The sequence below is a fragment of the Gossypium raimondii genome, chromosome 4 (assembly GCF_025698545.1).
Source record: "Gossypium raimondii isolate GPD5lz chromosome 4, ASM2569854v1, whole genome shotgun sequence".
Taxonomy (NCBI): domain Eukaryota; kingdom Viridiplantae; phylum Streptophyta; class Magnoliopsida; order Malvales; family Malvaceae; genus Gossypium; species Gossypium raimondii.
The window spans coordinates 28,061,145-28,133,233 of record NC_068568.1 but is presented as its reverse complement, the minus strand read 5'-3'; the positions used below and the strand labels follow the sequence as shown (position 1 = coordinate 28,133,233).

The 72,089-nt window shown below is 30.3% G+C and overlaps 1 non-coding gene across 1 annotated transcript; it reads right to left on the bottom strand.

Annotated features, from left to right (window-relative positions):
* Positions 1–50,314: 50,314 nt before the first annotated feature.
* LOC128040780 (small nucleolar RNA R71) lies at positions 50,315–50,421 on the bottom strand. Its single transcript, XR_008195586.1, has one exon. It is a non-coding gene; the product is annotated as a small nucleolar RNA R71 (small nucleolar RNA).
* Between the last annotated feature and the right edge of the window lie 21,668 nt (positions 50,422–72,089).

Below are 72,089 nucleotides of genomic sequence, written 5' to 3'. Positions count from 1 at the left end.
AAAATCCATTAACTTCCATATGAACTTACCTAGAATATGGCAACTAGAAAGTTTAGGGACTAATCATCACAATTGCTATATAATGATCCGTCTTTGCTCGATTCGGGTATTGGGAATCCACAATTTATCTTTGGATCTCAACCATCGAATAAATCTCTAATCACAATTCCCATTTTTCTATTTTATAACCATAATCATTTTCCATTCTTATCTAAACCATTTGTTAAATTCATACAGGTTCGTTTACCAATTTCTTATCATTCGAAACTCTTTAATTGTATACACACATTAGTTATTTTGAATAACAATTCTCTATACATTTTAATTTTGCAACATCATCAAATACATGCTATCCCAACATACCATTCTCACATCCATTCAATGTCATGAATCTCTTCATATTTATCAAGTATTTCTTATTTTTGATTTGATCCATTTTATATAAAAAGCCATTAAATTTCCAATTATATATATTTAAATATATACAAAACACAAATTAAAATATAATCTGAAAATCATTAATTCCATATGAACTTAATAGAAAATAACAGCTTTGGGGACTAATCATCACAGTTGCTATATAATGATCCGTCGGCTCGTCAGTATCGGGAATCCACAATTTATCTTTGGATCTCAAAGAATAAATCTCTAATCACGATTCCCATTTTCCTTTTTATAACCATAATCACTTTCCATTTTTATCTTAAGATTTGTTAAATTCATAAGGTCCTTTTCCAATTTGTATCATTTCAAAAACTTTAATTGTATAACACATTAGTTATTTTGAATAACAATTCTCTATACATTTTAAATTTGCAACATCATCATATAATGTTATCCAACAACATACCATTCCACATCCATTCAATGTCATGAATCTCTTTATATTTATCAAGTATTTCTTATTTTATGATTTGATCCATTTTATATGAAAAGCCATTAAGTTTACAATTATATATATTTAATATATATACAAAACACAATTTAAATAAAATCGAAAATCGTCTTCCATATGAACTTACCTAGAATATGGCAACTAGAAAGTTTAGGGACTAATCATCCATTGCTATATAATGATCCTCTTTGCTCGATGGTTTCGAGAATCCACAATTTGTGCTGGATCCCAACCATCGAATATATCTCTAATCACAATTCCCATTTTTCCTTTTTATAACCATAATCACTTTCTATTCTTAGCTAAACCATTCGTTAAATTCATACAGGTTCTTTTACCAATTTCGTATCATTTCAAACTCTTTAATTGTATACACACATTAGTTATTTTGAATAACAATTCTCTATACATTTTAAATTTGCAACATCATCATATACTTATCCAACAACATACCATTCTCATCCATTCAATGTCATGAATCTCTTTATATTTATCAAGTATTTCTTATTTTATGATTTGATCCATTTTATTAAAAAGCCATTAAGTTTACAATTATATATATTTTATATATATACAAAAACACAATTAAAATAAAATACAATCATTTTCCATATGAACTTTCCTAGAATATGGCAACTAGAAAGTTTAGGGACTAATCATCCATTGCTTTAATATAAATCTTTGCTTTCGGTCGGTTAAGAATCCACAATTTGTCTTTGGATCCCAACCATCGAATATATCTCTAATCCATTTCCCATTTTCCTTTTTATAACCATAATCACCTTTCTTACTAAACCATTCATTAAATTCATACGGGTTCTTTTACCAATTTATTATCATTTCAAACTCTTTAATTGTATAACACATTAGTTATTTTGAATAACAATTCTCTATACATTTTAAATTTGCAACATCATCAATATATGCTATCCCAACATACCATTCTCACATCCATTCAATGTCATAAATCTCTTTATATTTATCAAGTATTTCTTATTTTATGATTTGATCCATTTTATATAAAAAGCCATTAAGTTTACAATTATATATATTTAATATATATACAAAAACACAATTAAAATAAAATAAAATCCATTAACTTCCATATGAACTTACCTAGAATATGGCAACTAGAAAGTTTAGGGGACTAATCATCACAGTTATATAATTGATCCGTCTTTTTCGGTATCGAGAATCCACAATTTATCTTTGGATCTCAACCATCGAATAAATCTCTAATCACAATTCCCATTTTTCTATTTTATAACCATAATCATTTTCCATTCTTATCTAAACCATTTGTTAAATTCATACGGGGTTAGTTTAAATTTCTTATCATTGAAACTCTTTAATTGTATACACACATTAGTTATTTTGAATAACAATTCTCTATACATTTTAATTTTGCAAACATCAAATACATGCTATCCAACAACATACCATTCTCCATCCATTCAATGTCATGAATCTCTTCATATTTATCAAGTATTTCTTATTTTGATTTGATCCATTTTATATAAAAAGCCATTAAATCCAATTATATATATTTAATATATATACAAAAACACAAATAAAATATAATCAAATCCGTAATTCCATATGAACTTACATAGAAAATCAACTAGAGCGTTTGAGGACTAATCATCACAGTTGCTATATAATGATCCGTCTGGCTCGATCGGATCCGAGAATCCACATTTATCTTTGGATCTCAACCAGAATAAATCTCTAATCACGATTCCCATTTTCCTTTTTATAACCATAATCACTTTCCATTTTTATCTATAATTTTTAAATTCATACGGTCCTTTTTCCAATTTAGTATCATTTCAAAAACTTTAATTGTATACACACATTAGTTATTTTGAATAACAATTCTCTATAATTTTAAATTTGCAACATCATCATATACATGCTATCCAACAACATACCATTCCCACATCCATTCAATGTCATGAATCTCTTTATATTTATCAAGTATTTCTTATTTTATGATTTGATCCATTTTATATGAAAAATTAAAAAAAAAATTTTTTTTAAAAAAAAAAAATTTTAAAAAAAAATTTTTAAAATTAAACCCAAAATAAGGCCAAATTTTTTTAATCCCAAAACCCAATTTTTTAAAAAATTTTTCGAAAATTTTAAACCAAATTTTTTTTTTAACCCAAAAATTTTTTTTTCCCTTTTTTTTAACCATTTCCTTTTCCAATTTTTAAAACCAAACCTTTTAAATTTTAAAACCTTTTTTTTTTAAAATTTTAATTTTAAAAAAATTTTTAATAAAATTTCAAAAATTTAAATTTAAAATTTCAAAAACCCCAAAAAATTTTTTTAATTTTTTTTTTTTTAAAAAATTTTTTTTTTTTTTTTTTTAAAAAAAAAAAATTTAAAAAAAAATTTTTTAATTTAAAAACCAAAAAAAAAAAAAATTAAACCCATAAAATTAAAAAATTTTTGGGTTTCCCCACAATTTTTTTTTCCCCTTTGGGGTTTTTAAAACCCATTTTTTTTTAAAAAAATTTCCTTTTTCCAAACCCTTTTTTTTTATAAATTTTTTTTCTTATCAAAAATTCTTTAAATTTATACCTTTTTTTTTTAAAATTTTAAACCTTTTAAATTTTAACAAAATTTTTTTTAAAAAATTTTTTTTAAATTTTTTTTTTTTTAAAAATTTCCTTTTTAAAAATTTTTTTTTAAAAAATTTTTAAAAAATATTTTTTTTTTAAAATTTTAAAAAAAAAAAAATTTAAAATTTTTTTTTTAAAATTTTAAAAAAAAAATTAAAATTTAAAAAAATCATAATTCCAAAAACCCTTTTGGGGGTTAGGGTTTAAATAAATTTTTTTAAAAATAAACCCTTTTTTTCCCTTTTTTTAAAATTTTTTTTTTAAAAATTTTTTTTAAAATTTTTTTCCTTTTTAAAATTTAATTCCTTTTAAATTTTTTTTTAAAAAAAAATTATTTGGAAAAATTTTTCATTTTTTCCCCTTTAATTTATAAACCTTTTTTAAAAAAAACCCCCCTTTTTTTTTTTTAATTTATTTATTTTAAAAATTTTCCCCTTTTAAAAAGTTTTTAAATTTTAAAATTTTTTTTTTATTTTAAAAACCAATTTTAAAAAAAAAAAAATTTTTAAAATTAATTTTTAAAAAAAAAAAAAAAATAAAAAAAAAAAATTTTTTTTTGGGGCCGGGAAAAAAAATCCCAAACCCAAAATTTTTTTCCCCCCTTTTTTTAAAAAAATTTTTTTATCCCAAAAAAAATTTTTTTACCAATTTAATTTTTTTAAACCTTTAATTTTTTTTATTAAAATTTTTAAAAAATTTTTTCTTTAAATTTTTAAATCATTTAAACCTTTTAAAAACAAATTTTTTAATTAAAATTTTTAAATTTTTAAATTTTCAAAATTTTCTTATTTTTTTAAAATTTTTTAAAACCATTAATTTTTTTTTTAATTATTAAAAAAAATTTTTTTAAAATTTAAATCCAAATTTTTAAAACCCCCTTTTTAAATTTTAAATTTAAAATTTAAAAAAATTAAAAAATTTTAAAAAAATTTTTGGAACTTTTAAGAATTAAAAAAGGTTTAACCAAATTTTTTAATTAAACCCTTTTTTTTTTTAAATTCCAAATTTTTTTTTTTAAAAAATAAATTTTTTTTTTTTTTTTTAAAAAACCCTTTTTTTTAAAATTTTTTTATACTTTTTTTAAAAAAATTTAAATTTTAAAAAACCCAATTTTTTTTAAAAAAAATTTTTTTTTTAAATTTTAAATTTCTTTTTAAATTTATCCAAAAAAACCCAAAAAATTTTTAAATTTTTATATTTAAAAAAATTTTAAATTTTTTTCCTTTTTTAAAAAGTTAATTAAAAATTTAAATTAAAAAACAAAAAAATTTTAAAAAAAAAATTTTTTCCCTTTTTAAAAAAAAAATTTTTTTCCCCAAAAAATTTTTTTTTTCCCCCCTTTTTTAAAAAAATTTTTTTTTTAAAAAAATTTTTTTTAAAAATTTCCCTTTTTTTTAAAAAAATTTTTTTTTAAAATTTTTTAAATTTTAAATTTTTAAACCAATTTAAATTTTTAAAAAAAATTTTCCCCCTTTTTTTAAAAATTTTTTTTAAATTTAAATTTTTTTTTTTAATCCTTTTAAAAAAAAATTTTTAAAAAATTTTTTTTTTTAAAAAAATTTTAAATTTAAAATTTAAATCAATTTTTAAAAACCCAAAAAAAAAAAATTTTTTAAAAAAAAAAAAAAAAAATTTTCCTTTCCGGAATTTTAAAAAATAAAATTTGGGGAAAATAAAAAAATTAAATTTTAATTTACAAAAAATTTTTTTTTTTAAATTCCCTTTTTAAAACTTTCCCTTTTTTTTTTTTTCCAAATTTATTTCCATTTTAAACTTTAAAATTTTTAAACCATTGGTTTTTTAAAAATTTTTTTTTTTTTTTTTTTAATTTTTAAAAAACCCTTTTTTTTGCATAATTTTAAATTTTTCCAAAAATTTCCTTTTTAAAAATTTTTTTTTAAAAAATTTTTAATTTTTTTTTTTTTAATCCAAAAATTAAAAAAAATTAAATCTTTAAAATTTTAATATTAATTTAAAAAAAACCAATTAAAAAAAAAAATTAACCCTTTAAATTAAGGAAAATTTCCTTTAAATTTTTTTTTTTTTTTTTTTCAAAAACCCCCTTTTTTTTAAACCCAAAACCCCAAAATTCTTTTAAAATTTTTTTTTTTCCTTTAACCAATTTCCTTTTTTAAACCTTTTTTTTTTGGGTTTTTTTAAAAAATTTCTTTCAAAATTTTTTTTCCCAAATTTAATTTTTAAAACAACCTTTTTTAAATTTTCCCATTAAAATTTTTTTAAAAACAAATTTTCCCAATTTTTTTTCCTTTTTTAAAATTTAAAAATTTTTTTTTTAATTTTTTTAAAAAAAAAAAAAAAAATTAAAAAATTTTTTTTATAAAAAACCCAAATTAAAAAAAGAAATTTTTTTAAATAATTCCTAAAAAGGCCAAATTTTTCCGGGAAAAATAAATTTTTAAATTAAAAAAAATCCTTTCCCAAATTTTTTTTTATTCCAAATCCTTTTTTCTTAACCAAACCCTTTTTTTTTTTTTCCTTTTATTTTATTTAAACCTTTTTTTTAAACTTTTTTTTAAAAAATTTTTCCTTTAAATTTTAAATTTGAAACCAATTAATTTTTTAAAAAATTCCTTTCCAATTTAAATTTTCCATAATTTTCATTTTTCAAAAATTTTAATTTTTAATTTTCCAATTTTATTAAAAATTTTTAATTTTAAATTTTTTATTTTAATTTTAAAAAAAATTAAAAAAATTAAAATTTAAATTAATTTTTTAAAATTTTAAAAAAAAATTTAAAAAATTTAAAAATTAACCCTTGTTTTGAAACCCCTTTTTTAAATTTAAAAAATTTTTTTTTCCCCCCTTTTTTTCCCAAATTTTTTTTTTAAACCATTTTTCTTTTTAATTTCCCATTTTTTTTATTTTTTTTTTTTATCCCAAATTTTAAATTTTAAAATTTTTTAAAAAAATTTTTTTTTCAAATTTTTAAATTTTAAAACATTAAATTTTTTTAAAAAACCCCAAATACCTTTAAATTTCCAAAAAAAACCTTTTAAAAAAATTTTCCAATTTTTAATTTTAAATTTTTTAAAAAAAATTTTCTTTTTTTAAATTTTTTTTAAAAAAAAAAAAATTTACAATTATTAAATTTTTAAAATTTCCAAAAAAAAATAAAAAAAACCTTTTTTCCCTTTAAAAATTGGCCCGGGTTTTTTCCCCACTTTTTTTTTCCCTTTGGAAAATTTAATCCAAACCCAAATTTTTTTAAAATCCCCCATTTTTTCCCCAATTTTAAACCCATTTTTTTTAACCAAATTTCTTTTTTTTTTAAAATTTTTAAATTTTAATTTTTTTAAAATTTTTTTTTTTTTTTAAAAAATTTTTTTAAAAATAACCAATTTTAATCCATTTAAATTTAAAATTTTATATTTAATTTTTCCCTTTTTTTTCCCCCCTTTTAAAAAAATTTTTTTTAAAAATTAATTATTTTTATTTTAAAAAAAAAATTTATAAAAAAAAAAAAAATTTTAAAAAAAAAAAAAAAAATTTAAAACAAAAAAATTCCAATAAATTTTTTTCCCAAAAAATTTAAATTTAATCTTTTTTTAAATAAAAAAACCCCGGTTTTTTTTTTAAAATTTTTTTTCCCCATTTAATTAAATTTTTTAAATTCCCCTTTTTTTTAAATTTTAAAACTTTTTTAAAATTTTAAATTTTTAAACTTTTAAATTTTAAATTTTCAAATCTTTAATTTAATCCCCAAAAATTTAATTCCCAACCCCTTTTTTTTTTTTTAATTTAAAAACCCCTTTTTTTTCCCCCCTTTTTTAAAAAAACCTTTAATTTTAAAAATTTTTTTTTTAAATTTTAAAAAATTTTAAAAAAAAAAAAAATTTTTTAAAATTAATTAAAAAACCAATTAAAAAAAAAAAAATTTTTTTAAAAGGAAAATTTTTTTGGGGAATTCCCAAAATTTTTGGAAAAACCCGTTTTTTAAAAAAAAATTTTTTTTTTAAATTAACCTTTTTTTTAAAAAAATTTTTTTTTTTTCCCCCTTTTCCAATTTAAATTTTTTAAAATTTTAATTTTTAAAACCTTTTTTTTAAAATTTAAAATTTTTTTTTTTTTAAAAAATTTCCTTTTTAAATTTCCCAACATAAATTTACCCATTCCAATTCCCAAACCTTTAATTTTAATCCTTTATTTTTTTTTTTTTATTTTTTTTAAAAAATTTTAAAAACCTTTAATTTAAAAATATATTTAAAAAAAAAAAAAAAATTAAAATAAATTAAAAAATTTAAAACCTTAAAAAAAAAAATTTAAACCCCATTCCTTTTTAAAAATTTTCCGGTTTTTGGGGGGAAAAATTTTTTTAAAAAAAAAATTTTTAAAAAATTTTTTTTTTTAAAATAAACCCCTTTTTTTAAAACCTTTTTAAATTTGAGGTTTTTTTTTTTTTTAAACCTTTTTTTTTTTTTTTTATTTTTAAAAAATTTCTTAAAATTTTTAAAAACCCTTACATCCTTCCCAATTTCTTTAATTTATTAATTTTTAAATTTTTTTTTTTTATTTTAAAAATTAATTTTCCAATTTTATATTAAAAAAAAAAAAAAAATAAAAAAAATTTTCCAAAAAATTAAAAAAAATAAAAAATTTTTTAACTTTAGAATTGGAAAATTTAAAATTTGGGCCCGGGGGAAAAAATTTTCCTTCTTTCCCATCGAATAAAAAACCCAAATTTTTTCCCCCAAACCAAATTTTCCCCTTTTATTTTTTTTTTTTTTTTTTTTTTTAAAAATTTTAAATTTTAAACAATTTTTTTTTAACAATTTCCTTTTTTTTTCAAATTTTATTTTAAAAAAAAAATTTTTTTTTTTTCAATTAATTAATTTTTTTAAAAAAATTTTTTTTTTGGTTTTTTAAAAAATTAAGTTTTTTATTTTTTTTAATTAATTTAAAAAAAAAATTAAAATTTAAAAATTTTTTTAAATTAAATTAAAAAAAAAAAAAAATTTCCAAAATTTTTTAAAGAAGGTTTTAAATTTTAAAACCAAATTTCTTTTAAAAACCCTTTTTTTTTTTTTTTTTTTCCCCCTTTAATTTTTCCCAAAATTTTTTTTTTTTTTAACCAATTTTTTTTTTTTAAAAAATTTTTTAAATTTTTTTCCTTTTAAATTTTTAAATTTTAAAATTTTAATTTTAAAAAACCCAAAAATTTTTAAAACCCAATTTTTAAAAATTTTTTTTTAAATCAAATTTTTTTTTTAAAAAATTTTTAAAAACCTTAAAAATTTTTAAAAACAATTAAAAAATTTTTTTAAATTTAAAAATTTGAATAACAACTCTATACATTTAAATTTGTAACATCATCATATAAATGCTATCCAACAACATACCATTCCCACATCCATTCAATGTCATGAATCTCTTTATATTTATCAAGTATTTCTTATTTCCTGATTTGATCCATTTTATATAAAAAGCCATTAAGTCTACAATTATATATATTAAATACATATACAAAAACACAATTAAAATAAAATACGAAAATGCAGTAACTTCCATATGAACTTACGTAGAAAATGGCAAGTAGAAAGTTTCAGGGACTAATCATCACAGATTGCTATATAATGATCCGATACTGCTCAGTCGAGATGTCGGGAATCCACAATTTGTGCTAGATCTCAACCATCGAATAAAATCTCTAATCACAATTCCCATTTTTCCCTTTTATAACCATAATCACTTTCCATTTTCATCTATAGGATTTGTTAAATTCATACAGGTCCTTTTACCAATTTCGTATCATTTCAAAAACTTTAATTGTATACACACATTAGTTATTTTGAATAACAATTCTCTATACATTTTAAATTTGCAACATCATCATATACATGCTATCCAACAACATACCATTCTACATCCATTCAATGTCATGAATCTCTTTATATTTATCAAGTATTTCTTATTTTATGATTTGATCAATTTTATAGAAAAAGCCATTAAGTCTAAAATTAGATATATTTAATATATATACAAAAACACAATTAGAATAAAATACGAAAATGCAGTAACTTCCATATGAACTTACCTAGAATATGGCAACTAGAAAGTTTCAGGGACTAATAATCACAGATTGCTATATAATGATCCGATCATCGCGATTACGAGTCATTTGAATCCACAATTTGTGCTGGATCTCAACCATCGAATAAATCTCTAATCACAATTCCCATTTTTCCTTTTTATAACCATAATCACTTTCCATTCTTATCTAAACCATTTGTTAAATTCATACAGGTTCTTTACCAATTTCGTATCATTTCAGACTCTTTAATTGTATACACACATTAGGTATTTTGAATAACAATTCTCTATACATTTTAAATTTGCAACATCATCCTCTACATGCTATCCAACAACATACCATTCCCTCATCCATTCAATGTCATGAATCTCTTTATATTTATCAAGTATTTCTTATTTTATGATTTGATCCATTTTATATAAAAAGCCATTAAGTCTACAATTATATATATTTAATATATATACAAAAACAAAATTAAAATAAAATACGAAAATGCAGTAACTTCAAATATGAACTTACCTAGAAAATGGCAACTAGAAAGTTTCAGGGACTAGTCATCACAGATTCCTATATAATGATCCGATACTGCTCAGTCGAGCTGTCGGGAATCCACAATTTGTTTTGGATCTCAACCATCGAACAAATCTCTAATCACAATTCCCATTTTTCCTTTTTATAACCATAATCACTTTCCATTCTTATCTAAACCATTTGTTAAATTCATACAGGTTCCTTTACCAATTTCGTATCATTTCAAACTCTTTAATTGTATACACACATTAGTTATTTTGAATAACAATTCTCTATACATTTTAAATTTGTAACATCATCACATACATGCTATCCAACAACATACCATTCTCACATCCATTCAATGTCATGAATCTCTTGATATTTATCAAGTATTTCTTATTTTACGATTTGATCCATTTTATATAAAAAGCCATTAAATCTGCAATTATATATATTTAATATATATACAAAAACACAATTAAAATATAAAACGAAAATGCTGTAAGTTCCATATGAACTTACCTAGAAAATGGCAACTAGAACGTTTCAGGGACTAATTGATACGACCTGCCCTTGGGAACGGCCATTGCTTCAGCCTACAAGCGAGGCTCGTTGTGTTTGCAAGCTGGACGTAGCTCAATCTTATTTTGTGGAGTTTCATTTAGCTCGTTTCCGGCTCCTTTCAAGTTCAATGAGCTCAAATCATTTCAATTTAGCTCAAACTTGCAAATTCAAATCTCAAATAATTTTTGCTATTTAATTTGTCTCAAATCGGTGAATTAATTATGCATGATTAATTGTGTTTTTCCTACATGTTATTAAGTCAAATTAATTTCCTACAACTTATATATAAGTCTTAATACATGTTTTTAATGTGTCTTGTCCAAACCGAATTAATTAGACTTAGTTTAATTAATTGAGTTTTGTTTTAATTATTTGGATTAATGTTGTCTAAATTTCGTTTTAATATGATTCAAATTGAATAATGATCAACTAAATTCATTTGTTCATGTTGTGTAGGTTGGCGAATATGGATGGAAGCATTTAAGCTAGGTGCATGCATCATAGGTTCAATGAATGTGGCTACATGCATGAGGAATGTTCGGTGATTTTAAATGATTCAAGAACCAAAGATATTGCCGTTCACACATGAAGTTCACACTCTTGGCTTTTCGGTTTGGAATGTTCACACACAAGGACTCTTTGAAACCGAGTGTTCACACTTCATTTGGCCATTCAAGTCCTTTTAATTCTTGGTCACTTTTCAAATAAAAGCTACAAATTAAATGAGCTTATTTATGCACATTGACCGAATCTAGCTCATCCATGCACCATTCAAGTTGTCCAAGGTTCAATGTGAATTTAGAAGCTTTCCAAGCTTAGCGAACCTAGCCAAGCCATTGAAGAATTCATTAGCTTAATTTTAAGAAAATGTATGTGACTATTATTAACTTAGTTCTGTGGTTATAAATAGCTGAAAATTCAATTTGTAAAGGACTTTTTGACATTTTAATTATCAATTGCTGCCAAATTTGTGAGGCATTTTCTCTCAAATTTCGTTCGAGACCCGTAAGACTTATCTAAGCTTTTAGTGGCGTCTTTCCGAGTCTTTTCCGAACTTATCACTCCCTAAACCCGAGTGTGGCGTTCACCTTTGATACCTTTGGTTCATACTTTCCTAAGTATTAGGTCAAGGTCCTTTTCAACCATTTTCCAATTCATTTAGGTCCTATAAGTTTCGGGTCGACACTTTTCTTTAGTGTTGGTTCACTCTTGGCCTTTTTGAACCATTTCCATTTTCGTACCAAATCCATTACCATTTCGTTTCAAATCCCTTACCGTTTCATACCAATTCCCAAATACCAAAACGTACCCAAAACCAAAGACCATTTCTTAATTATCCTAAACCGAACTCGTCCATTCTATTCATACCATTTCGACTTAAACCATATCCACATCCAACTTTGCACGAACTTATCTTACTTCTTTGAACACAAATATTTTCTAACTTTCTCTCGTCTAATCTACTTCTTCGTTTACGATCGGGAACTAAACAACTCGGGCTCAACTACTAAACCGAGATCGTATCACTAATCATCACAGATTGCTATATAATGATCCGATACTGCTCAGTCTAGCTGTCGGGAATCCACAATTTGTGCTGGATCTAAACCATCGAATAAATCTCTAATCGCAATTCCCATATTTCCTTTTTATAACCATAATCACTTTCCATTCTTATCTAAACCATTTGTTAAATTCATACAGGTTCTTTTACCAATTTCGTATCATTTCAAACTCTTTAATTGTATACACACATTAGTTATTTTGAATAACAACTCTATACATTTTAAATTTGTAACATCATCATATAAATGCTATCCAACAACATACCATTCCCACATCCATTCAATGTCATGAATCTCTTTATATTTATCAAGTATTTCTTATTTCCTGATTTGATCCATTTTATATAAAAAGCCATTAAGTCTACAATTATATATATTAAATACATATACAAAAACACAATTAAAATAAAATACGAAAATGCAGTAACTTCCATATGAACTTACGTAGAAAATGGCAAGTAGAAAGTTTCAGGGACTAATCATCACAGATTGCTATATAATGATCCGATACTGCTCAGTCGAGATGTCGGGAATCCACAATTTGTGCTAGATCTCAACCATCGAATAAAATCTCTAATCACAATTCCCATTTTTCCCTTTTATAACCATAATCACTTTCCATTTTCATCTATAGGATTTGTTAAATTCATACAGGTCCTTTTACCAATTTCGTATCATTTCAAAAACTTTAATTGTATACACACATTAGTTATTTTGAATAACAATTCTCTATACATTTTAAATTTGCAACATCATCATATACATGCTATCCAACAACATACCATTCCCACATCCATTCAATGTCATGAATCTCTTTATATTTATCAAGTATTTCTTATTTTATGATTTGATCAATTTTATAGAAAAAGCCATTAAGTCTAAAATTAGATATATTTAATATATATACAAAAACACAATTAGAATAAAATACGAAAATGCAGTAACTTCCATATGAACTTACCTAGAATATGGCAACTAGAAAGTTTCAGGGACTAATAATCACAGATTGCTATATAATGATCCGATACTGCTCAGTGGAGCTGTCGGGAATCCACAATTTGTGCTGGATCTGAACCATCGAATAAATCTCTAATCGCAATTCCCATATTTCCTTTTTATAACCATAATCACTTTCCATTCTTATCTAAACCATTTGTTAAATTCATACAGGTTCTTTTACCAATTTCGTATCATTTCAGACTCTTTAATTGTATACACACATTAGGTATTTTGAATAACAATTCTCTATACATTTTAAATTTGCAACATCATCATATACATGCTATCCAACAACATACCATTCCCGCATCCATTCAATGTCATCATTCTCTTCATATTTATCAAGTAATTCTTATTTTATGATTTGATCCATTTTATATAAAAGCCATTAAGTCTACAATTTTATATATCTAATATATATACAAAAACACAATTAAAATAAAATACGAAAATGCACTAACTTCCATATGAACTTACCTAGAAAATGGCAACTAGAAAGTTTCAGGGACTAATTATCACAGATTGCTATATAATGATCCGACATCTTTGCTCAATGAAATGTTTGAACCCACAATTTGCTGGATCTCAACCATCGAATAAATCTCTAATCACAATTCCCATTTTTCCTTTTTATAACCATAATCACTTTCCGTTCTTATCTAAACCATTTGTTAAATTCATACAGGTTCTTTTACCAATTTCGTATCATTTCAAACTCTTTAATTGAATTCACACATTAGTTATTTTGAATAACAATTCTCTATACATTTTAAATTTGCAACATCATCATATACATGCTATCCAACAACATACCATTCCCACATCCATTCAATGTCATGAATCTCTTCATATTTATCAAGTATTTCTTATTTTACGATTTGATCCATTTTATATAAAAAGCCATTAAATCTACAATGATATATATTTAATATATATACAAAAACACAATTAAAATAAAATACGAAAATGCAGTAACTTCCATATGAACTTACGTAGAAAATGGCAACTAGAAAGTTTCAGGGATTAATCATCACAGATTGCTATATAATGATCCGATACGGCTCAGTCGAGCTGTCGGGAATCCACAATTTGTGCTGGATCTCAACCATCGAATAAATTCTCTAATCACAATTCCCATTTTTCCTTTGTATAACCATAATCACTTTCCATTCTTATCTAAACCATTTGTTAAATTCATACATGTACTTTTACCAATTTCGTATCATTTCAAACTCTTTAATTGTATACACACATTAGTTATTTTGAATAACAATTCTCTATACATTTTAAATTTGCAACATCATCCTCTACATGCTATCCAACAACATACCATTCCCTCATCCATTCAATGTCATGAATCTCTTTATATTTATCAAGTATTTCTTATTTTATGATTTGATCCATTTTATATAAAAGCCATTAAGTCTACAATTATATATATTTAATATATATACAAAACAAAATTAAAATAAAATACTAAAATGCAGAACTTCAAATATGAACTTACCTAGAAAATGGCAACTAGAAAGTTTGAGGGACTAGTCATCATGATTCCTATATAATGATCCGACATCTTCAATCGAAATGTTTAGAATCCACAATTTGTTTTGGATCTCAACCATCGAACAAATCTCTAATCACAATTCCCATTTTCCTTTTTATAACCATAATCACTTTCCATTCTTATCTAAACCATTTGTTAAATTCATATGTGTTCTTTTACCAATTTCATTATCATTTCAAACTCTTTAATTGTATACACACATTAGTTATTTTGAATAACAATTCTCTATACATTTTAAATTTGTAACATCATCACATACATGCTATCCAACAACATACCATTCTCACATCCATTCAATGTCATGAATCTCTTCATATTTATCAAGTATTTCTTATTTTACGATTTGATCCATTTTATATAAAAGCCATTAAATCGCAATTATATATATTTAATATATATACAAAAACACAATTAAAATATAAAAGCGAAAATCTTGTAAGTTCCATATGAACTTACCTAGAAAATGGCAACTAGAACGTTTCAGGACTAATTGATACGACACCCTTAGGAGCGGCCATTGCTTGACCACAAGCGAGGCTCGTTGTGTTTGCAAGCTGGACGTAGCTCAATCTTATTTTGTGGAGTTTCATTTAGCTCGTTTCCAGCTCCTTTCAAGTTCAATGAGCTCAAATCGGCTCAATTTAGCTCAAAACTTGCAAATTCAAACTCAAATAATTTTGCTATTTAATTTGTCTCAAATCTGGTGAATTAATTATGCATGATTAATTGTGTTTTTCCTACATGTTATTAAGTCAAATTAATTTCCTACAACTATATATAAGTCTTAATACATGTTTTTAATGTGTCTTGTCCAAACCGAATTAATTAGACTTAGTTTAATTAATTGAGTTTTATTTTAATTATTTGGATTAATGTTGTCTAAATTTCGTTTTTAATATGATTCAAATGAATAATGATCAACTAAATTCATTTGTTCATGTTGTGTAGGTTGGCGAATATGGATGGAAGCATTTAAGCTAGGTGCATGCATCATAGGTTCAATGAATGTATGCGTTACATGCATGAGGAATGTTCAATTGATTTTAAATGATTCAAGAACCAACATATTGCCGTTCACACATGAAGTTCACACTCTTGGCTTTTCGGTTTGGAATGTTCACACACAAGGACTCTTTGAAACCGAAAGTGTTCACACTTCATTTGGCCATTCAAGTCCCTTTTAATTCTTGGTCACTTTTCAAAGAAAAGCTACAAATTAAATGAGCTTATTTATGCACATTGACCGAATCTAGCTCATCCATGCACCATTCAAGTTGTCCAAGGTTCAATGTGAATTCTAGAAGCTTTCAAGCTTAGTAGAACCTAGCCAAGCCATTGAAGAATTCATTAGCTTAATTTTTAAGAAAATGTATGTGACTATTCGCTAACTTAGTTCTTTGGTTATAAATAGCTGAAAATTCAATTTGTAAAGGACTTTTTGACATTTTAATTATCGAATTGCTGCCAAATTTGTGAGGCATTTTCTCTCAAATTTCGTTCGAGACCCGTAAGACTTATCTAAGCTTTTAGTGGCGTCTTTCCGAGTCTTTTCTGAACTTATCACTCCCTAAACCCGAGTGTGGCGTTCACCTTTGATACCTTTGGTTCATACTTTCCTAAGTATTAGGTCAAGGTCCTTTTCAACCATTTTCCAATTCATTTAGGTCCTATAAGTTTCGGGTCGACACTTTTCTTTAGTGTTGGTTCACTCTTGGCCTTTTTGAACCATTTCCATTTTCGTACCAAATCCATTACCATTTCGTTTCAAATCCCTTACCGTTTCATACCAATTCCCAAATACCAAAACGCACTCCAAAACCAAAGACCATTTCTTAATTATCCTAAACCGAACTCGTCCATTCTATTCATACCATTTCGACTTAAACCAAATCCACATCCAACTTTGCACGAACTTATCTTACTTCTTTGAACACAAATATTTTCTAACTTTCTCTCGTCTAATCTACTTCTTCGTTTACGATCGGGAACTAAACGACTCGGGCTCAACTACTAAACCGAGATCGTATCACTAATCATCACAGATTGCTATATAATGATCCGATACTGCTCAGTCTAGCTGTCGGGAATCCACAATTTGTGCTGGATCTCAACCATCGAATAAAATCTCTAATCACAATTCCCATTTTTGCTTTTTATAACCATAATCACTTTTCATTCTTATCTAAACCATTTGTTAAATTCATCCAGGTTCTTTTACCAATTTCGTATCATTTCCAACTCTTTAATTGTATACACACATTAGTTACTTTGAATAACAATTCTCTGTACATTTTAAATTTGCAACATCATCATATAAATGCTATCCAACAACAAGCCATTCCCACATCCATTCAATGTCATGAATCTCTTTATATTTATCAAGTATTTCTTATTTTATGATTTGATCCATTTTATATACAAAGCCATTAAGTCTACAATTATATATATTTAATATATATACAAAACGCAATTAAAATAAAATACGAAAATGCAGTAACTTCCATATGAACTTACGTAGAAAAGCGGCAACTAGAAAGTTTTAGGACTAATCGTCACAGATTGTTATATAATGATCCGATCTTTGCTTTCGATGAAATGTCAGAATCCACAATTTTGGTGGATCTCAACCATCGAATAAATCTCTAATCACAATTCCCATTTTCCTTTTTATAACCATAATCACTTTCCATTCTTATCTAAACCATTTGTTAAATTCATACGTGTTCTTTTACCAATTTCAGTATCATTTCAAATCTTTAATTGTATACACACATTAGTTATTTTGAATAACAATTCTCTATACATTTTAAATTTGCAACATCATCACATACATGCTATCCAACAACATACCATTCTCACATCCATTCAATGTCATGAATCTCTTCATATTTATCAAGTATTTCTTATTTTACTATTTGATCCATTTTATATAAAAAGTCATTAAATCTACTATTATATATATTTAATATATATACATAAACACAATTAAAATATAATACGAAAATGCAGTAACTTCCATATGAACTTACCTAGAAAATGGCAACTAGAACGTTTCAGGGACTAATCATCACAGATTGCTATATAATGATCCGATACTGCTCACTAGAGCTGTCGAGAATCCATAATTTGTGCTAGATCTCAACCATCGAATAAATCTCTAATCACGATTCTCATTTTTCCTTTTTATAACCATAATCATTTTCCATTCTTATCTAAACCATTTGTTAAATTCATACAGGTTCGTTTACCAATTTCTTATCATTTGAAACTCTTTAATTGTATACACACATTAGTTATTTTGAATAACAATTCTCTATACATTTTAAATTTGCAACATCATCATATACATGCTATCCAACAACATACCATTCTCACATCCATTCAATGTCATGAATCTCTTCATATTTATCAAGTATTTCTTATTTTACGATTTGATCCATTTTATATAAAAAGCCATTAAATCTGCAATTATATATATTTAATATATATACAAAAACACAATTAAAATATAATACGAAAATGCAGTAAGTTCCATATGAACTTACATAGAAAATGGCAACTAGAACGTTTCAGGGTCTAATCATGACAGATTGCTATATAATGATCCGATACGGCCTCGGAAATGTCGGAATCCACAATTTATGTTGGATCTCGACCATGGAATAAATCTCTAATCACGATTCCCATTTTCCTTTTTATAACCATAATCACTTTCCATTTTAACTAAACCATTTGTTAAATTCATACGTGTTCTTTTACCAATTTCAGTATCATTTCAAACTCTTTAATTGTATACACACATTAGTTATTTTGAATAACAATTCTCTATACATTTTAATTTTGCAATATCATCATGTACATGCTATCCAACAACATACCATTCCCACATCCATTCAATGTCATGAATCTCTTTATATTTATCAAGTATTGCTTAATTTACGATTTGATCCATTTTATATAAAAGCCATTAAATCTACAATTATATATATTTAATATATATACAAAACACAATTAAAATATAATACTAAAATGTAGTAACTTCCATATGAACTTACCTAGAAAATGGCAACTAGAAAGTTTAGGGACTATTTATCACAGATTGCTATATAATGATCCGACATTGCTCAATCGGTGTCGAGAATCCATAATTTGTGCTAGATCCGAACCATCGAAGAAATCTCCAATCACAGTTCTCATTTTTCCTTTTTATAACCATGATCACTTTCCATTCTTATCTAAACCATTTGTTAAATTCATAGAGGTTCTTTTACCAATTTCTTATCATTTGAAACACTTTAATTGTATACACACATTAGTTATTTTGAATAACAATTTTCTATACATTTAAATTTGCAATATCATCATATACATGCTATCCAACAACAGACCATTCTCACATCCATTCAATGTCATGAATCTCTTCATATTTATCAAGTATTTCTTATTTTCTGATTTGATCCATTTTATATAAAAGCCATTAAATCTGCAATTATAAATATTTAATATATACACAAAACACAATTAAAATATAATACGAAAATGCAGTAAGTTCCATATGAACTTACATAGAAAATGGCAACTAGAACGTTTCGGGGACTAATCATGACAGATTGCTATATAATGATCCGTCATTGGCTCAATGAAGTATCGAGAATCCACAATTTATGTTGGATCTCGACCATGGAATAAATCTCTAATCACGATTCCCATTTTCCTTTTTATAACCATAATCACTTTCCATTTTTAACTAAACCATTTGTTAAATTCATACGTGTTCTTTTACCAATTTATTATCATTTCAAACTCTTTAATTGTATACACACATTAGTTATTTTGAATAACAATTCTCTATACATTTTAATTTTGCAACATCATCATGTACATGCTATCCAACAACATACCATTCCACATCCATTCAATGTCATGAATCTCTTTATATTTATCAAGTATTGCTTAATTTACGATTTGATCCATTTTATATAAAAAGCCATTAAATCTACAATTATATATATTTAATATATATACAAAAACACAATTAAAATATAATACAAAAATGTAGTAACTTCCATATGAACTTACCTAGAAAATGGCAACTATAACATTTCAGGGACTAATCATCACAGATTACTATATAATGATCCGATACTGCTCACTAGAGCTGTCGAGAATCCTTAATTTGTGCTAGATCTGAACCATTGAAGAAATCTTTAATCACGATTCTCATTTTTCCTTTTTATAACCATAATCATTTTCCATTCTTATGTAAACCATTTCTTAAATTCATATAGGTTCCTTTACCAATTTCTTATCATTTGAAACTCTTTAATTGCATACACACATTAGTTATTTTGAATAACAATTTTCTATACATTTTAAATTTGCAATATCATCATATACATGCTATCCAACAACATACCATTCTCACATCCATTCAATGCCATCAATCTCTTCATATTTATCAAGTATTTCTTATTTTATGATTTGATCCATTTTATATAAAAGCCATTAAGTCTAAAATTATATATATTTAATATATATACAAAAACAAAATTAAAATATAATACGAAAATGCAGTAACTTCCATATGAACTTACATAGAAAATGGCAACTAGAACGTTTCAAGGACTAATCATCACAAATTGCTATATAATAATCCGATACGGCTCAGTTGAGCTGTCGGGAATCCACAATTTGTGCTGGATCTCAACCATCGAATAAATCTCTAATCACGATTCCCATTTTTCCTTTTTATAACCATAATCACTTTCCATTTTTATCTAAACCATTTGTTAAATTCATACAGGTTCTTTTACCAATTTCGTATCATTTCAAACTCTTTAATTGTATACACACATTAGTTATTTTGAATAACAATTCTCTATACATTTTAAATTTGCAGCATCATCATGTACATGCTATCCAACACCATACCATTCTCACATCCATTCAATGTCATTAATCTCTTTATATTTATCAAGTATTTCTTATTTTATGATTTGATCAATTTTATATAAAAAGCCATTAAGTCTACAATTATATATATTTAATAAATATACAAAAACACAATTAAAATAAAATACGAAAATGCAAAACTTCCACATGAACTTACCTAGAAAACGGCAACTAGAAAGTTTCAGGGACTAATTATCACAGGTTGCCATATAATGATCCGATATTGCTCAGTCGAGCTGTCGGGAATCCACAATTTGTGCTGGATCTCAACCATCGAATAAATCTCTAGTCACAATTCCCATTTTTCCTTTTTATAACCATAATCACTTTCCATTCTTATCTAAACCATTTGTTAAATTCATACAGGTTCTTTTACAAATTTCGTATCATTTCAAACTCTTTAATTGTATACACACATTAGTTATTTTGAATAACAATTCTCTATACATTTTAAATTTGCAACATCATCATATACATGCTATCCAACAACATACCATTCTCACATCCATTCAATGTTATGAATCTCTTCATATTTATCAAGTATTTCTTATTTTAGGATTTGATCCATTTTATATAAAAAGCTATTAAATCGCAATTATATATATTTACTATATATAATAAAAACAATTAAAAATAATATCTGAAAATGCAGTAAGTTCCATATGAACTTACATAGAAAATGGCAACTAGAACGTTTCAGGGACTAATCATCACAGATTGCTATATAAGGATCCGATACTGCTCAGTCGAGCTGTCGGGAATCCACAATTTGTGCTGGATCTCAACCATCGAATAAAATCTCTAATCACAATTCCCATTTTTCCTTTTTATAGACATAATCACTTTCCATTCTTATCTAAACCATTTGTTAAATTCATACAGGTTATTTTACCAATTTCATAACATTTCAAACTCTTTAATTGTAAACACACATTAGTTATTTTGAATAACAACTCTCTATACATTTTAAATTTGCAACATCATCATATACATGCTATCCAACAACATACCATTCCCACATCCATTCAATGTCATGAATCTCTTTATATTTATCAAGTATTTCTTATTTCCTGATTTGATCCATTTTATATAAAAAGCCATTAAGTCTACAATTATATATATTTAATATATATACAAAAACACAATTAAAATAAAATACGAAAATGCTGTAACTTCCATATGAACTTACCTAGAAAATGGCAACTAGAAAGTTTCAGGGACAAATCATCACAGATTGCTATATAATGATCCGATATTGCTCAGTCGAGCTGTTGGGAATCCACAATTTGTGCTGGATCTCAACCATCGAATAAATCTCTAGTCACAATTCCCATTTTTCCTTTTTATAACCACGATCACTTTCCATTCTTATCTAAACCATTTGTTAAATTCATACAGGTTCTTTTACCAATTTCGTATCATTTCAAACTCTTTAATTGTATACACACATTAGTTATTTTGAATAACAATTCTCTATACATTTTAAATTTGCAACATCATCATATACATGCTATCCAACAACATACCATTCCCACATCCATTCAATGTCATGAATCTCTTTATATTTATCAAGTATTTCTTATTTTATGATTTGATCCATTTTATATAAAAAGCCATTAAGTCTAAAATTATATATATTTAATATATATACAAAAACACAATTAAAATAAAATACGAAAATGCAGTAACTTCCATATGAACTTACCTAGAATATGGCAACTAGAAAGTTTCAGGGACTAATCATCACAGATTGCTATATAATGATCCGATCTTTGCTTTCGGTCGGTATGGGAATCCACAATTTGTGTTGGATCTCAACCATCGAATAAATCTCTAATCACAATTCCCATTTTCCCTTTTTATAACCATAATCACTTTCCATTCTTATCTAAACCATTTGTTAAATTCATGCAGGTTCTTTTACCAATTTTGTATCATTTCAAACTCTTTAATTGTATACACACAATAGTTATTTTGAATAACAATTCTCTATACATTTTAAATTTGCAACATCATCATATACATGCTATCCAACAACATACCATTCCCGCATCCATTCAATGTCATGATTCTCTTCATATTTATCAAGTATTTCTTATTTTATGATTTGATCCATTTTATATAAAAAGCCATTAAGTCTACAATTATATATATTTAATATATATACAAAAACACAATTAAAATATAATACGAAAATGCACTAACTTCCATATAAACTTACCTAGAAAATGGCAACTAGAAAGTTTCAGGGACTATTTATCACAGATTGCTATATAATGATCCGATACTGCTCAGTCGAGCTGTCGAGAATCCATAATTTGTGCTAGATCTGAACCATCGAAGAAATCTCTAATCACGGTTCTCATTTTTCCTTTTTATAACCATGATCACTTTCCATTCTTATCTAAACCATTTGTTAAATTCATAGAGGTTCTTTTACCAATTTCTTATCATTTGAAACTCTTTAATTGTATACACACATTAGTTATTTTGAATAACAATTTTCTATACATTTAAATTTGCAATATCATCATATACATGCTATCCAACAACATACCATTCTCACATCCATTCAATGTCATGAATCTCTTCATATTTATCAACTATTTCTTATTTTACGATTTGATCCATTTTATATAAAAGCCATTAAATCGCAATTATATATATTTAATATATATACAAAACACAATTAAAATATAATCTGAAAATGCAGTAAGTTCCATATGAACTTACATAGAAAATGGCAACTAGAACGTTTCAAGGTCTAATCATGACAGATTGCTATATAATGATCCGATACGGCTCAGTCGAGCTGTCGGGAATCCACAATTTATGTTGGATCTCGACCATGGAATAAATCTCTAATCACGATTCCCATTTTTCCTTTTTATAACCATAATCACTTTCCATTTTTATCTAAACCATTTGTTAAATTCATACAGGTTCTTTTACCAATTTCGTATCATTTCAAACTCTTTAATTGTATACACACATTAGTTATTTTGAATAACAATTCTCTATACATTTTAAATTTGCAACATCATCATGTACATGCTATCCAACAACATACCATTCCCACATCCATTCAATGTCATGAATCTCTTTATATTTATCAAGTATTTCTTATTTTATGATTTGATCCATTTTATATACAAAGCCATTAAGTCTACAATTATATATATTTAATATATATACAACAACACAATTAAAATAAAATACGAAAATGCAGTAACTTCCATATGAACTTACGTAGAAAACGGCAACTAGAAAGTTTTAGGGACTAATCGTCACAGATTGTTATATAATGATCCGATACTGCTCAGTCGAGCTGTCAGGAATCCACAATTTTGGCTGGATCTCAACCATCGAATAAATCTCTAATCACAATTCCCATTTTTCCTTTTTATAACCATAATCACTTTCCATTCTTATCTAAACCATTTGTTAAATTCATACAGGTTCTTTTACCAATTTCGTATCATTTCAAATCTTTAATTGTATACACACATTAGTTATTTTGAATAACAATTCTCTACACATTTTAAATTTGCAACATCATCACATACATGCTATCCAACAACATACCATTCTCACATCCATTCAATGTCATGAATCTCTTCATATTTATCAAGTATTTCTTATTTTACGATTTGATCCATTTTATATAAAAAGCCATTACATCTACAATTATATATATTTAATATATATACAAAAATACAATTAAAATATAATACGAAAATGTAGTAACTTTCGTATGAACTTACCTAGAAAATGGCAACTAGAACGTGTCAGGGACTAATCATCACAGATTGCTATATAATGATCCGATACTGCTCACTAGAGCTGTCGAGAATCCATAATTTGTGCTAGATCTGAACCATCGAATAAATCTCTAATCACGATTCTCATTTTTCCTTTTTATAACCATAATCATTTTCCATTCTTATCTAAACCATTTGTTAAATTCATAGAGGTTCCTTTACCAATTTCTTATCATTTGAAACACTTTAATTGTATACACACATTAGTTATTTTGAATAACAATTTTCTATACATTTAAATTTGCAATATCATCATATACATGCTATCCAACAACATACCATTCTCACATCCATTCAATGTCATGAATCTCTTCATATTTATCAAGTATTTCTTATTTTACGATTTGATCCATTTTATATAAAAGCCATTAAATCGCAATTATATATATTTAATATATATACAAAAACACAATTAAAATATAATACGAAAATGCAGTAAGTTCCATATGAACTTACATAGAAAATGGCAACTAGAACGTTTCAGGGTCTAATCATGACAGATTGCTATATAATGATCCGATACGGCTCAGTCGAGCTGTCGGGAATCCACAATTTATGTTGGATCTCGACCATGGAATAAATCTCTAATCACGATTCCCATTTTTCCTTTTTATAACCATAATCACTTTCCATTTTTAACTAAACCATTTGTTAAATTCATACGAGTTCTTTTACCAATTTCGTATCATTTCGAACTCTTTAATTGTATACACACATTAGTTATTTTGAATAACAATTCTCTATACATTTTAATTTTGCAATATCATCATGTACATGCTATCCAACAACATACCATTCCCACATCCATTCAATGTCATGAATCTCTTTATATTTATCAAGTATTGCTTAATTTACGATTTGATCCATTTTATATAAAAAGCCATTAAATCTACAATTATATATATTTAATATATATACAAAAACACAATTAAAATATAATACGAAAATGTAGTAACTTCCATATGAACTTACCTAGAAAATGGCAACTAGAAAGTTTCAGGGACTATTTATCACAGATTGCTATATAATGATCCGATACTGCTCAGTCGAGCTGTCGAGAATCCATAATTTGTGCTAGATCTGAACCATCGAAGAAATCTCCAATCACGGTTCTCATTTTTCCTTTTTATAACCATGATCACTTTCCATTCTTATCTAAACCATTTGTTAAATTCATAGAGGTTCTTTTACCAATTTCTTATCATTTGAAACACTTTAATTGTATACACACATTAGTTATTTTGAATAACAATTTTCTATACATTTAAATTTGCAATATCATCATATACATGCTATCCAACAACAGACCATTCTCACATCCATTCAATGTCATGAATCTCTTCATATTTATCAAGTATTTCTTATTTTACGATTTGATCCATTTTATATAAAAAGCCATTAAATCTGCAATTATATATATTTAATATATATACAAAAACACAATTAAAATATAATACGAAAATGCAGTAAGTTCCATATGAACTTACATAGAAAATGGCAACTAGAACGTTTCAGGGTCTAATCATGACAGATTGCTATATAATGATCCGATACGGCTCAGTCGAGCTGTCGGGAATCCACAATTTATGTTGGATCTCGACCATGGAATAAATCTCTAATCACGATTCCCATTTTTCCTTTTTATAACCATAATCACTTTCCATTTTTAACTAAACCATTTGTTAAATTCATACAGGTTCTTTTACCAATTTCGTATCATTTCAAACTCTTTAATTGTATACACACATTAGTTATTTTGAATAACAATTCTCTATACATTTTAATTTTGCAACATCATCATGTACATGCTATCCAACAACATACCATTCCCACATCCATTCAATGTCATGAATCTCTTTATATTTATCAAGTATTGCTTAATTTACGATTTGATCCATTTTATATAAAAAGCCATTAAATCTACAATTATATATATTTAATATATATACAAAAACACAATTAAAATATAATACGAAAATGTAGTAACTTCCATATGAACTTACCTAGAAAATGGCAACTATAACATTTAGGGGACTAATCATCACAGATTACTATATAATGATCCGATCTCGCTCACTAGAGTCATCGAGAATCCTTAATTTGTGCTAGATCGAACCATTGAAGAAATCTTTAATCACGATTCTCATTTTTCCTTTTATAACCATAATCATTTTCCATTCTTATGTAAACCATTTCTTAAATTCATATAGGTTCCTTTACCAATTTCTTATCATTTGAAACTCTTTAATTGCATACACACATTAGTTATTTTGAATAACAATTTTCTATACATTTTAAATTTGCAATATCATCATATACATGCTATCCAACAACATACCATTCTCACATCCATTCAATGCCATCAATCTCTTCATATTTATCAAGTATTTCTTATTTTATGATTTGATCCATTTTATATAAAAAGCCATTAACTCTGCAATTATATATATTTAATATATATACAAAAACACAATTAAAATATAATACGAAAATGCAGTTAGTTCCATATGAACTTACATAGAAAATGGCAACTAGAACATTTCAAGGACTAATCATTACAAATTGCTATATAATGATCCGATACGGCTCAGTCGAGCTGTCGGGAATCCACAATTTATGCTGGATCTCAACCATCGAATAAATCTCTAATCACGATTCCCATTTTTCATTTTTATAACCATAATCACTTTCCATTTTTATCTAAACCATTTGTTAAATTCATACAGGTTCTTTTACCAATTTCGTATCATTTCAAACTCTTTAATTGTATACACACATTAGTTATTTTGAATAACAATTCTCTATACATTTTAAATTTGCAGCATCATCATGTACATGCTATCCAACACCATACCATTCTCACATCCATTCAATGTCATTAATCTCTTTATATTTATCAAGTATTTCTTATTTTATGATTTGATCAATTTTATATAAAAAGCCATTAAGTCTACAATTATATATATTTAATAAATATACAAAACACAATTAAAATAAAATATAAAATGCGAACTTCCACATGAACTTACCTAGAAAACGGCAACTAGAAAGTTTCAGGGACTAATTATCACAGGTTGCCATATAATGATCCGATATTGCTCAGTCGAGCTGTCGGGAATCCACAATTTGTGCTGGATCTCAACCATCGAATAAATCTCTAGTCACAATTCCCATTTTTCCTTTTATAACCATAATCACTTTCCATTCTTATCTAAACCATTTGTTAAATTCATACAGTTCTTTTACAAATTTCAGTATCATTTCAAACTCTTTAATTGTATACACACATTAGTTATTTTGAATAACAATTCTCTATACATTTTAAATTTGCAACATCATCATATACATGCTATCCAACAACATACCATTCTCACATCCATTCAATGTTATGAATCTCTTTATATTTATCAAGTATTTCTTATTTTAGGATTTGATCCATTTTATATAAAAGCTATTAAATCTGCAATTATATATATTTACTATATATAATAAAAAACAATTAAAATATAATACGAAAATGCAGTAAGTTCCATATGAACTTACATAGAAAATGGCAACTAGAACGTTTCAGGGACTAATCATCACAGATTGCTATATAAGGATCCGATCTTTGCTTTCAATGAAATGTCGGGAATCCACAATTTGTGCTGGATCTCAACCATCGAATAAAATCTCTAATCACAATTCCCATTTTTCCTTTTTATAGACATAATCACTTTCCATTCTTATCTAAACCATTTGTTAAATTCATACAGGTTATTTTACCAATTTCATAACATTTCAAACTCTTTAATTGTAAACACACATTAGTTATTTTGAATAACAACTCTCTATACATTATAAATTTGCAACATCATCATATACATGCTATCCAACAACATACCATTCCCACATCCATTCAATGTCATGAATCTCTTTATATTTATCAAGTATTTCTTATTTTATGATTTGATCCATTTTATATAAAAAGCCATTAAGTCTACAATTATATATATTTAATATATATACAAAAACACAATTAAAATAAAATACGAAAATGCAGTAACTTCCATATGAACTTACCTAGAAAATGGCAACTAGAAAGTTTCAGGGACTAATCATCACAGATTGCTATATAATGATCCGATACTGCTCAGTCGAGCTGTCGGGAATCCACAATTTGTGCTGGATCTCAACCATCGAATAAATCTCTAATCACAATTCCCATTTTTCCTTTTTATAACCACAATCACTTTCCATTCTTATCTAAACCATTTGTTAAATTCATACAGGTTCTTTTACCAATTTCGTATCATTTCAAACTCTTTAATTGTATACACACATTAGTTATTTTGAATAACAATTCTCTATACATTTTAAATTTGCAACATCATCATATACATGCTATCCAACAACATACCATTCCCACATCCATTCAATGTCATGAATCTCTTTATATTTATCAAGTATTTCTTATTTTATGATTTGATCCATTTTATATAAAAAGCCATTAAGTCTACAATTTTATATATTTAATATATATACAAAAACACAATTAAAATAAAATACGAAAATGCCGTAACTTCCATATGAACTTACCTAGAAAATGGCAACTAGAAAGTTTCACGGACTAATTATCATAGATTGCTATATAATGATCCGATACTGCTCAGTCGAGCTGTCGGGAATCCACAATTTGTGCTGGATCTGAACCATCGAATAAATCTCTAATCACAATTCCCATTTTTCCTTTTTATAACCATAATCACTTTCCATTCTTATCTAAACCATTTGTTAAATTCATACAGGTTCTTTTACCAATTTCGTATCATTTCAAACTCTTTAATTGTATACACACATTAGGTATTTGGAATAACAATTCTCTATACATTTTAAATTTGCAACATCATCATATACATGCTATCCAACAACATACCATTCCCGCATCCATTCAATGTCATGATTCTCTTCATATTTATCAAGTATTTCTTATTTTATGATTTGATCCATTTTATATAAAAGCCATTAAGTCTACAATTATATATATTTAATATATATACAAAAACACAATTAAAATATAATACGAAAATGCACTAACTTCCATATAAACTTACCTAGAAAATGGCAACTAGAAAGTTTAAGGGACTATTTATCACAGATTGCTATATAATGATCCGATACTGCTCAGTCGAGCTGTCGAGAATCCATAATTTGTGCTAGATCTGAACCATCGAAGAAATCTCTAATCACGATTCTCATTTTTCCTTTTTATAACCATGATCACTTTCCATTCTTATCTAAACCATTTGTTAAATTCATAGAGGTTCTTTTACCAATTTCTTATCATTTGAAACTCTTTAATTGTATACACACATTAGTTATTTTGAATAACAATTTTCTATACATTTAAATTTGCAATATCATCATATACATGCTATCCAACAACATACCATTCTCACATCCATTCAATGTCATGAATCTCTTCATATTTATCAACTATTTCTTATTTTACGATTTGATCCATTTTATATAAAAGCCATTAAATCGCAATTATATATATTTAATATATATACAAAACACAATTAAAATATAATACGAAAATGCAGTAAGTTCCATATGAACTTACATAGAAAATGGCAACTAGAACGTTTCAAGGTCTAATCATGACAGATTGCTATATAATGATCCGTCTGGCTCCAATCGGTGTCGGGAATCCACAATTTATGTTGGATCTCGACCATGGAATAAATCTCTAATCACGATTCCCATTTTTCCTTTTTATAACCATAATCACTTTCCATTTTTATCTAAACCATTTGTTAAATTCATACAGGTTCTTTTACCAATTTCGTATCATTTCAAACTCTTTAATTGTATACACACATTAGTTATTTTGAATAACAATTCTCTATACATTTTAAATTTGCAACATCATCATGTACATGCTATCCAACAACATACCATTCCCACATCCATTCAATGTCATGAATCTCTTTATATTTATCAAGTATTGCTTAATTTACGATTTGATCCATTTTATATAAAAGCCATTAAATCTACAATTATATATATTTAATATATATACAAAACACAATTAAAATATAATACGAAAATGTAGTAACTTCCATATGAACTTACCTAGAAAATGGCAACTATAACGTTTCAGGGACTAATCATCACAGATTACTATATAATTATCCGATACTGCTCACTACAGCTGTCGAGGATCCTTAATTTGTGCTAGATCTGAACCATTGAAGAAATCTCTAATCACGATACTCATTTTTCCTTTTTATAACCATAATCATTTTCCATTCTTATGTAAACCATTTCTTAAATTCAAATAGGTTCCTTTACCAATTTCTTATCATTTGAAACTCTTTAATTGTATACACACATTAGTTATTTTGAATAACAATTTTCTATACATTTTAAATTTGCAATATCATCATATACATGCTATCCAACAACATACCATTCTCACATCCATTCAATGCCATGAATCTCTTCATATTTATCAAGTATTTCTTATTTTATGATTTGATCCATTTTATATAAAAAGCCATTAACTCTGCAATTATATATATTTAATATATATACAAAAACACAATTAAAATATAATACAAAAATGCAGTTAGTTCCATATGAACTTACATAGAAAATGGCAACTAGAACGTTTCAAGGACTAATCATGACAAATTGCTATATAATGATCCGATACGGCTCAGTCGAGCTGTCGGGAATCCACAATTTATGTTGGATCTCAACCATCGAATAAATCTCTAATCACGATTCCCATTTTTCATTTTTATAACCATAATCACTTTCCATTTTTATCTAAACCATTTGTTAAATTCATACAGGTTCTTTTACCAATTTCGTATCATTTCAAACTCTTTAATTGTATACACAGATTAGTTATTTTGAATAACAATTCTCTATACATTTTAAATTTGCAGCATCATCATGTACATGCTATCCAACACCATACCATTCCCACATCCATTCAATGTCATGAATCTCTTTATATTTATCAAGTATTTCTTATTTTATGATTTGATCAATTTTATATAAAAAGCCATTAAGTCTACAATTATATATATTTAATAAATATACAAAAACACAATTAAAATAAAATACGAAAATGCAGTAACTTCCACATGAACTTACCTAGAAAATGGCAACGAGAAAGTTTCAGGGACAGATTATCACAGATTGCTATATAATGATCCAATATTGCTCAGTCGAGCTGTCGGGAATCCACAATTTGTGCTGGATCTCAACCATCGAATAAATCTCTAGTCACAATTCCCATTTTTCCTTTTTATAACCATAATCGCTTTCCATTCTTATCTAAACCATTTGTTAAATTCATACAGGTTCTTTTACAAATTTCGTATCATTTCAAACTCTTTAATTGTATACACACATTAGTTATTTTGAATAACAATTCTATATACATTTTAAATTTGCAACATCATCATATACATGCTATCCAACAACATACCATTCTCACATCCATTCAATGTTATGAATCTCTTCATATTTATCAAGTATTTCTTATTTTAGGATTTGATCCATTTTATATTAAAAGCTATTAAATCTGCAATTATATATATATTTACTATATATAATTAAAAACAATTAAAATATAATACGAAAATGCAGTAAGTTCCATATGAACTTACATAGAAAATGGCAACTAGAATGTTTCAGGGACTAATCATCACAGATTGCTATATAAGGATCCGATACTGCTCAGTCGAGCTGTCGGGAATCCACAATTGGTGCTGGATCTCAACCATCGAATAAAATCTCTAATCACAATTCCCATTTTTCCTTTTTATAGCCATAATCACTTTCCATTCTTATCTAAACCATTTGTTAAATTCATACAGGTTCTTTTACAAATTTCGTATCATTTCAAACTCTTTAATTGTATACACACATTAGTTATTTTGAATAACAATTCTATATACATTTTAAATTTGCAACATCATCATATACATGCTATCCAACAACATACCATTCCCACATCCATTCAATGTCATGAATCTCTTTATATTTATCAAGTATTTCTTATTTCCTGATTTGATCCATTTTATATAAAAAGCCATTAAGTCTACAATTATATATATTTAATATATATACAAAAACAAAATTAAAAAAAAATACGAAAATGCCGTAACTTCCATATGAACTTACCTAGAAAATGGCAACTAGAAAGTTTCAGGGACAAATCATCACAGATTGCTATATAATGATCCGATATTGCTCAGTCGAGCTGTTGGGAATCCACAATTTGTGTTGGATCTCAACCATCGAATAAATCTCTAATCAGGATTGCCATTTTTCCTTTTTATAACCATGATCACTTTCCATTCTTATCTAAACCATTTGTTAAATTCATACAGGTTATTTTACCAATTTCGTATCATTTCAAACTCTTTAATTGTATACACACATTAGTTATTTTGAATAACAACTCTCTATACATTTTAAATTTGCAACATCATCATATACATGCTATCCAACAACATACCATTCCCACATCCATTCAATGTCATGAAGCTCTTTATATTTATCAAGTATTTCTTATTTCCTGATTTGATCCATTTTATATAAAAAGCCATTAAGTCTACAATTATATATATTTAATATATATACAAAAACAAAATTAAAATAAAATACGAAAATGCCGTAACTTCCATATGAACTTACCTAGAAAATGGCAACTAGAAAGTTTCAGGGACAAATCAACACAGATTGCTATATAATGATCCGATATTGCTCAGTCGAGCTGTTGGGAATCCACAATTTGTGTTGGATCTCAACCATCGAATAAATCTCTAATCAGGATTGCCATTTTTCCTTTTTATAACCATGATCACTTTCCATTCTTATCTAAACCATTTGTTAAATTCATACAGGTTCTTTTACCAATTTCGTATCATTTCAAACTCTTTAATTGTATACACACATTACTTATTTTGAATAACAATGCTCTATACATTTTAAATTTGCAACATCATCATATACATGCTATCCAACAATATACCATTCCCACATCCATTCAATGTCATGAATCTCTTTATATTTATCAAGTATTTCTTATTTTATGATTTGATCCATTTTATATAAAAAGCCATTAAGTCTACAATTTTATATATTTAATATATATACAAAAACACAATTAAAATAAAATACGAAAATGCACTAACTTCCTTATGAACCTACCTAGAAAATGGCAACTAGAAAGTTTCAGGGACTAATTATCATAGATTGCTATATAATGATCGATCTTTGCTTTCGATCGAGCTGTCGGGAATCCACAATTTGTGCTGGATCTCAACCATCGAATAAATCTCTAATCACAATTCCCATTTTTCCTTTTTATAACCATAATCACTTTCCATTCTTATCTAAACCATTTGTTAAATTCATACAGGTTCTTTTACCAATTTCGTATCATTTCAAACTCTTTAATTGGATACACACATTAGGTATTTTGAATAACAATTCTCTATACATTTTAAATTTGCAACATCATCATATACATGCTATCCAACAACATACCATTCCCGCATCCATTCAATGTCATGATTCTCCTCATATTTATCAAGTATTTCTTATTTTAGGATTTGATCCATTTTATATAAAAAGCCATTAAGTCTACAATTTTATATATTTAATATATATACAAAAACACAATTAAAATAAAATACGAAAATACACTAAATTCCATATGAACTTACCTAGAAAATGGCAACTAGAAAGTTTCAGGGATTAAATATCACAGATTACTATATAATGATCCGATACTGCTCAGTCGAGCTGTCGGGAATCCACAATTTGTGCTGGATCTCAACCATCGAATAAATCTCTAATCACAATTCCCATTTTTCCTTTTTATAACCATAATCACTTTCCATTCTTATGTAAACCATTTGTTAAATTCATACAGGTTCTTTTACCAATTTCTTATCATTTCAAACTCTTTAATTGTATACACACATTAGTTATTTTGAATAACAATTCTCTATACATTTTAATTTTGCAACATCATCATATACATGCTATCCAACAACATACCATTCTCATATCCATTCAATGTCATGAATCTCTTTATATTTATCAAGTATTTCTTATTTTATGATTTGATCCATTTTATATAAAAAGCCATTAAATCTGCAATTATATATATTTAATATATATACAAAAACACAATTAAAATATAATACGAAAATGCAGTAAGTTCCATATGAACTTACATAGAAAATGGCAACTAGAACGTTTCAAGGACTAATCATCACAGATTGCTATATAATGATCCGATACGGCTCAGTCGAGCTGTCGGGAATCCACAATTTGTGCTGGATCTCAACCATCGAATAAATCTCTAATCACAATTCCCATTTTTCCTTTTTATAACCATAATCACTTTCCATTCTTATCTAAACCATTTGTTAAATTCATGCAGGTTCTTTTACCAATTTCGTATCATTTCAAACTCTTTAATTGTATACACACATTAGTTATTTTGAATAACAATTCTCTATACATTTTAAATTTGCAACATCATCATATACATGCTATCCAACAACATACCATTCCCACATCCATTCAATGTCATGAATCTCTTCATATTTATCAAGTATTTCTTATTTTACGATTTAGTCCATTTTATATAAAAAGCCATTAAATCTACAATTATGTATATTTAATATATATTTCGCTAAAGTTTTGCATTTTATTCAATTTTGTCCTAAACTGAAATAGTTATATCTTTCAAATTCAAGCTTTGTTCTACAATTCGATTTCAATTCCATCCTTGTACAACCCTCTAAATTAAATAAATTTACATTTTTTGAAATATTTTCATTTTAGTCCCTATGCACTAAATTAATGTTTTTTAATTTACAAATTAAATCCTTTTTCATATCAAAGCACCAGATCTAACCAAATAATACCAATTTCATCAGTCATTCATCAATGGTGACATTTAGAAATTTTAATGGTTTCAGAAACTAACACTCGTGTTAGCTAGAGTAAGCTACAGCGATATCAAAAATATAAAAATTACAAAAAATAGGTTTCAAAACTCTTGCCATGCAAAGAAAAAAGTTTGGTTAGAACCTTCCTAATCCAAAAATGGCTTCTTTATTTTTCTTATTTAATGCTTCTGTGAAAGAGAGCAAATGAGAAGATGATGATTATTTTGTTTTCTGTTTTATTTCCTTTTATTATTAATTTAATATAAAATAAACATATTTTCACCTAAAACTATGCTTCCACCATCCAATATTATTCTATAGTGGTCAAATTGCCCATTTGGACCTTGAATAATTCTTAATTAAGCCTTTTAACTAATAGGAATCGAAAATGATTAACTTTTGCGATTTCTATGAATTAGTCCTTATACCTTAATTAACCATTCAATCACTAAAATTTCCAGAAAAAATTTCAATTTACCTATATAAAAAATCTGTAAATATTTAATAATAATATTTACGAACACAGTTCACAGAAACGAAGTCATGATACCTCATTTTCTAGAACCACTTGACTTTAGAGTCAAACCACTTGTACTTAGTTAATTGTCCAATTAGCAAAACTTACCAAATCAAAATTTAATAAAACACTATAAAAAAAGTCATAAATATTAGAAAGTAACATGTACAAACTCATTCGTCGAAATTTTCCTCGAAACCACTGCTTCTGACACCATTGAAAAATGAGTTGTTATAGACTTTTTGTGCTGCCATCCCCGAGCCATGGTCTTACACATTATGAAACCATCTTTAACGTCTTGGTGGACTACCCCATGTTTATTGTCTCATCGAACTCCATATGTTGTCATAGCCAAGCCATGGTCTTACACGTCATACCCCATTTTTAATGTCCTAGTGGACTATCTATGTTGCCATGGTCGAGCCATGGTCTTACACATACCCCATGTTCAATGTCCTGGCGGACTATCTATGTTGCCATGGTCGAGCCATGGTCTTACAATTTAAACCTCTGTGAGGTGTCGCCCCGAAGAACCTTATTGTCATCATGGTATCGCCCCATAGAGCCTATTGACCGCTATCACTGTGTTGCTATATGAAACCTAATAACCTAATAACATTTCAACTCACATCTAACCTTGATGCTTGAACACCATAGTGTCCCCTCCGCAATGACTAGAGCTTCGCACATCATAGTTTGCACTCAGCAATACCGGATTGCGGTATACAAAAAAACCATTTCCTAAATCCTAACTTTGTCTAACCCGTCAATGATTTCTCCTTTGTATCCCACCACAATAATCATGTAATACATGCATTTTATTTACATACTATCATGGAGTACATTATCTTTTTTACACAGAATCATAACTATTTCATGCATATTGTGCTAGAGTATTCCCAAAGACCAATAATGAGATGATCATAATTACAAACTCATTTTACCTTATTGTTAATATAAGGCATTGCCATTGTTATTTCAATTTCTTGTTCTATGTGTATAAATAAACTGATTAATAATAAAGTCTTGAGAATAATATGATTATTCTTAAAAGTCCTTAGTCAAATATTATTGTGGGTTTGGATGGTAATAATGCATTGAGGGTAATTCGTAGTTGGAAACAAGAAAATATACACATTTTTTCATGCCCTTTTTAACTCAAATTCATGCAAGTTCGTTGTAATTCTTGTCAAAAAATATATAATAATTATAAAATAATTAAATTGTACTTAAATTATTAACATGTTAAATTTTAATTAATTTTATAATAAATTTTGATTAATTTTTATCAGATTCACACGCGAAAATTGGCTCGGCAGACACTGCTGGAAGCACAAATCTGAGAAGTGATTTTGAATAATTGAGGCAAATTAATTTTTTAGCCTAAGACAGTCCAAATTATGAATATTGATTCATAATAAAATTAATTTTAATTTTAATACAAATTATTTTGGGTTAAATAATTATTATTAATTAAATTATGAAAAAAAGACCCAATTGTGCTAAACCGAGAGACTGATCCAATTGAGCAACTGGGCTGCCCAAAACCGTCCAACATGCTAACCAAATCAGCTTATTTAGCTTATTATTTGGCTTGCAAAATAGCCCTTGAAGCATCCTTGAAATTGCATTCAAACCCCTCCACTATTCAAGCCTTTGTAGATTTGCCCCAAGCTAAATTTAGCAAGTTTGAAAGCTTCAAAATTGCCACATGTGTGGCCGGCCATGGGGAGGTCTATTGCTGCTGATTTTTACTATTTTTAGCAGCCTAATAAACACACCTCTCATCCTTTGATTCTTCACTTCTCTCTCACTTTCTCTCTTCAAAACCCTTCCTTTGTTCTTCTTTTTCCCTTCTATTCCCTTGACATTTCCCCTCTTAGAAAGGAGCCCTTCAACCATCGTTGGAAGTAGTATTCAAGTGCTCGTATAAGCCTTGGTTCAACAAGAATAAGCGGAGAAGGAAGAGAGGAGCAAACTAGTCAAGCTTCAGAGAAACACTGGATTTGATTCTAGTTCCCTATCCTTTAATTTTTATTGTTGTTATTATGAACAGGTGTCTGGATACTTGTGATGTTGATATGTTTAATTTAATTAATATGAATTAAATTTAATTCATCTTAATTTTAATTTTAATTTAATTTTAGGTTGATTGTATTTCGTCCACTTAAGTTATTAAAATTATGTTTGTGTTGTTATAGGCCTTGGTAAGTTGTTTGATTAAGTAAAATCATGATTAAATTATTCTTGCATTATAATTGTAAGGTAACTAATGAATTATTATTTAATCGTGTTGAAATTGTAATTAATTGACACAATACAAAATCGATTGCATGTTTAATCTTCTAAGGTAGTTGAGTGTTAAATTAGCAACGATATTAGATGATAGATTAGCCTTGCATAACTTGTAAGGTTATTGTGATTAAACTGTTTCAAGGTAGGGATACATTTTTATCTCACTTAACATTTTATGTGCCTATGAAGATTGATTAATTGCTTGAATTGACATTGGAAAATGTTCAAGAGATTAGTTAATTTAATAGGTACGTATGGGTAGTAGTTAGCAAATTTTTAAGTTGTCGTGAATTTATTCATAACAACATGATCATGAGTTTAGTAATTTCTAAGTTAAGAAATGTAATTAATCTAACACAATTATGTCATCTTGATTAAAATCATCTTTCGAAATCGTGCATTGAAACTTTTATTTTTACTTTATTTTATTTTACTTAGTTTTAAATTACTTCCTCAAAATCAAAATATTTTTCTTTACCAAAGTGTTTTAATTGTATTCATAAATAAATTCTTTTCACAGTCCTTGTGGGTATGATAACTTGACATTTACTTGTCACTTTATTACTTATTGCGATTGTGTACACTTGCACATTTCTATTGTAGCAGCCTGATTTTTAGTGGTGACGAAACAGTGTTTTTGAGACCATAAATTTCCATCGTGTCGACTCATAATTATTATTTTTAGAACATCTATAGAGTTATTAAATTCAGTATTAGAATTTGGTTTGAAAATATTAACATTTAGATAGTTAATTAAAAAAGGACTAAATTGTAAAAGGTGAAAATATAGTAATTATAGTAATTATAGTAATTAAGTGATCAAATGGTTTAAATGACAAATGAGGGAGGACTTAAGAAACAATTATGCCTTAATTAGAATAGTGGGACGAAAATTAAATTGAAAATAATTAAATAGTGTGAATTGGATGGCAATTTTGTAAATAAATGGAAGTTTAATTAAAATTAAGCTAAATTAAAGAATGAAAAACAAAATTCATTTTCATTATCTTCTTCAAATGGTAGAATGCCATAGCTAGGGTGGGGAGAAAGCTTCGATTTGCTTATATATTTGCATATCAAGATCCCGTAGATACTCGTAAAAAAGGAAAAATTATGAAATAGTCCCTGAACTTCTGCAACTCCTACAATTTGGTCTAGGTAAGTTCGTACGTTTAGAATTTAACATCAAAATGAATTATTGTGTAGTCTTCCATGATGAAATTTATATATTTATTTATTTTATTGATGATGATGGATGGTAATTTGAGGTTTAATATTGAACTTGATCCTTGGTTTGATTTGAATGCGGGATAGAGTACAGTGGTGTTTTGGTGCTATATGGTGGTTTGAAGTGGAGATAGTATTGGAGGGATATTTTTGCGTATTACCTGAGTAAACTGAGGTTTAGCATTTGTTGTGAATTCTAGTGTTATACTCTTTGTTTGGTGTGATGGTTGGATTAGCCCTTATGAGCATTGGTGTGACGGCTGGTTTAGCTCTTATGAGCATTGGTGTGATGGTTGGATTAGCTCTTATGAGCATTGGTGTGTAGGAAGGATTAGCTTGGGTGAGCATCTGGTGTGTTTGGTTGGATTGAAGATGTACTTTTATCCGTAAGTCGTTCATCAGATTAAAAATCTTGGTAGGTTAAGATGTTAAGTAACTCTGATGAATTTTTCATATATACTTAGGATTTGCATTGATTAGTTATGAATTACCAATTGAGATTGTGGATGACAGGAAACTGTCATGGTTGTTATATTACTTTTTGATTTGTTGCATTCACTTCAGAAAGATTTATCGATTTAATACGTTGAACTTACTAAGCTTCATTGAGCTTACTGGTGTTAAACTTTGTTCTTGTAGATACTCGAAAGGTTGGATGATCATATCAACAGTCAAGTCACACTATCCAGCTTAATTCAGTAGCTTTTGAAATGTTTATTTTAGATTATATGGCATGTAATAGGTTGAATGATGATATTTATGTTTTGGATAGGTAAATAGTTAAATATGAATTTGGTTGTACAGATTGCTTTGGTTGATTTTCTTTTGGTGCCTTATCAATATGTGTTAGTATGGGCACTTGATACTTGTTGGAATGGTTAAAAAAGTATGTGATGAATTGGTTGTTGAGTAGCTAAGATATGGTATGTTTGAGTATGTGTTGATAGGTGATATCTTGAATGAATTGATAGGTTGAATTGATGTTATGTTTTGATATAAATTTATGTATACTTATGGTACCAGTGAGGGTACATTGGTTAGCCATAGAATTAGGTTGATTTTAGTATGTTTTTGGCATGATTAAAGTCAATTTGGATAGGTATTTTGTTTGATAAATGGTTTTTTTAGGTTTCAAGTAAGCTTGATATAGTAAACTTGTTGATTAAGGTACATTTTAGGTCCACACAGGTTGAGACACGGGTGTGTGTCTCAGTTGGGTGGGACACAGGGCCGTGCGACACAGCCGTGTGTCCCCTGTAGGTTCAAGGCATCCAAGTCAGGCAGTTACATGGCCTAGCACATGGCTTGGCACACAGGTCTGTGAGGCCATTTCAAGGGCAACACAACCTGGCACACGGGCGTGTGGCTTGGCCGTGTGACCCAAGTTGGTGAGTTACATAGGCTAGGACACAACCATGTGTCCCTATTTTGAATGTCCACATGGCCTGAGACATGGGCGGTTGCCTCAGCTGTGTGAGTCACATGGTCTAGCCACACGGCAGTGTGACCCTTGCAGTCCAAATTTTTTAACTTTTTCCTAAAGTTTCCAAATGTTTTTGATTTAGTCCCGAACTATTTCTATAGTATTTCTAGGGCCTCGAAGGCTTGATTAAGGGACATTATGAATGTATGTGATTGTAAATAGATTATGTTGCATTAATGTATGAATTGAATGGTTTACTATTCTATTTGTCCCGTAATGCTCTGTAACCCTATTTTGACAACAGATACAGGTTAAGAGTGTTACATTTAGTGGTATTAGGCCAGGTTTAGTCAATTTTCAGACTGAATGTAACGTGTAAAATGTTTAGAATTATATGCCATATAAATCTACGATAGTGTGATGTGTTTGATCCGACCTAACCTTCATTTTCTTATAGATTATAAAGGTGTCAAGCGGATCTGGTCATGCTGACAATGATAAGATTAATAGTAATGTATCAACTTCTGATCATGAGACGAGTAGTAATGTTCTGATTCCTCCAGCTCAGGAACATGAGCTTCAAAATATGTTCTTTGGGTATATGAACCAGTGGTTTAGCGAGTTTATGTAAATGAAAAATCTGGCTCAACGACCTCCACCCCCTATTGTACCTCCTGTTATACCACCTGTTGTACCTCCAGTTGCACCTCCACCTCCTCCTGTGATTGAGCCTAGTCGACGAATTCTAGCGGAGAACTTTAGAAAGTGTGGTGCCGAGGAATTTTGAGGTAGACTAGAAGACAATCCGATTAATGCTGAGTATTAGCTACAGAACATCTTGCGAGTTTTCAAAGAAATGATTTCCCCTCTAGATGATTATCTTAGATGTGTTGTTTCATTACTAAAAGAGGAAGTCTATAGTTGGTGGACTACACTAGTGGCTGTGGTACCGAGGGAGAAAATTTCTTGGGATTTCTTTTAGACCAAGTTTAAAAAGAAATATGTCGGGAAAACGTATTTGGATAAGACAAAGAGAGAATTTCTTGAATTAAGTCAAGGAAATAAATCAGTGGCCGAGTATGAATGAGAGTTTGTATATCTCAGTAAGTATGCCCAAGAGATTGTATCTACTGAAGAAGAAATGTGTATCAAGTTTGAAGATGGCTTGAATGATAAAATTTGAATGATGATCGGAGGTAATGAAATTCAAGAATTTGTTGTTTTATTTGATCGTGCACAGAAAATGGAAGAAGTTTACAACTGCAAGATACAACGAGATAGACAGATTCGAGAGTTTCACAAAATAAGTTATTCCAAGTTATTTTCTGCATCACCAACGAAGAAGACTAAAGATGATTTTAGCTGAGCTACATCAGTGCCTGAACATCTGAACAAAAACAAATTGATTCAGCATGATTTCAAAACTCCTCTTAAATCGATTGATAGTGTGAGAAGTGTACGAAATGCTCCGAAACCCAGTTGTAGACATTGTGGGAAATATCATCCTGGCGAGTGTAGGACTAAGACGGGAGCCTATTATAGATTTGCATCGATTGATCATTTCTTTCATAATTGTCCTAAACAATTAAAAGAAAATGAAGATCAGAATGAAAAGCAATTGTCAACATCTCAAAAAAGTAGATGTTGGGGTCAAAATAGTGCTGTTGGATCTACTAATTATGATATTCAAGTTACTAATTCACTAGATCAGAGTGTGATAGTTAACTTAGTTTGTCGTAATTGTCCATTGAAAGTTAGAGCTTGTGAGTTCCATGTCACTTGATGTTATTACCCTTTTGGGAATATGATGTTATTTCAGTTATGGATTGGCTATCATTACATGATGCTATAGTAAACTGTAGACAGAAACGAATCGATTTGAAGTGTCAGATTGGAAAGATGATTTAGTTGAGTCTAAGAGTCCGAAAGATGTTGTTAGAATTATTTCATCTTCTTCTGCTCAGAGATTGATGCGAAAAGGTAGTGCAGCATTTCTAGCATATATTTTTGATACCAGAGATTCAGAATCGAAGCTAGATTAGTTATGGTGGTTTGTGAGTTCACCGATGTGTTTCCTCAAGAGTTGCCGAGTATACCTCCTAATCGTGAAGTTGAATTTGTGATTGATTTGGTTCCTGAAACTGCACTGATATTAATATCACCGTACCATATGGCATCAGCTGAATTAAAAGAATTGAAAGCACAGTTGCCAGATTTATTAGATTGAGTGTTTATTCGACCAAACGTGTCTCCCTGGGGTGCACCTGTGTTGTTTGTGAAAAAGAAAGATGGCTCTTTGAGATTATGTATAGATTATGGACAGTTGAACAAAGTCATGATAAAAAATAAGTATCTTTTGCCATGTATCGGCGATTTGTTTGATCAATTGAAAGGTGCCATAATTTTCTTGAAGATAGATCTCATATCTGAATATTATCAATTGAAGGTTAAAGACTGTAATGTGTCAAAGACTTCTTTCATAACTCGTTACGATCATTATGAGCTTTTGGTAATGCCATTTGGTTTGACTAATTCCCCTGCTACTTTTATGGATTTAATGAATCGAGTTTTTCAACCTCATTTGGATAGATTCGTTGTTGTGTTTGTTGACTATATATTGATCTATTCCAAGACAGAATTTGAGCATGCTCAGCATCTGAGAATCACACTACAGACTTTGAGAGAAAAATAGTTGTACGCAAAGTTTAGTAAATGTGAATTCTAGCTTCATGAGGTTGGATTTTTGGGACACATAGATCAGCTGATGGAATCTGAGTTGATTCGAGTAAAGTTACAGTTGTGATGAACTGGAAAACTCTAAAGAATGTTTCAGAAGTGTGAAATTTTCTGGGTTTAGCAGGCTACTATTGACATTTTGTTAAAAACTTTTCGATGATTGCTTCACCAATGACCAGATTACTACAAAAAAGTGTTGGGTTTGTTTTGTCTGATAAGTGTCAAAAGAGTTTTGATCAGCTGAAGAACATGTTGACGGAAGCCCTAGTGTTGACTAAACCTGAATCTGGAGTAGCATATGTTGTTTATAGTGATGTGTCTATCCACGGTTTGGGTTGTGTACTGATGCAGATAGGAAAGGTTGTAGCTTATGCTTCTCATGAGTTAAAGTCGCATGAAAAGAATTATCCTACTCATGATGTTGAGCTCGCCGCGATTGTTTTCGCTTTGAATATTTGGAGACATTATTTATACGGCGAGAAATGTCATGTGTTCACAGATCACAAAAGTTTAAAGTATTAGATGACTAAAAAAGAATTGAATTTGAGACAGAGACGGTGGTTAGAACTACTGAAAGATTATGATATGGTTATTGATTATCATCCGAGAAAGGCTAATGTAGGTTCGAATGCACTTAGTCAGAGCGTTGAATGCTCATTTAGTTCTGAATGAAGAGGGTTCTATTTTGGCAGAGTTGAGAACTAAAACCCTATTTTTACAATGAATTAGAGAATTGCAAAATGAAGATCCGAAATTGATGTTGAAATGACAGATGGTTCAGAATAATTAGAGTTCATCGTACAATGTTGATGATAATGGTACATTGTGTTATCATGATAGGATTTGCGTTTCAATTAATTTAGAATTGAAACGTGATATTCTTTCTAAAGCTCACAGTAATACGTTGTTCATCTGGATAGCACAAAGATGTATTGTGATTTGAAACAGATGTATTGGTGGCCGGGTATGAAACGAGAAATTTGTGAATTTGTAGTTAAATGTTTGATTTGTTAGTAGGTGAAAGCAAAACATCATGTACCGTCGGGTTTACTACAACTTGTTATGATTCCTAAATGGAAGTGGGAGCGAGCCATGATGGATTTCGTATCTGCTTTACCTGTAACTTCGAGAAAGAAAAATTTGATCTGCGTGATTGTTGACAGATTGACTAAATTGACATATTTTATTCCGGCCAGAACAAACTTCTCACTTGAGAGATTAGCGAAACTATATGTATATGAGATTCTGAGATTACACGGAGTTCCGACATCTATTATATCATATCGAGATCCGAGATTTACATCAAGATTTTGGAGTAAACTTCACGAAGCACTAGGCATAAAGCTTAATTTTAGCATAACATTTCATCCTCAGACTGAGGGGCAATCTGAATGAGTAATTTAGATTTTGGAAGATATGCTGAAATGTTGTATACTCGAATTTGAAGGTATCTGGGAAAAGTACCTACTGTTAACTGAATTCACTTATAATAACAATTATCAATCCGGTATCAAAATGGAACCATTTGGAGCTCTTTATGGAAAAAAAGTATAAAACACCGTTATATTGGTCTGAATTAAGTGAATCCAAAATGGTGGGAATTGATTTGATCCAAGAAACTGAAGACAAAGTTTGGATTATCCAGGATTGTTTGAAATCTGCATCCAATCGTCAGAAATCATACACAGATCTGAAAAGAAAAGACATAGAATTTGCGATTGGCGGTCGAGTATTCTTAAAAGTTTCTCTGTGGGAGAAAGTGTTGCGTTTTGGCAGGAAAAGAAAGCTGAGTTCGAGATTTATAGGACCATATGAGATTATTGAAAGAATCGGCCCTGTAGCTTATAGATTAGCTTTGCCCTCTGAACTCGAGAAAATCCATAATGTAATCCACGTATAGATGCTGAGATAGTACAGATCTGATCCTTTGCATGAGATTCCTCATAGTGAGATTGAGCTACAGCTGAACTTAACGTAGTCGGAGCAACCAGTGAGAATTTTAGCTCGAAAAGTCAAAGATCAGCGAAACAAATGAGTGCCGTTAGTAAAAGTCGTGTGACATCTGTTGGAACATCGGTACCCATACGGTGCAGCGGAAAAATAAAATACTCGGCGATCCTAACCATGGATCCATGTGCGAGGAACGAATCGGGGTGAAAAAGGGTTTCGAAATTACCGAAGGGTGATTTTGAGTAGACAGCGACGCCTCGGCAATGAGTAATCTGATCTACTATCGAACCAAGCCGCAATCTTTGATGAATCTGACCTCTATTAAATCCAGCCAGTTGACTATGAACGGAAGGAATCCCCAAACAGTTTTAGAGAAGACTTTGCTTTTACGACTGCTAGACTCACCGAGCAAAGAAAAACGAGATTTTATATCTTTTTTTAGGGTTTTTAAAAATTAAATATATATAAGAATGTTTAAAAAAACGAAAATTATAATAAAGATTTCGGTAAACTATATTTATTTATATAGAACCAAAATCATATTCTCATTATGTGTACAACAACCTTGTACATATAATGTGTTCGATATTTGATTACCCAATTAAATTAATTCTATAATTAATTTAATTCATGCGACAACCAAACACAATACCAATTATGTTTTATTCCGTTCATTTCAACTATAGGGTGTGACCCTGTAGGTTCTTGTAACGTTAGCAGTAAATGTTAGAATGATTCCAATGTTACAAACAATGAGTGGCACCTAGCAATGCATCATTGCTACCTAAGTCACAAGAAATCATGATTCGACATAACCTTTTTATGATTAATCTTTTCATGTACTAATCCTTAAGTCCTTTATCTCTGGATGGAACATAAGTCATGGAATAGTCACACTTGTATAGTCCATTCCATGTTCCTGGATATCTTAAGTAGACTATGATATACAAATAAGTATGACATCTCATATTAGCTTATTTGAGCATGGCCATGCATTTCTAGTCTCACTCAATTAAGTGGCCAAAGATATTACTCCCATTATGTAGGAGGGACTTATTCTATATCGATCAATCATATCCCTCTACATAGATTGTGGTATATCCAACATCAGCCTTTATAGAACAACCGATTCACGATTATACGTTTGATCAGTATCAAAATATACAACTCACGATGTTGGGATTATGATGATCTCAAGTCTGAGGATCATATACATATTAATCACTATGAGTAATGTCGTGACAATTACATAATAATCCAAGAAACATACTCATAACGGGTCAGTCCAATATGTTGTTCTCTAACACACATATTCATGCATCGATTCTGACACTCCATATCAATGACAACTCTTTATCATCAATCAACTACATGTTAGTCTTAATGCATTATCGTTGTCCTATCCAACAATAATACTTGACTAAGACCTTTTAAGAATAATCATATTATTCTCAGGACATTATTATAAAACAATTTATTTATACACACAGAAAAGAAACTGAAATAATAATGGTAACGTCTTATATTAATAAACATGATAAATCAAGTATGTTATTACAACCATCTCATGATTGATATTTGGTCATACTCTAACAACATCTTCATGGTTCAGCAGAAGCTACCAGGGAAACCAAGGAATCAATGAGACTACAATATCTGAATCTATTTTTAGGTAACAATTTCGAGGATGAAATTTCCTAAGGGGGGAGATTCGTAACAGCCTGATTTTCAGTGGTGACGAAACAGTGGTTTCGGGACAACAAATTTCCATCGTATCAATTCGTAATTATTATTTTTAGAATATTTATAGAGTTATTAAAGTCATATTAAAATTTGGTTTGAAAATATTAACGTTTAGATAGTTAATTAATGAAAAATGACTAAATTGTAAAATGTGCAAAATATAGTAGTTATAGTAATTAAGTGATCAAATGGTTTAAATAATAATTGGGGAGGAATTAAGAAACAATTATGCCTTAATTAGAATAGTGGGATGAAAATTAAATGGAAAATAATAAAATAGTGTGAATTGGATGGCAATTCTGTAAATAAATGGAAGTTTAATTAAAATTAAGCTAAATTAAAGAATGAAAAAAAAAATCATTCTCATTATCTTCTTCAAATGGCTTAAAGCCATAGCTAGAGTGGGAAGAAAGCTTCGGTTTGCTTATTTCTTTGATGTCAAGATCCCGTAGATACTCGTGGAAAAGGAAAAATTATGGAATAGTCCTTGAACTTCTGCAACTCCTACAATTTGTTCCAAGTAAGTTTGTACGTTTAGAATTTAACACCAAAATGAATTTTTGTGTAGTCTAACATGATAAAATTTATATATTTATTTACTTTTTTGATGATGATGGATGGTAATTTGAGGTTTAATATTAAACTTGATCCTCAGCTTGATTTGAACGTGGGATAGAGTGCAGTGGTGTTTTGGTGTGTTTCAGTAGTTTAGAGTGGAGATAGTATTGAAGGGATATTTTTGCATATTACCCAAGTAAACTGAGGTTTAGCATTTGTCGTGAATTCTCGTGTTATACTCTTTGTTTGGTGTGATGGTTGGATTAGCTCTTATGAGCATTGGTGTGATGGTTGGTTTAGCTCTTATGAGCATTGGTGTGATGGTTGGATTAGCTCTTATGAACTTTGGTGTGTTTGAGGGATTGGCTCAGGTGAGCATCTGGTGTGTTTGGTTGGATTGACGATGTACTCTTATCCGTAATTCGTTCATCGATTTGAAAATCTCGGTAGGTTAAGTTGTTGAGTAACTCTGATGAAATTTTCATATATACTTTGGATTTGTATTGATTAGTTATGAATTACCAATTGAGATTTTGGATGATAGGAAACTTTTATGGTTGTTATATTACTTTTTGATTTGTTGTATTCACCTCGGTAAGATTTATCAATTTACTACGTCGAACTTACTAAGCTTCATTGAGCTTAGTTGTGTTAAAAATTGTTATTGTAGATACTCAGAAGGTTGGACGACCGGATCAACACTCAAGTCACACTATCTAGCTTAATTCGGTAGCTTTTGAAACGTTTATTTTAGATTATATGGCATGTAATAGGTTGAATGATGATATTAATGTTTTGGATATGTAAATAGTTAAATATGAATTTGGTTGTACAAATTACTTTGGTTGATTTTCTTTTGGTACTTTCGGTGCCTTATCAATATGTGTTAGTATGGGCATTTGATACTTTTTGGAATGGTTAAAAGAGTATGTGATGAATTGGTTGTTAAGTAGCTAAGATATGGCATGTTTGAGTTGGTGTTGATAGGTGCTATATTGAATGAATTGGTAGGTTGAATTGATGTTATGTTTGGATATAAATTTATGTATACTTGTGGTACCCATAAAGGGTGCATTGGTTAGTCACGAAATTTGGTTGATTTTGGTATGTTTTTGGCATGAATAAAGTCAATTTGGATTGGTATTTTGGTTGGTAAATGGTATGCTTAGGTTCCAAGTAAGCTTGGAATAATAAACTTGTTGATTAAGGTACATTGTACGTATACATGGCCTGAGACACATGTGTGTGTCTCAGTTGTGTGTCCTTTGTAGGTTCAAACCATGCAAGTCAGACAGTTACACGACCTAGCACACGACCTGGCACACGGGCGTGTGAGGCTATTTGATGGCCACACACGAGAGTGTGGCTTGGCCGTGTAACCCATGTCAGTATGTTACATGGGCATGGACACGGTTGTGTGTCACTATTTCCAATGTCCATAGGCTTAAGACACGGGCATGTGTCTCAGTTGTGTAAGTCACACGGCTTGGCCAATGTTTTTGATTTGGCCGCGAACTGTTTCTATAGTATTTTTAGGGCCTCGAAAGCTTGATTAAGGGACATTATAAACGTATTTGATTGTAATTAGATTATGTTGCCTTGATGTATGAATTGAATGGTTTACTATTTTGTTTTTTCGGTAATATTCTGTAACCCTATTTCGACGACGGATATGGGTTAGGGGTGTTACATCCATCGTTCCAAGATTTTGGCGCCATTACCGAGGACTGTTTTAAAAGTCATTATTTGTGAATTTTGCAGTTTGGTTTATTTTTCTGTGTTTTGTATTAGGTGTTTATGAGTATTGATCAAATTATCGGTTTACTCCCCGTAGACCCTGAGATTGAAAAAACTTGTCGACAATGAAGAAGATAAGCAAGTTAGAGAAAGATCGAAGAGATGAACTTTGAAAATCCGAATCAAGGAAACAGAACAAACCCTGCTCAAAATCCTATCCTTATTGCTGATGATAGGGATAGAGCTCTAAGATTGTATGTCGTGCCAGTGTTTCATGATCTTAATCTGGGTATTAGGAGACTCGAAATCGAGGCACAACAATTTGAGCTGAAGCTAGTCATGTTCTAGATGCTTCAGACAGTGGGCCAATTCAGTGGAATGCCTACCGAAGATCCTCACCTTCACTTAAGACTATTTATGGAGGTGAGCGACTCTTTCAAGTTAGCTGGAGTACCCGAAGATGCACTACAATTAAATTTATTCCCATATTCGCTAAGGGACAGAGCTCGAGCCTGGTTGAACTTATTTCCACCAAATTCCATTTCTAGATGGAAAGAGTTAGCAAAAAGATTCCTCATGAAGCATTTCCTGCCTAGTAAGAATGCTAAGTTGAGGAACGAGATAACTACTTTCCAACAAATGAACGATGAGTCCTTGTATGAGGCATGGGAAAGGTACAAAGAATTATTATGGAAGCTCCCTCATCATGGAGTCCCTTATTGTATCCAACTTGAGATGTTTTATAACGGTCTCAATGCTCACATGAGGATGGTAGTAGATGCTTCTGCTAGCGGTGCTCTCCTTTCTATGTCTTATAACGATGCTTATGAAATCATTGAGAGGATTGCCAGCGATAATTATCAATTGCCAACCAATTGAGTAGCATTAGAAAGATGGGTCGCTGGAATACATAAAGTTGATCCACTCACTTCACTAGCATCTCAGGTACCTTCGATTTCCTCAATAATTAAAAAATTTACCACTAATGGGTTTAATAGTTTTACAGCACAACCACCTAATCACTTTGAGAATATAGCCTGTCTTTATTGTGGGGAAGGACATTTGTTCAAAGAATGTCCATCAAACCCATAATCCATATATTACAAGGGTAATAAGAACTAGAACCGAGAAAGGTAAGGACTACAATCAAATTTTTATAACCCATCTTGGTGAAACCACCCTAACCTTTCCTGGAGTAACCAAGGGGCTGGAACCAGTAACACTTACGCCCAGCCTAGATCGACCCAGCCACATGTTTTTACCCAACAAGTTCGGAAACCAACTAAGTTAAACATTACAATAGTTTAGAGAAACTATTGAAGGCGTATATGTCAAAGAATGATGCCACTTTAAGGAATTTGGAGAATCAAGTAGGCCAACTTGCCACTGAACTCAGAAACCGTCCACAAGGTGTTTTGCCTAGTGATATGAAGAATCCAAGAAATCCAGGGAAGGAGCATTCTAAAGCATTGACATTGAGGAGCGGTAAGACATTAGAGCCCAACACTGTCGAAATTGAAGAGGAGCCATTTGATGCTCAAGACTCAATGGAAGTTCAACCGAGTGTTGAAATTCAAGTTTCACCGGAACCAGAATCTACAAAATCCAATAAGGTAACTTCTGAACCAGTTAATTCTGTTAAACCAACAACTTCATTAGATGCAGAATTGCCGTAGAAGACGAACCAACCAGTTCCAGTAAAGAATCCTCCACCACCCTACCGTCAAAGACTTCAGAAGCAGAAGTAGGAAGTCCAGTTCAAGAAGTTCCTAGATGTACTCAAGCAACTTCATATCAACATTTCGTTGGTAGAAGCACTTGAACAAATGCTGAATTACATTAAATTCATGAAGGATATCCTTGTTGGAATGTTGGTAGCCCCATGGCACAGAAAAAATAATAATAATAAATAATTCCGAAGATCCAACCCATAAATCCATGTAGAGGAACGAATCGGGGTGAAATAATGGTTTTGAAATTACCGTAATTTCAATCTGAGTAGACAACGATGCCTCGGCAATGAGAATTCTAATCTACTATCAAACCAAGCCGCAACCTTTTATGATTCCAACCTCTACGTAATCCACCCAGTTTGACAATGAACAGAAGAAATCTCCAAAACTGTTTTGGAGAATTCTTTGCTTAACGGCTGCTAGACCTCACAAGCAAAGTTTTTTTTTAGAGTTTTTTTTAAAACTCTAACTTACTCACCCTTTTATAATTGGTATATATATAATGAATCATAATTCATAAAATTTTTATCCGAACATAATAAAAATAAAAAATAATAATAATATTTTTAACCGAAAACTATAATTACATTAATTATAACAAGGATTTCGGTAAACTATATTTATTTAAATTTATATACGAACCAAATTCATATATTAATAGAACCATGTTCTCATTATGTGTACAACATCCTTGTACATATAATATGTTTGATATTCGATTGCCCAATTAAATTAATTCTATAATTAATTCAATTCATGTGACAACCAAACACAATACCAACTATGTTTTATTCTGTTCATTTCAACCATAGGGTGTGACCCTGTGGGTTCTTGTAACGTTAGCAGTAATACTAGAACGATTCTAATGTTACAAACAATGAGTGGCGTCTAGCAATGCATCATTGCTACCTAAGTTACAAGAAGTCATGATTGGACACAACCTTTTTGTTATTAACCTTTCATGCTTTAATCCTTAAGTCCTTTATCTCTGGAATGGACACAAGTCACGGAATAGTCACACTTGCATAGTCCATCCCATGTTCCTTGATATCTTGAGTAGAGTATGATATATAAATAAGTATGACATCTCATATGAACTTATTTGAGCATGGCCATGCATTTCTAGTCTCACTCAATTAATTGGCCTAAGATATTACTCCCATTATGTAGGAGGGACTTATCCTATATTGATCAACCATATCACTCTACATAGGTTGTGGTACATACAACACCAGTCTTAATAGAACAACCAGTTACAGTGTAGGTTTGATTGTACCAAAATATACAACTCATGATGTTGGGATAATGATGATCTCAAGTCTAAGGATCATATACATATTAATCACTATGAGTAATGTTGTGACAATTACATAATAGTCCAATAAACATACTCATAGTGGGTCAGTCCAATATGTTTTTCTCTAACACACATATTCATATCAATGACAACTCTTTATCATCAATCAACTACATGTTAGTCTTAATGCATGATTGTTGTCCTAGTCAGCAATAATACTTGACTAAGGATCTTTTAAGAATAATCATATTATCCTAAGGACATTATTATAGAACCGTTTATTTATACACACAGAAAAGAAACTAAAATCATAATGGCAACGCCTTATATTAATAAATATGGTAAATCAAGTATGTTATTACAACCATCTCATGATTGATCTTTGGGCATACTCTTACAATCCTGTCCAAGAAATAAGGATTTGGAGAATTTGAGATGGTAGCCTTAACGAAGGAATGCAGTGTATATCTTCAAGACAAACTACCCCCAAAGTTGAAAGATCTTGGATGTTTTACCATACCTTGCAACATTGGAGCAACTTATTGTGGTAAGGCACTATGCAATTTGGGTGCGAGCATCAACTTGATACCCATGTCCATATTCAGAAAATTGGGGATAGGTGAAGTTAGACTACTATGATTACACTTCAATTAGCAGATCGATCCTTAGCACATCTAGAAGGAAAAATCGAGGACGTATTGGTACGTGTGGATAAGTTTATTTTCCTTGCTAACTTTTTTATTCTAGACTTTGAAGTAGATAAAGAGGTGCCAATCATCCTAGGAATGCCTTTCCTAGCAACTAGAACGACCCTTATCGATGTGCAAAAAGGCAAGCTTACTATGCGTGTTCAAGACGATCAGGTAACATTTGATGTTTTCAAGTCAATGTGATTTCCTAACACAGTTGATGATTGTTCTACAGTATTTTATTTAGATGAATTAGTCATGAAAAGGTAACTCAACTACGTTGAGGACTCGTTGGAGCAAATTTTGACATCAGACCTTCCAAGTGATGAAGAGGGAGAGGAATACTTAGCTTTGCTAGAAGCTAATCAAAGGGGGTTTGATCCACAATCCCGCTTTGAATCTTTAGAGTTAAAAAGTAGAGATTACATCCAGCCGAAAGCATCAATTGAAGAGCCACCTAAATTAGAACTGAAGGTACTCACCTCACATTTAAAATATGTTTATTTAGGTAATCCTTCTACTTTGCTTGTGATTGTTTCAGCGGAATTGACCGAAGAGTAAGAAGAGAAACTCATCCTAGTATTGAAACAATATAAGAAGGCTACCGGAAGGACCATAGCCGATATTCGTTGCATTAGTCCATCTGTATGCATGTACAAGATCATCCTAGAAGATGGTGAGAAAGGAACAATTGATGGACAACGAAGACTGAACCCCATTATGAAGGACGTTGTAATGAAAGAAATAATTAAGTGGTTAGATGCGGGTATAATTTACCCCGTCTCAAATAGTTTGTGGCTATGTTCGGTCCAGTACGTGCCAATAAAATGAGCTATTACGGTTGTTGAGAATGAGAATAACGTATTAACACTGACTAGAATAGTTACGAGATAGAGAATTTGTATTGATTATCGGAAGCTGAAAAAGGCGACTAGGAAAGATCACTTTCCTTTACCGTTCTTGGACCAGATGTTGGATAGACTCGCGGGGCTAGACTATTACTATTTTCTTAATGGATAATCAGGGTATAATCAGATCATAGTAGCACTAGAGGATCAACACAAAACAACAGTAATATGCCCGTACGGTAAATTTGCATTTAGACGCATGCCATTTGGTTTATGTAATGCACCTGCTACTTTTTAAAGATGTATGATGTCTATTTTTACTAACATGGTTGAGAACTATTTGGAAGTGTTTATGGATGATTTTTCAGTGTTTGGAGACACTTATAATGATTTCTTAGCCAATCTAGCCAAGGTACTAAAGCGATGCAAAGAAACAAACCTCGTACTTAACTGGGAAAAGTGTCATTTCATGGTATGAGAAGGTATTGTTCTAGGGCATTTGATAACGAGACATGGAATCAAGGTAGATAAAGAAAAGGTAGATGTTATTAAGAAACTCCTGCCTCTAACATCTGTAAAGGGTTTTAGAAGTTTTTTGGGCCACGTCGGTTTCTATCGGAGATTTATCAAGGACTTCTCTAAAATTACTAAACCCCTATGCAAATTATTGGAGAAGGACACGATGTTCAAATTTGATAAGGAGTGCTTAAGAGCTTTCAATGACTTGAAGAGTCAGTTAGTTTAAGCACCCATCATTGTCACACCAGACTAGGATTTGCCATTTGAACTGATGTGTGACACAACTGACTTCGCGATAGGAGCTGTCATGGGCCAGCAAAGGAACAAAGTCTTTTACCCCATCTACTATGCAAGTTAGACTCTGATGGGAGCATAATTGAATTATACGATAACAAAGAAAAAGTTACTTGTTATTGTGTTTACTTTTGACAAGTTTCAGTTTTACCTTGTAGGTACCAAAGTGACGGTCTACACGGATCATTCGATAATTAAGTACTTACTTGCCAAGAAAGATGCTAAACCAAGATTGATCCCATGGGTACTTCTACTCCAAGAGTTCGATGTAGAAATTCAAGATCGAAAGGGAGTAGAAAACCAAGTAGCAGACAACTTGTTCAGATTGGAGTCGCAAGAATTCTCCATTTATACCCATTCAGGAGACATTCCCAGATGGACACATACTAAAGGTAAAACATGTCCATAATACCCTTTGTTTTGCTAATATTGCTAACTATTTAGCTTGTGGTTTGATGCCGATTGCTAAGACGTATCATCAAAAGAAAAAAGTTTCTTCACGATGTGAAGTACTATTTCAGGGAAGATCCATATTTGTTTAAAAAGTGTGCAGATCAAATGATCAGGAGATGCATGGCAGAAGATGAAGTACATAAGATTTTATTTCATTCCCACATAGCTCCGAGTGGGGGACACTTCGGAGGTACATATATTGTGGCCAAGGTATTGCAAGTCAGATTCTTTTGGTCAACACTATTCAAAGATGCATATGCTTATGTAAGAAGTTGTGATCGATGCCAGAGGATTGGAAACATTACCAACAGAAACGAGATGCCCCGAACAAACATCATTAAGGTAGAATTATTCAATGTTTGGGGTATTGATATCCTTGGCCCATTCCCTCCGTCTTTTGGTCACAAGTACGTATTGGTAGTAGTAGACTACGTGTCTAAATGGGTTGACGCCGAGGCGTATCTGACAAATGATGCTAAGGTAGTGATGAAGTTTTTGCAGAAGCATGTGTTCACAAGGTTTGGAACCCTGAGAGCTATCATCAGTGATGAAGGGTGCCATTTTGCGAACAAATGGTTGAAATGGTGACTCAAAAAACATGGAGTGAAGACAATGTTACCATAGCTTACCATCCATAGACGTATGGGCAAGCTGAATTGGCAAAAAAAAGACACCAAATGCATACTCAAGAAGGTAGTTTGCCTGAACCGACGAGATTGGTCCAAAAGACTAGATGATGCTTTATGGGCCTACAGGACAACATATAAGACACCTTTAAGGATGTCACCTTATAGGTTGGTCTCTGGGAAAGCCTGTCATCTGCCCCTAGAGTTAGAACACAAAGCTTACTGCGCTATCCAACAACTCAACTTGGATCTTAAGCTTGCTAAAGAGAAACGGATGCTTCAACTCAACGAGTTAGAAGAGTTTTGAATGTTCTCATACAAGAATGCCAAACTATTCAAGGAAAGACTTAAGAGATGGAATGATAAGCACATTCGAGTTCAAGAATTTGAAGCAGGTCAGAAAGTCTTGTTATTCAATTCCAGATTAAGGTTCTTTCCAGATAATTTAAAATCACGTTGGTCTGGTCCATTTACGATTAACCAAGTTTTCCCATATGGGGTTTTCAAACTTCAAGGTAAGGGATGTAATTTTCGAGTCAATGCTCAGCGCTTAAAACATTACTAGGGGGATAAATTGAGTAGGATACAATCTCGTTCATTTTATCAAATATTTAATTTTTCTCATTTTTTATTCAAATAAATGATTTAGGGTATATTTTTGGGATTGGGATTAGTATGTTTACATAAATTCTGTCTAGGAGATTGGAACTTAAGCGGAACCGCTTGTGACCCCTTCAATCTTTCTTGGGAACTGATTTTAACATAATCTTCTGAGAAATTATTCCTTAAATGGAAAAATAAATTTTTAGTTTTTCAAACAAAAGGGTCAATTTTGATTCAAGTCTTAATTGCAACTCAATTTTCAAATTTTCTTTCTTGCTAGGTACTTAATTGGATTATTTTGAAAATTTGGTTGTTCTTTTGTAAATATAAAATATTAGATGTCTCTTTTGTAAATATTTTCAAAGGCATCTAAAATAAATGTTTTAATTTAATCTTAATAAATAAGATGATAATAACTAGTATATAATTATATTTATTATCAACTTTGCATAGAATTCAATTTGTTTAAATTTGATCATATTTTGATTAATAGTTTTATATCAATAAATTAATAGAAAATAGTAATTTGATATGCATCATATTAATTATTAATTGTTATTAACTTTGTGTAGAATTAAAAACTATAATATTTTAATTATAAATTTGTTATAAGAATTCTAATTGAACTCCTACCCTCTTCACTATAAATTCCACCAGCCTTCTCTATCATTCGCCATCCATCAAACCAACCTCCATTCACCCATTCCACCTTCAATCCTAGCATCCAAAAACCACCAAGTACCGTAGCCTCGAACCTCTAGCCACAACATCGCCCACCTCCACACGACACACTTACGCCCCGTAGCTCACCCTACACACTGCAACTTCTGCTTACACCAGGCCTGCTCCCACGCACGCTGCTACTACTACTCATGCCAGTTCTACTCCAGCGCACATGCTCGTGCACTAGCCTCCATCACACCACACTGCCATTAGTTGCTGCCCAGCCGACATAACTTCTCACACCAAGGATGCGCTGCTGCTGCTATGCATTACTTCAAACCCGTGCGCACCCTTGGTAGCCAAACACCCCTACCTAACGCACCACACCATCAAGACACCCTCCAACCATCCCTAAACTGACATTTTTTTATTTATATTTATTTTCTTTGAGTTTTTAATTTGTCTATAAAGGTGGTAAGACAAATTTTCTCCTAAATTTCAATTTTATTTAATTTTTCAATTTATTAAATTGTTAATATTTTACTAATTAAATTTTTGAGAAAATATTTGTTTCCATCTTATGTTCAGGTTAATCATGCCTCGCAAAAGAACTCATGCCTCTACCCAAATTGATGAGTCACAAAACAAATTTCACTGTGAAGAAGCCAAAGCAACATACGAAAGCGTTTTAAAAAATCAACAAATGCACCCTGAGAAAGACTTTACATTGAAAGAAAGCGACTATATCAGTTTCATGGCACGCATTCAACAAATTGCTGAAGCTCTCAATTGGGAGTTGTTTTGTGAGAAAAGACCTAGTGCAAATGAGGTATTAGTTTGTGAATTTTATGCAAATTTAACCTCAAGGAATTAACAGAAGTTTCTATCCGAGGAATCAAGGTACCAATAAGCTCAAATACTATTAATGATTTCTTTGAATTACTTGATTTCGAAGACGATGAATATTCTTCCTTGATGAGAAATATTGATGCTGAAATTCTGCAAGAAATTCTTAAGGAACTTACAGTTCCAGGTTCTAAGTGGACTGTGTCAAAGTAAGGAATTCACACTTGTCGCAGAGAATATTTAACACCACTAGCGAATGTATGGTTTTAATTCATTCGGTTAAGCCTTATGCCAATTTCACATGGGACCACCATTTCATTAGAGCGAATGGTCTTGTTGTACTCGATTTTAATGACAAAGACCATTGATGTGGGAAAAATCATTCTGAGAGAAATGGGGAATTGTGCTGTTAGACGTTCTGGCCCAGCTGACTTTTCCTTTACGATAGCAATTTTGTGCTTGCAAGCTAAAATTCTTGCAAAAGTAAAGAAGACAGGTTATAGCCAGGGCACAATCACAGATTGGGACCTCTACCGAATAGTCGGAGTGTAACACCCCAAACTCGGCCTAAGAGTTATGGTTGAATCTGGCAGTGTCACATTGAGGTGTTTAGCGTAAAACTTGTTGTTGTTGAAATCTTTAAAATCAATTAATCATTTTGTTATTAAACGGTGATTCCAAAATGGGTTGTTCATTTCCAAGTATGCATCATTAAAAACTAATCACTTTTAAAACATTATAAATTTTCCAAAATCTCATTTATTGCGAAAACGTGATGTCTTTGAAAACAGTTACCATTTGAAAACTTGTGTTATTCTACAACTATTAGTTTATATCAAGCTAAATAAATAAAAACCCCAATTTAAAGTTTATAACTTTAGAGAGGCCTTTTTACATAAAAATACCCAAATTCAGTTACTTATAAATCAAAAGCTAAAAACAAAAGCTGATGCGATTTTGTGGCCAGCTCCGAGTCCTTCGCATCACCGAATTAACTATGGCTGAGGATTACCTGCACAGTTAAGAGGAGAGGGTGAGTTTAAGAAAACTCAATGTGTAATCCCTATTCAAACAGTCGACATACAGAACAGAATCAATCTAGGCCAGAGCCCTTTAACAGTAACAGTACTGTGTGGGCCTTAGCCCAATACAGAAATAATGTGGGCCTAAGCCCAATACAGTATCAGTATAGTGCAAGTATGCAAACCCATCCCAATCCAGCCAACATACCACCCGTACCAACCCAACACACCATGTGGGGATAGAGTCGACCCACCCAACCCTCACACCAATATTGTAGCTTAGCTACCAGTAGTAATAATACAGCAGAGCTGCCAGTAGTCAGAATGGCTAAGAGCCATAAACAGGATAGCTATAAACTATAAATAGAATGACTACAAGCCATAAGTACAATAATGTGATTGGCACAAAGCCATCAGTAGCAGTGATATGATCGGCACACAACCATCAGTAACGGCAACATGATTGGTACAAAGCCATCAATAGTAGTGATATGATCGGCACATAGCCACGAGTAACAATGAAATATGATGATACTATGATCGGCACAAAGCCATCAGTAACGGTACTATGATCGGTATAAAGCCATCAGTAACGGTACTATGATCGACACAAAGCCATCAGTAGCATCGCAGTAAAGCTGCCAGTAACAGTATCGCAACAAAGCTGCCAGTAATAGTATATGTGGCCAAGCCACCAGTACCAGTGATTGTGGTAGAGCCACCAGTACTGTACTTCCTCCGTAATAGTATCCCAACCCCATGCAGTATGTCGTGTATGCAGGATGCCATGTTCAGAATCAGTCATTCAAATCACAGACAAATCAGTCATACCAAACACAGACAAATTAGTCATTTAACCACAGAGAAATAATCATTTGACCTCGAGGGGAAAAAATGGTCATTTACCCACTAGGGCATTACGATTATTTTACCTTATAGGGGTATTACAGTCATTTTACCCTACAGGGGTATTACGGTCATTTTACCCTATAGAGGTATTACAGTCATTTTACCCTATAGGGGCATTACGATTATTTTACCCTACAGGGGTATTACGGTTATTTACCATATGGGGTTATTTTGATATTCTACCCTACGGGGGTATTTTGGTCATTTTACCCTATGGAGGCATTTCAGTCATTTTACCCATTGAGGGTATTTTGGTCATTTTTCCCATCGAGGGTATTTCAATCATTTTACCCTTCGAGGCTATTTTGGTCATTTTAACCTTTGGGGGTATTTTGATCCAAATATCGACCTCTCGAAAGGTCCGCAGTCGCCTCGAGCGACTTAGGTAACTTAACTGGTCACAAAAGTGTAAATGGGCCCAAGGCCCATTACTCAGCCCAAATGGGCCCACACGCTCATGTGGCCTATTCAGCCTAAATTTCACTACGGCTATGAAATCTACATATCCCAGTCTAGTTTTTGCCAAAAATAGTGGGTTTCATCCGTGTGGGGCCCACAAGCCCATTGAGACCACACGGCCCAACGTGGCCCATTACGGCCTAAGCTCATGAAAATGCTTATGGAGGCCTCCACAGTTTATCACCATGATTCGTGGGTTCGGCTTTCCACATGAGCAATCGCACGCTCGTGTGGTCTCAAACGTCATATTCAGCTTTTCGGCTTTTTCCGTTCTACAGTTACAGTGGGGAGTTTACACACCTGATGCAATTTGCAGATTCCCTTCGATCCGAACACTCTTATTCCGCAAATCAATGATCATCGCACCCTTAGTTCCCAGGCAATGTGCCAATCAACCTCGACCACCACCAGTTAGGAATGGAAGCAAAGCAGGTTGGAGAAAGCGACAAATACCTTGAAAGCCTAGCCGATCTCCCTCATTCAGAACAAGGAACAAATGAGATTTGATATATAGCTCTCCACAACAACAACCTCCCCAAATCCCAATATTCTCTCATCCAATCTCTCTAAATATCCTTCCTTGATATCCTCCCTAACAACCTCCAAGACCCATTCAAACTCTCACCTAATAGAGTTCGAAACCACCTCAAACTCCTACCGTTTCATGCTAGCAAAATAAATATCCTTTTTACTTGCAATGGGATTCGAACCCAAGCCCCCCTCAATAGCTCAACACGCCACTTGCCTCCTTGTCACAAACTCTTTTGTGTCACATTTCGTCTTCAATTAACTAAAAGGTCTAAAGGCCAAAGTCCAGGTTCCTTTAAAAGAAAAACCAAAAAAATTACAAGAGCCAAGACTTGAACCCAAGCTCCCTTGCAACCTTAATAACGCCACAACCACTAGACCATATGCTTCCTTATGACATTTTTTTAACACAATAATTTAAAAGGCCTACATCCAAGCATCCAGGGTTTTATCCATTTAAAACCAAAATTTTTGCTAAAGCCCAGGTTTGAACCCAGGACTTTTCCAACTCCTCTCAGGACCCTTAACCACTAAAGCAGACATACTTTTGTACACAGTTTCTAAACCGTTCCCTTGCTCAAGGTCCAATACTTCTAGGCCTAAATTCTGGGGTGTTACACAGAAACTCTGATCTCTAGCAATGAGTTGAAGAGATTGAGGATCCCAAAGAAGAAGAAGAAGAAGAAGATCCCATAGAGATAAAACCAATGCAATTAGCTGAAATCCCTAATAAGGTAGAACCAATGGAACCAGTAACCGAACCTAACATGACAACCTCATTGTTCAGAAATTAATTGCTGTGCCTAGATCTTCGAGATGAGCTGTCAAAGTTGATGGCTATAATGCAACATATGCAGTGGCAGCAGTAAGCTTACTGGAGATATTCAAAAATACGGGATGACTCAATGAGAAACGCTCTTACGAAAATATTCAATGACTCGTTTATTTTTGTGGCTGAGTTTCCAAATTTTATATTTGAACCATGGAGTCCACTATTGAAGAGGGAACGAAGTGATTCATTCAAAAAAGAAGATGATGGAGCAAAAAATGAATCAGATTATGAGGGATCTGCAAATAAATAAAAAGGGGGATCTTTACCTTATGTTATTTTCTTTCCTACGTTATTTTAGGATTAGGATCTATTAGGAATTTTATTTTTTCGCATAATAAAACAAGAGATGGAAATCATAAATAAAAATGAACAAATTTTTATAGTAAGAAGTGTGGCAATAGATATGTACATGTCTAGGATTAGATCTAGAAAGAGCTTGGTACTTAAGCAATCAAATTGACTCACCTCCTCTTTTCTAGAGTCGTACCTGGTGTATAGTATCTATTCACTTCTAACAATGAGGACATTGTTCATCTTAAGTAGAGGAGACCGAAAAATTAAAATTATTTCCTCTCAGATTAAAGTTTTCTTTTAATTATGATTAGGTTATATTTTGTTCAAAAATTTGAAATTTTGTTAAGTATGCATAAAGTTCTATTATTTCAATAATTGTTATGTTAGCTGAATTGTGACATAAATGTAATCTTAATAAAGTATGTAAATCATACCATAAAATTTTTAGTTCATTAGGAAAGCTAGGCATGCATGAAAGTTTAAGTCTCTAGAACTGACTTAATAATTTCTCGAGGCAAAATCCTAGGAAGCATGGAATGTTGAAAATGATTTAGGCAACTTTTGTTAGGACTGTTTGAGCCTTTCAAGCCAACCTTGATGAATTTTTATCCCTTGAGACCTAACTTTGAGACTATATGGCCTAATTTTATTTGGACCATTACAATATTTAGCCATCACTTTTCTCTTAATTATCTTTAAATTTTCTGAAGCACTAGACTCAGTACTACTCAGAATATTAAGTTTAGGAAAGTTTAAAAGAACTATCAAATGCTCAAAAAATTGTAGTACATACAAAAAAATGCTTGTGAAAATAAAAAAGAAAAGAAAAGAAAAGAGAGAGCATATGTACTCAAAAGAAATAGATGTACAAAAGAGCATGTGAAAGCAAAATAAGTTAATGTATTGAAGGTAAACATTCCGAAGGTTCGATTCAAGCCGAGTCTAGTGTTTTTAGCCTAAAGTTATCTATCTTTTACCTATCCCTAGCCTAGCCACGTTACAACCTATTTAAAAGACCTATTGATTCAAGTTTCTGTGCTACCTACATTAGTGGAGAGAAATTGCTATGTTCAACATATGAAGGTATAAACTAAACTTAATGATTGTAGCTTAATCTTAAATAAGGGAATAAAAATCCAATTGATAGTGATTTAACATGTCTTTATTGAGTAAGCATTTAGTCTATTTTTGCTATCATAATAATAATTGAGATTAATTTGGATGACATGTATACTTAAGTAGCATAAATATCAAATTTCTTGTTCTTGAGCATAAGTATACTAAATTCATAATTTTGGGAAGAATGTTGTTCTGAAGGAATTTTTCAAAGGTGTTTCCAAGAAAATATTTTCAATTTGTGCATTACTCGAGACGAGCAATGAATTAAGTTTGGGGGTGTCGAAACACAAAAATATACACACTTTTTCATGCCCTTTTTAACCAAATTCATGCAATTTCGTAGTAATTCTTGTCGAAAAATATATAATACTTATAAAATTATTAAATTGTACTTAAATTATTAAAATTTTTAATTTTAGTTAATTTTATAATAAATTTTGATTTATTTTCAAAAAATTTGCACAAAGAGCGAAAATTGGCTCGACAGACACTGCTGGAAGCACAAAATCGAGAAGCGATTTTGAAGCATCGAGGTGAATTAATTTTTCAGCCTAAAACGATAAAAATTATGAATATTAATTCATAATATAATTAATTTTAATGCTAATTCAATTTATTTTGGCTTAAATAATTATTTTTAATTAAATTATGAAAAGAGGCCTAATTATGCTAAACCGAGAGACTAATCCAATTGAGCAACTGGGCTGCCCAAAACCGTCCAACATGCTGACCCAATTAGATTATTTAGTTGATTATTTGGCTTGCGAAACAGCCCTTGAAGCTTCCTTGAAATTGCATTCAAACCCCTCCACTATTCAAGCCTTTGTATATTTGCCCCTAGCTAAATTTAGCAACTTTGAAAGCTTCAAACTGGCTACATGTGTGGGCGACCATGGGGGGAGTATATGGCTGCTGATTTTTGCTATTTTTAGCAGCTTACTCAACCTATAAATACCCCCTTGGCTGCTCATTTCAAACACATCTCTTATCCTTTGATCCTTCACTTCTCTCTCACTTTCTCTCTTCAAAACCTTTTTTTTTTGTTCTTCTTTTTCCTTTCTGATCCCTTGTCAATTTCCCCTATTGGAAGAGCCCTTTAAACATCATTGGAAGCAGAATTCAACTGCTCATAGAAGCCTCAGTTCAACAGGAACAAGCAGAGAAGGAGGAGAGGAGGAAACTAGTCAAGCTTCGGAGAAACACCGGATTTAATTCTAGTTCCATATCCTTTAATTTTTATTGTTGTTGTTATGAACATGTCTATGAGTACCTGTGATTTTGATATGTTTAATTTAATTAATATGGCTTAAATTTAATTCGTGTTAGGTTGATAGCATTTTGTCCACTTAAGTTATTAAAATTATGTTTGTGTTGTTATAGGCCTTGGTAAGTTGTTTGATTAAGTAAAATCATGGTTAAGTTATTCTTGCATTATAATTGTAAGGTAACTAATGAATTAATTATTTAATCGTGTTGAAATTGTAATTAATTGACACAATACTTAATCAATGCATGTTGAATCTTCTAAGGTAGTTGAGGGTTAAATTAGTGATGGTATTAGGCGATATATTAGCCTTGCATAACTTGCAAGATTATTGTAATTAAACTATTTTAAGGTAGGGATACATTGTTACCTCACTTAATATTTTATGTGCTTATGAAGATTGATTAATTGTTTGAATTGACATTGAAAAATGTTCAAGAGATTAGTTAATTTAATAGGTACATATGAGCCATAGTTAGCAAATTTACAAGTTGCCGTGAATTTATTCGTAACAACATGAACATAAGTTTAGTAATTCTAGGTTAAGAAATGTAATTAATCTATCACAATTACGTCATCTTGATTAAAATCATCTTTTAATTATTGCATTGGAACTTTTATTTTACTTTATTTTATTTTACTTTGTTTTAAATTACATCCTCAAAATCAAAATATTTTTCTTAACCAAAGTGTTTTAATTGCATTCATAAATAAATTCTTTTCACAGTCCCTGTGGGTACGATAACTCAACATTTACTTGTCACTTTATTACTTGTTACAATTGTGTACACTTGCACATTTCCATTGTTCCAGTAGTTAATTGATGATAAAGTGTTGTCATTGACATAAGGATGCCAGAATCAATACTTGAGTATGTGTTAGATGACAACATATTAGATTGACCCACTATGAGTATGTTTTTTGGATTATTATGTAATATTCACAACATTACTCATAGTGATAACTATGTATATGATCCTTAGACTTGAGATCATCATTGTCCTAACATTGAAGTCATATATTTTGGTGCATTCGAACATCTACTGTAACAGGTTGTACTATAAAGATTGATGTTGGATATACTACAATCCATGTAGTAGGAATTGATTGATAAAGATAAGATTTTTCCCTTCTACATAATGGGAGTAATATCTTGGGCCACTTGATGGAGTTAGACTAGAAATGCATGTCCATACTCAAATAAGTTGATATGAGATATCACACTTATTTGTTTATCGTAGTCTACTCAGAATATCAAGAAATATGAGATTGGACTATACAAGTGTGACTATTCCATGACTTGTGTCCAATCTAGATATAAAGGATAAAAGGATATAATACATGAAAAATTTATCACAAAAAAGTTTATGTCAAATCATGACTTCTTTGAACTTGGGTAGTAACGATGCATTCCTAGATTCCATTAATTACTTGTAATATTAGAAATGTTCTAGTATTACTACTAACGTTACAAGAGCCTAAAGGGTCACACCCTATGGTTAAAGCCAGTAGACTACACGCAAAATACGATGGGCGTATACCATCCTATATACATCAACGACAGAAAGTAACGCTTGGAGGACAGTATCGTCTGGCAGACAATATCGCCTGGTAGACAGACTTGCATCTACTTTCCCAGAGTTATTATTTGTGGAAGTTAATATTATTTTGGAAAAAATATAAAATTTTAATACCTTCCATAATTTTCTCTAAAAGTAAAAGGGAATTATTCTATTTTTTTATTATAGGTGATTAATAAAAGGAATAAGATCTTTGATGATGTATGGAAGGAAGTAAGAAAAATTCAAAAAGGCTAATCAACCAATTATTGAATTCTCTCTGAAAAGGTTTATAGAATTTTGTTGTTTGTGCTTGACTGGATGGAATATGTAGAGGCCTAGAAGATTTTGGTGTGGCTTGGAATTGGCATTGTAGAGGAAATCATATCCTAAATGTATATTTTTGACTCATTCTCAACCCGATTAATTCCTCATACATGGATCATTGGCTTATGATCGCTATAATATTTTTTTTGCACTCTATGGGGCGTACCTGCGATCCAACATATTGAACTACATTGGAAAATACCCATATACCTAAACAATCTTATACATACTTAGCATTCACAATCAGAATAGATCATACATCATCATAAAACTCAACACAAAATCATGCTAGCTACACAACATCCTAGGAATGTAGTATAAAAATTCACCTAATGCTTCTCTGCCACCTTAACTTAGCTTTTCCAAATGCCAGAGCTTCCATTCTCCTGAAACTAAGAAGGATAACCAAAATCATAAATTAAACTTAGCATTCTAGCTTAAAACTCAGTTTTCAAAAAGATGCAGAACCCTTCAAGAGTTCTAAAAATTCTCAACTTTATTTTTCTTAAATTTATGAACACCGAAAGACTTAGAACCTTACCAGCTCATTGGATTCTTTGCTTTTCTGACTCAAACCCCATGATCACCGCTCCATGCAAAGCTTTCTATAGTTATCTCTTTTTCAAAACAACCAAGAAAAAAAGGATGAATGAAAGAAAATTAAGTAGATCTGAGAAGAATTCACCCTGACAATTCATTTCTTAGCTTTTTTATAGCCCTTCACACATTGTTATTAACCCTATGGAAACTATCTATTGGTAATCATTTTTCCTCCACTAAATAATAAATTAGTTCTCATTTAACCGAACTAGAATTGGATTTCAACTATGTCCAGATTAGTCACTAATTTTTTTCCTAATATTTCAATAGAGGCTACCAATTACGACTTTTTTCAATTTAATCTACCAATTATTCTTAATTTCCTGACTTAAAGAAAATCGAGTGAGACAAGAAGTGTAAAAAAAACTTGCATTACTAACTCTACTATGGAGGTAAAGCTAACCTGTAAGCTACAGGATCGATTTTTTCAATAATCTCGTACGGCCCGATAAATCTCAGACTCAACTTTCCTTTCTTTCCAAATTGTAGCACTTTCTTCCACGGAGAAACTTTTAAAAATACCCGATCGCCAAGAGAAATTTCTATATCTTTTCTTTTCAAATCAACGTACAACTTCTAACACTCAGATGCAGATTTCAAACAATCTCGAACAATTTGAACTTTGTCTTCAATTTCTCTAATCAAATCAATCCTACCATTTTGGATTCACTCATCTCAGACCAATACAACGACGATTTACATTTTATTCCATATAAAGCTTTAAATTGTGCCATTTTTATATTGGACTAATAACTGTTATTATAAGCGAAATAAGCTAACTAAATATTTTTCATAGCTACCGACAAATTCGAGTGTACAACGTCGTAGCATGTCTTCCAAAATCTGTATTACTAATTCTGATTGCCTATCCGTCTGAGGATGAAATGTTGTACTAAAATTGAGTTTAGTGCCCAAAGCCTAGTGAAGTTTACTCCAAAATCTCGATGTAAACCTTGGATCACGATGAGAAATAATAGATGTCAGAACTCCGTGTAATCTTACAATCACTGACACATAAAATTCTGCTAATCTTTCAAGTGAGTAATTTGTTCTAATAGGAATAAAGTGGGTCAACTTAGTTAATCTATCAACAATCTATCAACAATCACCTAGAACAAATCTTTCTTTTTTGGAGTTACAGGCAAACTAGATACGAAATCCACAGTGACTCGTTCCTACTTCCATTCATAAACCATAATAGGCTGCAATAATCACGATGACACCTGATGCTCTGCTTTTACCTGCTGACAAATCAAACATTTGGCTACGAACTCACAAATCTCACGTTTCATACTTGACCACCAGTACATCTGTTTCAAATCACAATACATCTTCATGCTACTCGGATGAATGGAATATGTACTACTATGAGCCTCTGATAGAATATCATGTTTCAAATTTAAACTACTCGGAACATAGATTCTATTACGGTAATGCAATGTGCCATCATCACCAATACTGTATTCAGCATTCAAATTATCTCGAACCAAGCTTTGTTTCATTATCAACTTCAAATTGTCATTTTGCAACTCCCGAATCCGTCGTACAAACAAGGGTTTAGTCTTCAATTTCGCCAATACAGAACCATTGGCATTCAAAGCCAAATGAGCATTCAACGCTCGAAGTGCAAACTGTAGATGCCCAATTTTGCCCGGGCCTAACCAAACAAAACCAAAATTAACAATAAAAAAGAAGTCCAAAGTCCAATTACAATGCCAGCCCAAATTTAAAACCTAAATTACAAACCCAATAGCCCAAGGCTTGACAGGTTCACAAATTAAAACTAAGTATTTAGAAAGGCAAAAACCCTAGGGTTTCTGGTGCCGCACCCTAGCCATGCCACCGCCTCCACTTCGCCAGTGATTTTGTCTACCAAGGTTTGACGCCTTGGGAGTGCCTCTCCCCACCGCCGGCCAGGGACACCTGCAAAAAACCCAAAGGACAGCAAACACAAACCTGCAAAAGCAATAACAAAAACAGTAGAAATAAATAGTAAAAAAAGCAATCTGATGTAACTCATGGCTATAATGGCTAGTACAACAGTTTGTAATTTTTACATGGAGAAAACAATCATAAAAACAAAAAACAAAAATTTCAAAGGTGATTGGCTTCATTTTTTTTATCTATTATTTATTTTTTCAAAAAAAGGGAAGGCATAAAAAATAAAATCAAAATCAAAACTTACCGAGTCGTTTAGGATTCCACTGTCGCGAGTAGATGAGGACACCGTCCCCGATGATGGACGGCTCCCTTCGACGAGACGACAAAAAAACCGAAGGGATTTTCTTGGATTTTATTAAATTTTTGTTGAGTTTTGAGGAACACTGACCCCAGATCCAGATTCTAGGAGCCAAAGCGCTTAAAATGGGGGTCATTGTTGTTTTTTGGTCATTGGGGACGATGGAGCCCGTCGTCAGCGACCGGTGGCCGTCATGAGTGCTTGTCGGAGCCAAGGCCGACTAAGGGATAGCATTTGAAAAAAATGGAGGGTTTCTGTTTTTTTAATTTACGATATATTTGCTCTTTTGGTCCTTTCGCTTTTTATTGGCATTTCAATCCAGTCCTGTTTCCTTCTTTTTCTTTTTTAAATTTATACTTGGTATTTCTGAATCTTTCATTTTAGTTCCTCTTGGAACAACGTGTTTTGGGGGTGCGACGATAATTTCCCACTTTCTCCCTGCTCTTTTTTCGCGCCTCGCATTTCAGCCCTTTATAATTTATTTATCTCGATTTATCCTTTTAATTTCATTTAAGTTGCAATTAAGTCCTTTATTTATTTACTTAGTTATTATTTCTTTACTTTGTTAATATTTAAAATTTTTTTATTTTCTTTTATCATGCATTTATTTTTTTAATTTTTGTGCTTTTATTATTATTATTATTTTATTATCATCTATATATATTAACACATACTTATGAATTAGATTGTGCACATGCTTTTATTGGCACATTTTTTATTCTTGTCATTATTATTTTATTATTTATTTTTTGGTATGTTCTTGTTATTTTACTATTTCTTTTATTATTTTCGGCATTTTCATGTCATGTCCATTTATTTTAAACATGCATATTCCATTTTTATTTATTTTAAGTTACTTTATTTATTTATTATTCCTACGGTATGATTATGATTATGATTATATTATTATTGTAGTATTCATTCATTTACTTATTATTTATCATTCTAATATTTTTCACACCTAGACATTTTATATTATTTCATTATTATTATACCATACATTATATTTAAATGCTTATCTATTTTTATACTATGCCTGAATAAGTGAAAACATATTACTTCAAATGATACAATGCATAAAATGGAAAGTTTTTAAATCAAAGCAATATTCATTATTTTTGGATTTAAAGAGTCATGTTCCTAACTTATGGGACATAACTTCTTTCTAAAACTGAAATAATTGAATATCTATTTCAAAAGTAATAAAAAAATAAAAAACGAGATTCAAGTAACGATCAAATGGCATTTATTCTTGATGTCGAGGATTTAAGGCATTGTATCCTAACTTACGAGACATGATGCTTCCTTCTCGATTAACTTGAAATAAGCCCTTTTCGTGAAAATTAATTTAGTAATGCCTTAACACAAAAAGGGATTGTGTTTTAAACTTCCTTCAAATATTCAATTCTCGACACTAAGACATCAAGAAATCAACTAGGTACTGGAAAGACGAAAATGTGCAAGTATATACAATCGCAACAAGTAATAAAGTGACAAGTAAATGTCGAGTTATCGTACCAATAGGGACTGTAAAAAGGAGTATTTATGAAATTAATGGTAAAACACTTTGGTGACGGGAAATATTTTGGTTTAAAGATGATTAAAAACTAAGGGTTAAAAACTAAGTAAAAAAACTTAAAAATAAAAAGGTTCTAATGCACGATTTCAAATAAGGTTTAATCAAGATGATATAATTGTGTTGGATTAATTACATTCCTTTAACTTAGAATTATTAAACTTATGTTTATCTTTTCTGAACAAATTCACAAAGAACTCGGTAATTTGCTAACTATCGCTCATACATACTTATTAAATTAATCAATCTCTTGAATATTTTTCAATGTCAATCCAAGCGATTAATCAATCTTCACAATCATATAAAAGATCAAGTGAGGTAACAGAGTATTTCTACATTGAAACAGTTTAATCACAATAATATTGCAAGTTCTGCAAGGCATATATATCGCCAAATACAATGCTAAATTAACTTCAGCTACCTTAGAAGAATAAACATGCACTGATTAAGTATTGTGTCAACTAATTACAATATCTATACGATTTAATAATTAATTCATTAGTTATATAACAATTAATATTGCAAGAATAATTTAGGTATGATTTTACTTAATCAAGCACCTTACCGAGGCCTATAACAGTACAAACACAATTTCAATAATTCAAGCACGCAAAATATAATCAACCTAACACGGATTAAACTCAAGGTAGATTGATTAAATTAATCATTTCAATAGCATAAATATTCATATACATGTTTTTCAAAACAACAACGAAATTAAAAGAGATAGGGAACAAGAAGCAAATCCAGTGTTTCTCCGTGGCTTGACTGATTTCTCCGTTCTTCGTTCTCTGTTGTCCTCGGCTATCAAGGTGTCTTATGAGCACTTTAATTGCTGCTAAACAATGGCTGACGAGGACCTCTTTCCCAAGATAAGAAATCGACACTTGAACAAAAGGGAAAATGGGAAGGAAAAGTTGAGAGAAAGTGAGAGAGGAGAAGAGAGAATGAGAGTGTGAGGGATGATTTGAATGATCAGCAAGGGGTGGCTTTTATAGCTGATTGTGGCTGCTAAAAATAGCAAATTCCATCAGCCAAAGAGACCCCCCTTGGCTGGCCACACACATGGTAAAGTTGAGAGA